Below are 71,221 nucleotides of genomic sequence, written 5' to 3'. Positions count from 1 at the left end.
AATGTATGAACTCATATTTTATAGCATTAAAATAGAAATAGTTTATACCTAAAATACTGATATAGATTTAATTTTAATTTTAATTTTAATTTTTTCAAACCAACAAAAGACACTGAGATCAAAACATATCTTCACCATTTTGAATACAAACAGCTAAAAAAAATGTTTAATTTTAATTTGATAGTGATGTGGCAACCATTTCCTTTACTGTAAGTTTTGGGGATTGCAATGTCAATATTCTGAGGTGGAATATGAGTAGAAACAAATATTCAACACAGTCATGACTTCATCTTCAACCTCTCTCTCTCTCTCTCTTCACACCAATCAACCAAAATAGGCAACATGAATTGGTAGTTTGATTCAGAATGGAGTTCTTGTTAGCTTCAGGTTTAGTCTCTATCTCATGGACTCTGCTCCACACTCAGGGCATGATTAGTGTACCAAACTCTCATCCATATAAGACTTTAAATATAAATATATAATTATGATGACTCAAACTCGGATCTCTTATTAACAATATTACATGAGAGAATAATGCATCAATCAAAAGTCTACTAGCAGTTGGGTGGTGAACCTCAGTGGAATGGTAGCAGGTTGCTATCAGAACATTTCTGCACACATTACTTTGGAACATTGAAATGGCATGCATCTTTGTTCTGAAACATTAGGTGGTAGCATCAATTTGTAGATCTGAAGTAAACATGGGTTTCATGCTCATGTTTGTATCATATCAACAACCATAACAACATTTTTTAGCCCAACTGCATTGCTGTTGTTGACCTTTATTACAGATTATTATTTACACTGAAAGTGATAATAAATAAAATTAGCTTTTATATTTAAACTCAATTTCGATTAGGTTTTGACGATTCGATTTCGATTCTTAAAATTTGGATCGAAATAGAATCAATGGTTCTGATTTTTTATTTTAAATTGATTAAAATTATTAGAAATTTAAATGATCGTATACGATACTCTCGTTAGCCTAATGAAGATTGACCATAGTTAATATTAATCATAGTTCTTTGGTTAGAAATAGCATTCCATAAATGTTAAACTTGACGTTAGCAAATAATTTAGGCTTTAAGTGGTAATTTTTTTTTTTCTGTGGTCACAAATTAAACTTAAGTAAGAAGGAAAAAAAGACAACAAAAAACTACCTCGATTTTAAATTATTAAATTAAATAACATTTGCAAATAATAATTAATAAATAATTGAGAAGTCAACAAACATATTATTTTTATTGTGTCACATAGATTCAAAGTTAATTTAATATCCAACCTCCCCAAACAGTAAAATGGAAAGCCAAAAAGAAAAAGAATATTCCGATTCGCCAGCTGAGCTAACTTAAGCATCAAAAACCCATGCCAAATGGCCCTTTCTCTACCACCCCTAATTCCATTAGTTACCCTTAGAATTATGCATAACTACGAAAAAACCACCACAAACGTGTGCATTTCCTTTTCGAAAGGTGAGGGGCACCACCGTCTATAAATATCGAAGCAAGGCCTTTGGCCACTCCTCACCCCTCTCTCTCTCTCTCTCTCTCTCTCTCTCTCTCCCTCTCCCTCTCCCTCTCCCTCTCTCTCGCTGGCCCGCTCGCCGCCCTCTTCCTTCTCCTCTTGCTATAAGCGAACCCTTTCGGTGAGCGTTTGGCGTCGGGTTCGATTCGTTCGTGCTCCAAGAGTTGTGAATTAGCACGCGCGGTGATCCGTCTCGGCCTTGGGGCCCCATGAACGGAAGAGTTTGGTCTCGATTTGGAGCGTAGCGGGGCCGGATCGCTGTGTGACGGCGATGCAGGAGTCCGAGAGCAGGACGAAGAGGACGAGGGTGAGGGCGCTGCGGGGATCCTCCCGCTCTCTATCGTCGTGGCGGCCCGCGTCCTCGTCGCTTGCGTTGCGTTGAGAGATCGTCGGTGGGTAGCGCGGGACTTGGGGTTTTGTGTTCCGGAGCAGGAGCAGGTGGGGCAAATGCGGATGATTACAACGGATGTTCGTTGTTTTTGATCTCCATCTTGTGCGGAATTCTGCGGTGACAGGGTCAGAGAATAGTAAAGGAAGGAAACGAGAAAAAAAATAGAGAAGAAGGATTGTTTCGTTCTGCGAATCGAGCGACGACGACTCGCAAAAATGCAGCAAGATCAGCGAAAGAAGGTCGGTTTGTTCTTGTTCCGTGCTTTGATCGTCATCTCCTTCTCTGTATGGATCTGTTGGTGAAGTCCATTTAATCTATTTTCATTCTACTTTTGCAATTTTCTTCTGCCTTTCCTTATTGGTGAAGTCCATTTAATGGCTCTTTGAATTGGGTCAAGCGGTCAATGTGTGGCGATTTATGATCAATTTGTGAATTCGATACTGGAGATCAGTTTGCTATTATCTCTCTCTATGTATATCTATGTGTATGAAGTAGATGTACCTGTGAAGGTTGCATAATTTACCTGCAAAATACTTGTCTCGAAGTCAATTTAACTTTCCTCCAAAACACAGCCAAGCAACTGCAGTGGGTATGCTAGAGATTCCCTTTTTATTGCTTTTGCTTTGATTCTTGGCAATGCTTGCAATTGCTGAATGTACATACATGTTGGCTGGGTTGCCATCTGCAGAATCACGGACTTCCTGAGGATTTTGCACACTTTCAGTTGGCAAAGGAGGGCATTCGTTTGTATTTGATTATATTCATATAGATAACCTCTGGATTTCATTTGGTTATGCTCCCATGTTCTGAATTGGTAATGATGATCTGAGTTATTGGTGGGATGCTTATGATGTTTTGAGATGGTGGCTTGATGCTATTCTGAAATACACACAAGTTACAGAAATCATATCTGAAACTTAAGGAAATGAAATTGCTTAATGCTGTTCAAATAAATCGATTGACCAGTCAATTTGATTTTAATATATGGTCTCATGTGAATTTCCCTGTTCTATTTAAGTCATGCAGGCGGTACTTTAGCTGTATGTTTACAAATACAAAATTTCCTTGCAGCATATAGAGAATAGTACATATATGTATGACAAGTTTTGTATGTGTTAGCCAACCTTTTTTATACTATTTTGATCTCATTATTCAAGAATCCTTTTCCATTTAGAAACTCACGTTATCAATATTGATTAGAAGTCCATTTGCTGTAATTTGTGATGTGTCCAAGTCGCAATTTCTTGCAAAAAATTAGTTGCATTAGCAGTTGATTCATGCTGGTGGCCTCCATGGTGTCTATGGAATAGTATCCTGAGGACTGTGTTGTTTGTTGTAATCTTTACTGCATTTTTTAAGAATTAGAATTTGCACCATAATTTTATTGACAGTTTATTGTAGTTGACAGAAATGACAGCTTCTCATATTTGATATTTTCAACCCTGACATACTTCAGGTTATTTTCATCTTTGATAATTGTTGTCTTTTAGAGAGATTGAGGAGTTTATGATTCCATAATAAAATGCCAGTGTTTTTATACAAATTAGTGTTTGTAGTCATTTTTTTTTCATATACAAATTTGTATTTTTGCAAAGCTAAAACAAATAAAAGTATTTTGCTGCTTCTCACCTTGAACTGTTATGGCAATTCATTGTCTTCTGCAGAATTCACCAGAACTGGATTTTTTCAGTGAGTATGGGGATGCCAATAGATACAAAATTCAGGAGGTTATTGGCAAAGGTAGCTATGGAGTGGTCTGCTCAGCAATTGATACACATACTGGACAGAAGGTGGCTATCAAGAGGATACATGATATTTTTGGACACATATCCGATGCAGTTCGAATTCTTCGTGAGATCAAACTTCTCCGTCTTTTAAGACATCCTGATATAGTGGAGATCAAACACATCATTTTACCTATGTCGAGGAGGGATTTCAATGACATATATGTTGTTTTTGAGCTCATGGAGTCAGATCTTCACCAAGTCATCAAGGCAAATGATGATTTAACAAGAGAACACTATCGATTTTTTCTTTATCAGCTGCTCTGTGCACTTAAATATATCCACACGGGTAAACTCTCACATATTTAAACAACCACAAATTGATGTGGATAAATGCAACTTTTAGTTATTTCTTTGTCAGCCACATATTTTTCCTAGATATTATTTTCTACCAAAATTGTCTGAACAATAAAATCTTTCAGCCTTTTTTTATTGTTTTTGTTCTACCGATATGTCTGATTTAAGTTGTTGTTTTGGCATGTTTTGCACATTATTTGCCACTCGAACTTCACAATCCAATAGTATCAAGATTTACAAGCTAGAAGAAACAGACTTTGTCTTGTCAAATTTTGGATTGTTCTTGTTGTAATCTTCACTTTGTCATGTCAGAATACTTAGTGTAGTTGTGATGTATTATTCTTCTATATGCTCAAAATATGTGATGGTTGAAAATTTTTGGTACTAAACATACTTCGGTGATATTTCCAATGTTTTCGTTTGACCATTCAACAGTTCTAACTTATATGGTTTATCTCTTTTAAGTTGTGACTCTAATTATCTTTTCTTTCAGCCATGTTTATTCTTGTGCTGGACGCTGATTAACATTTAAGAGCTAATGTACTGACACTAAATCTTCTGTGTCTAGCCAATGTCTATCATCGCGATTTAAAGCCAAAGAATATACTCGCAAATGCAAACTGCAAACTGAAAATTTGTGATTTTGGACTAGCAAGAGTTGCATTCGGTGATACCCCCACAACAATATTTTGGACGGTTTGTTAAAAGGATGATAATTCTTTTTTTCTTTGTTTTCCATTACAACAACTTGCTATTCTGTTATGGGTCGTATATTCTTGTTTGCTTGTTTTGCCATTTGAAGGAAGCAATGACATTATATATTCTTAACTCTATATCACTAACATATGACAGGATTATGTTGCAACCAGATGGTATAGGGCTCCTGAGTTATGTGGATCATTCTTTTCCAAGGTATAGGCATTAGTCTTTTGCTATTACGTTTGGTGCTTAAAATATATTATGCAAACACATCTTACAATCATGCATGTATTTCTTGTGCTAGAACAACTGTTTAAAACCATTGTCAATCCTATATCAGACTATATGATAGGTTTATTTTCATGTTATGAAGATCTGATCCACAACCATATGGTTATGCATGTAGGCTTGAGCTTGTGTTCTTGTTTTGTAAACTTGTTCTTCACTTCTATGCGACTACTAAACTAGGAAAGAAATCCTTCCTGACATGCACCAGAAGATAATACTTAAATTTTTGATGCTATTAGATGAGCTACCATATGATATGTTCTCCGACATTGCAGAAAAATAACGGAAGCACCAATGAACTTCTAAAAGACAGTTTTACTTCGAATTTATCATCATTGCTCTTTTCATGTACATGCTCATTTTTTGTTTTTTGGCCTTTTTCTTGGGTATACGCCTATGCCTTTGTTTCGTGCGGAAGTGGATCTGGGTCACCAGCTTGCTGGCATAACAGTGATCATGATTTTTATTTTAATTATTCTCTACCAATTTTTTCATCTGATGATGATTCTTTGGTAATTGATTTACTTGGTTCTTTATTTGCTGACCGGTCAGAACATTCTAAACTTGGGATGATTGATGAGTTTGGTTATTTTAGCAGTTGTTTTGGTTTGGTGGGAGTCTCCATAAAACTTTTGAAGAATAAAATAGTTTCATAATTAAAAAAACTGCCTGTTCAGGAACAAATTTGAATTGCCCCACAAGTTGAAATACAATGGCAGGTACCAGTATTTATTTTTTCCTATGTTGGTTTATATTTTTGGACTGTAAAATTTTCATTGTTAAAGAGATATTGATTGATTGCGTTCTAAAATCGCAGTATACTGCTGCTATCGATATTTGGAGCATTGGCTGCATTTTTGCTGAGGTATTGACAGGCAAGCCTCTTTTCCCTGGAAAAAATGTGGTTCATCAGTTAGATTTGATGACTGATCTTCTGGGAACACCTTCCTTGGATACAATTTCTCGGGTATGGTAGTTGCTTCGGAACTTTATAGTGGAAGGTGCCTTTTCTAGATGCAAAAAAAAAAAAAAAAAATCAATTACATTCACAAATCCTTTTTCTTTCTTTTTTGCTGTAGGTTCGGAATGAGAAGGCAAGGAGATACCTGAGCTGCATGAGGAAAAAACAGTCTGTACCATTTGCACAGAAATTCCCAAATGCAGATCCTTTGGCATTGAAACTTTTGGAGAGGCTTTTGTCATTTGACCCTAGCAAGCGGCCAACTGCTGAAGAAGTACGCATTTCCAAATAGATTCACATTATATTTTTTGTTTGTCACCAAGTTATTTCTTGCAATCTTTTTTATAGAATTTCATGATCTTAATATGATAGTATATAGTATTTATTCATACATCATTTTTGCATAAGATATCATGTTTCCTTCTGGTTTATCAGGCATTAGCTGATCCATATTTCAAAGGTCTTGCGAAAATAGAGAGAGAACCATCTTGCCAATCAATCACGAAAATGGAATTTGAGTTTGAGTGTCGAAGATTGACCAAAGAAGACGTACAAGAGCTAATCTTCGTTGAGATATTAGAATATCATCCTCAGCTGCTTAAAGACAAAGTTAATGGAACTGAAAAGACAAATTTTCTATATCCTAGGTTCTGAATTTCAGATATTTATTCCCTTCATTTCCTAATCATACACAACACATCACTGACATTCTCGTTCTTGGTAACATTTTCTGCTTTCTTTTTATGCAGTGCTGTGGATCAGTTTAGAAAGCAATTTGCATACCTCGAGGAGAATGGTGGTAAAAGTGGATTTGGCATTCCGTTAGATAGGAAGCATGTTTCTCTCCCTAGGTAATTTCACATTCAGATCCTGAACTTGATTCCTTCTATTTTTCATGCATTTAGCTTATGTTAAAAAACTTTTCATGATTGAGGAGGATTAATTCTTTTGAAGGTATAATTTAATGAGCTAGGTAAGGTAATCAATACCGAATAATACTGCCCGGTATGGGCGGTACATACCGGTCTGACGGTATACCGGTACACGGACCGCCCGTTACTGGGCGGAACTAATAATAATAATAAAATAATATTTATTTATTTATTTATATATTTATATATTTATATATTTATTTATATATATTTTTTTTTAAGAAAAAGGCTCGGCGACTCGTCGAGGCGCTTATATATATATATATATATAATTTAAATAAATGAGGCGACGTCGCCGAGGAGATGCGACGTCGGCTTTTATATATATATATATATATATATATATATATATATATATATCGCTCGGTATACCGTTCCCCGTACCATACTGAGCGAACTTCGAAACGCCGGTATGGTACGATATTTCGAACCTTGGAGCTAGGGCCTAAGCTATTCTTGGTTGCAGAACAAAACTGCTCTGGTGCATTTAGATTCTCCTTAAGCGCGATGTTGGTTAACTTTCCAAAAAATTTCTTAACAGCTATTGTTTTCATGTATACTGTCAAAAACAGGAGAGGAAGGCTGCATCTCTAGTATTTTCTTCAACATAAACTATCATTAATTTCCATTTGAGCAGGAGAAATGCATCATAGGTGGAAAACGTGACCAAATAGGCCTTAAACAGTGTTGTGGTGTCATCTTAGCAAAGCTTCATCCTCTTTTAGCATACAGATGAATTTAGTATTAGAAGAAATCTGAAGCATGAAACAGGAATCTACCATGCAACAGGTTCCTTTTTGTTTTTCTTATATTTTGACTTTTTCTCTGCCCTTTTCAAAATTTGTAGGAGCGACTGGGTAGCTTTCAAATATGTTTATTGTTTTCTACTGCAGTTTTGGATCTTTATGCATAGATTCATTTCCCCCCTTTCAGGTCTACAGTGGTCCACTCTACTACCATCCCTCCATTGGAACAACCAAATATGGGCTCTTCAAGGGATGGGCCAGCACACAAGAACTCTCGAGATATTGGAAGGTCATCTGGAAGAATAGCAAGGGCTTCACAGGCACCTCAAAGGATCCCAACTGGTAATTGCTTAAATGCAAGATTGGCCACAAGTAATTGTGATGCTGTTGCACACCGATAATCTAGTATTTTGCTTTATATTTCCAGCTAGGCCAGGAAAAGTTGTTGGTCCAATAATGCCAAAGGAAAGTGGGAGTATGAAGGATGCCTATGACCCTAGGCGTTTCGCTAGGAACCCTGTTCTTCCAGTGGAACCAGCCATTCCTCCATATTGTTTTCATAGTACCACTGGCAGGTCAGAGAACTCAAACAGAGACCCAATAGATGCTGAACGTGAACGGGGACCCATACAGCATAGACCGTCCCAACCAGGCATGACTAGTAAGTTGACTCCAGATATAGCTCTTGACACAAGAGCTGCCCCCTTTTATCTTGCAGGACCCAAGGCTGATTCAGCTGAGAGAAATACCATGGAGGCAAACGTGTTACAGGCAAAATCCCCATTTAATGGGATTGTCACAGCAGCTGGTGGTGGTGGTGGTCATAGAAAAGTTGGTACTCTTCAGTTTGGCATGGCTAGGATGTATTAAGCACCGCGAGCTGATCAATAAGCCATCTTGATGAGCAATACTTGCACTCAAACATTCAATTCAAGGCTTTCCAATAGGAAGGCTGGAGAGCACACAAGGGAAAGAAGAAAATTACAGAGAGGGAAAGAATGTGATATAAGCGACAGCTTCCTACTTGCAATGCGCATTGCTACAGTAAGTGGGAACAGTTTAAAAGTTCATCTTTGCTTACTGCTGCAAATTTGGTTTCTAGTAGATTAATCACGACCAGGTTTCTTATGGCACACTTGTACTTAATTCTTTGGAGGTGCAGGAAATGTCTATGGATGGAACTGTACATGATGGAGGGGCCCAGTAATGTAAAGTGGCTTACATTGGCAGGACTAAGGCAAGTTCTTTGAGTTCACCTCTGTATGAATAGCTGGAATAAGCAATCCACCAGGAACTTCATATCGGATGGCTTTTTTGTGCTTCTCTTTATGTTCGTTATTTTTCTCTGTGGACGAGGGTTTGCACATATGTTGTTTATGTTTTGACGTGTGTTTCTTTTAGGGAACATAGCTCATGAGAAGTTTCCTGAATACCATTTTCGTGCATTTTGTGGAAAAAAACTCTTTTAGATATGATATTTCTACAATGAGGCTAACACTGCGATGTTTCTGATGCTGACAAATAATTTGAGATTGGTTTGTGAAGGAAATCTAGCAATTTTCAAATTAAATATGAAAATAGAGCTGGATGGAAAGAATTGTTCGATGCAATTAATCTTCTTGATATTCTATGATTTGATTGGTTATCGATACGACCTTGTCAGTAAGAATAAAAAATGAAAAAAAGGGGTGAGATTTTGCTTGGTTATTGATGCAATTAATCTTTTGGATTTAGTTTCAGGGTAGAATTATGGTATGGCTGAATTTTAACCTTTCCTATTGATGAAAGTTTCATCTCAATCCATAGATTAGTTGAGGATTTCTATTATTGCATGGACAGTGATTTGGTGAGGAAAAAGAAGGGGATAAGGACATAGATAATCTGTTTTGCTTGATGACATGTAAATATTTTACTATTTTTGTAAGAAAACCTTCTAGTTGGTCTCTTTTGTTTTCATTAAAAAGAATAACTTTTAATTTGGGATAATTATAAATGAGGATTATATTTCAAGACTAAAGTCAAAAACTTATATTTGTATCAAAAGACCCTTTTTAGAATTTTAAATTACACTCTGAGTTCCATTGATTTTTATTTTTTTTAAATCAACATGCATTCTCAAATAGGGAAATCAGAAATTTTTTAAGTTTGCCGGTCCTATCTTGCTTACATGCAACATATAATAATTAGTTTAAATGATAAATATGTTTGAGCATCTATCATCTCATAGACGTTGAATCTCATATTTTGATGATAAAACCAATTGATAGTATTTATGATTTGATCTGCGTTTTGAGTGATGCATGATGCTTCGATCAGGATGAGACAATTAAAGCAGGAAGAATCATGTTAGGCCAGAAGAAAACATGTCAGAAGATTGGACGTTGGGTTGGAGGATCCGTCGACATATCGACAGAAGGCTTCGGGTCATGGATTCGGGCATCGAGCCAAGAAAAGCAGATATTGCATCAAGGATATCGGAGTTGCGGAGTTAAATGGCCAATTGGGCAATAGGTCGCAAGAGAGGACGATACGTCGAAGAATCAAACGAAGCGTCGAAGAACCAATGACATGTCGGATAACATGATTAATGCTTAGTATTAATTGTCTAGATCGAAGTGTGTTTTGTTGGGAAATCATGGGGGCGACATCACATGCGCAGCGGAAGAACAAGAAAAACAAAATCCCCGATTCCCAAAGAGATGTTCGTCGTCGTGCGAAGATTGGTACGCAAAAATCCGTGAAACATGAAACTGCGTAAGAATAGATTGTGTTACCTAGGGAGATTGTATATCCCTGTTTCCTTGCAGATCCTTAGGAGAGGGTGAAAGAGGTCAAACATCCTCCTCTCTAGCGGTGATCCACACAGCAGGGTTGCGACGACGCTCCTCAAAACTCCAGGCCTGCTCTGAGGTGGAGAGGGAGAGGAGAATAGGAAAGGCAAGCAAAAGCTCTCTTGCCTATGGGGCTCTGAATCCCTCCTATTTATAGAGGTCCCTTGTCAAACCCTAATGGGTTCTCCCCCAGTGGGTATTGGATCTGCATCCAATAAGACAAGGGCTCCGTCGGATATCTCATATGTGTGTGACCCTCTAGGCCCAATATCGAGCTGGCCGTGAGTCATACCTGTCAGAACTCCTTCTAACTCAGTGAATTATTATTTCTGTAATAATTCACTCGACTCATCGACTACGGACGTACTAGGCCATTACGCCGTAGTCCCCAAACGATATAGGGGAATCCAATCCATTGGACCTGTCTGTCCTCAGTTACCGTGTACCTATAATCCCTCATCCATCTAATATCCCAGAGACCGTATATCGAGCATGGTGTTGTCAGACCCATACGGTTTCTACTCGAGTCTCGCTCTAATCGGATTCTCCCGGAGAACTCTTTCTCTCTCAACCCGAATGACCCTAACCAAGGATTTGTCTAAGCAAGAACACATGAGATATTCCTCTCATGACGCCGAGAGTGGATGATCCTCTATCGACACTCAATAGCCCTCGTAAGGTCGACTATCACTCCCAATGACCACTTGTACTAGATCTGAGACAGCCAAACCTATAAGTTTTGTATCAAAGAGTGGAGCACTCATACAGGACATCCTTGGTGTCTCAAGTCTAAGGATCAGATACACCACTAGGACTACGGAATCGCTATCTGACAATAAGACATCATCAACCATCCAACATTCCATAAGCGGATCAATCAGTGAACTCATTCTCCAATGAGCACCTGTACTGTATCCCTAGTGTCCCTACACGAGCAGCTATGAGACCAGCTGCATCCATCATATGGACGGGTATATAGCACACCAGTCTATCCGGTTATCACGATGTCCCTCTCGAGTAACCTATGACCGGGATTATTTAGGATATGTGTTTAAAGGTGAATCGATCTCATTATCGTGATCTCATCACGATCCGATTCCCGTTGCACAGATCCAAGGACATCACAATATATGTATGCATTTATGCAATAGTTATAAAGTGATATATGCCAAAATATAATAAGCAAAAAAGATTCTGTATAAAGTCACACGTGCCATCACTCACGTGATTGGCTTGCTGGGCACCTATGACTAGCAATCTCCCACTTGACCTAAAGTCAATCACCTATGTGTTTGATCCTCATCAGACCTCTGTGACACTCAAAGACAATCTGAGACAACGTCTTTGTCAGTGGATCTGCAATGTTATCTTCGGATGAAACTCTTTCCACTACTACATCTCCTCGGGTTACGATCTCTTTGATAAGCTGGAACCTCCTCAGAACACTTCTGATGAGACCCGGTTTCCCTTATTTGAGTAATCGCCCCATAGTTGTCGCAATATAAGGAAGTCGGCTCCTCACTACTCGGCACGACTCCTGTGATGAACTTCTTCACCCAGACTCCCTCCTTTGCTGCATCTGATGCAGCAATGTACTCCGCCTCTGTGGTCGAGTCAGCAGTGGTATCTTGCTTGGAACTCTTCCAGCACACTGCTCCTCCATTCAAGGTGTACACATATGCTGAATTCGACTTGCTATCATCGACATTAGACTGAAAACTTGAGTCAGTGTTGCCTTCAACCTTAAGGCTATTACCTCCATATACTAGTAAAAGATCCTTAGTCCTTCTCAAGTACTTAAGGATACACTTTACCGCTTTCCAATGCTCCAAGCCTGGATCCGCCTGATACCTACTCGTGACACTCAAAGCATGCGCTATATCAGGCCTAGTACATAGCATGACATACATGATAGATCCTATTGCTGAGGCATAAGGTATCATATTCATGTTCGCCCTTTCTTCTGGAATCTTTGGGGACATACTCGTAGAAAGCGATATCCCATGTCTCATCGGTATGAGACCTCTCTTGGAATTTTCCATGTCAAACCTTTTGACAATGGTTTCTATGTACTTGGACTGGGACAAGCCGAACATCCTCTTGGATCTATCTCTATAGATTCTAATCCCCAAGATATAGGATGCTTCCCCTAAGTCCTTCATGGAGAAGTGTCTAGATAATCAAGCATTTATTGTGGATAGCATTCCTACGTCATTCTCAATGATGAGGATGTCATCCACATATAACACCAAAAAGGTGATAGCGCTCCCACTTACCTTTCTGTATACACAAGGCTCATCTTCGTTCTTAACGAAGTCATAAGATCTGATTGCCTCATCAAATCTTATGTTCCAACTTCGGGAAGCTTGCTTTAGTCCATAAATGGATCTAAGCAACCTACACACCTTATCTGAGCAGTTCTTGGACACAAATCCCTCAGGTTGCATCATATACACCTCCTCCTCGAGGTTCCCATTGAGGAATGCAGTTTTCACATCCATTTGCCAGATCTCATAATCATAGTGTGCTGCAATAGCCAATAGAATTCTGATGGATTTTAGCATTGCTACGGGTGAGAAAGTTTCGTCGTAGTCAACACCTTGCCTTTGACGATACCCCTTAGCCACTAGCCTTGCTTTATAGGTCTCTATCTTTTCATCTACTCCGATCTTTTTCTTAAAGATCCACTTGCAACCGATGGGTACAATACTTTCGGGTGCATCAACTAGGTTTCAAACCTTATTGGAGTACATAGAATCCATCTCAGAATTCATGGCTTCTTGCCACTTCCCGGAGTCTATACTCATAATAGCCTCCTCGTAGGTCTGAGGATCAATATCCTCTACATCCTCTCCTCTAATATGTCCCACATATCTCTCAGGAGGATGAGATACTCTATCAGACCTGCGTAAAGTTGAAACTTGTGTATTAGGTACTTGAACAGACTCGGGCTATAGAGTAGTGCTTGAGCTTGGTTTTCCAACCTCGCTCAACTCTATCATTCTCCCATTGTCTCCGCCAAGAATGTGTTCCTTATCAAGGAACACTGCTCTCTTAGCTACAAAGACCTTTTGGTCCTCGAGATGATAGAAATAATACCCACAAGTTTCCTTGGGGTATCCCACAAATTTGCATCGCTCTATCCTTGATTCTAACTTATCAGGGTTGTGTCTTTTAACGTGGGTAGGGCAGCCCCAAATCTTAACAACATAAAGATCAGGCTTCTTCCCTTTCCATATCTCATATGGTGTAGTCACTACCGACTTAGTTGGAACTCTGTTCAGAAGGTAAGCTGCGGTTTCTAGGGCATATCCCCAGAATGAGATGGGTAGGTCAGCGAAACTCATCATGGACCGTACCATATCTAATAGCGTACGATTTCTCCTTTCAGAGACACCATTGAGCTGAGGTGTATAAGGAGGTGTCCATTGGGATAATATCCCATGGTCCTTGAGGAACTGAGTAAACTCTGTACTTAAGTACTCACCTCCTCGATTTGATCGAAGAGTTTTGATACTCTTTCCATTCTGATTCTCCACCTCATTCTTATACTCTTTGAATTTCTCAAAGGTCTCGGACTTGTACTTCATTAAGTACACATATCCATACCTTGAGAAATCATCAGTAAATGTAATGAAGTAGGAGTAACCTCCAATGACATGAGTTGACATGGGTCCACATACATCACTATGTATAAGTTTCAACAACTCAGTGGCTCTCTCTCCAGTTCCACTAAATGGAGAGTTGGTCAGTTTTCCACGAATGCAAGGCTCACAAGTTGCATATGACACATAGTCGAATGGATCTATATATCCATCATTTAGTAACTTTTGAAACCTTCTTTCATGGATGTGACCTAGCCTACAATGCCACATGTATGCATTGTTCAACTCATCTCGTTTCCTTTTGGACATATTTACATTCATGATATGTGGAGTGGTGTCTAACATAAATAAACCATTATGCAATGTTCCTTTCGTGATGATCTTATCATCTAATAATATCGAACAACCATTGTTTTCAAAAACAAATTTATATCCACTAACTGTTAAACATGAAATGGAGATAATGTTTTTGATAATAGAAGGAACAAAATAACATGCATCTAATGCAATAAAAGCTCCACTAGGCATATGTAAGGAGACCTCGCCAACAGCTAATACAGTAACTTTTGCTCCATTACCCATCTTGAGGTCCATCTCGCCTCTCTCTAGTCTCCTAGGCCTTGCCAGAACCTGCAACGAATTGCATATATGATAAGCACTACCGGTATCCAATACCCATTTGTTATCATAAGAGTCTGACAAATGGAGACTGATCATGAATGTACCTAAAGCTTCATCAAACTTTTGTTTCGCCCTTTCTGCAAGATACTCTTTGCAGTTTCTCTTCCAGTACCCATCTTTACCACAGTGGAAGCACTGGCCTTTGTCCTTTGCTGGGTATTTCTTAGCAACCTTTGCTTTACCTGGTTTGCCTTTGCCCTTTCCCTTCTTAAAGGACCTTTCTGCTTTCCTTTTCTTTTTGGTCTCACCAGTGTAGAGAACTGGCTTCTCTTTCTTAATAGTACTCTCTGCCTCCCTCAACATATTGAGGAGCTCTGGGAGAGTCACCTCAAGCGTTCATATTAAAATTCATTATGAACTGTGAAAAGGAATCTGGTAGGGACTGAAGTACAATGTCCACACACAAGTTATCCTCTAGGACCATTCCTAAACATGTGAGTTTCTCTATCCACTCAATCATCTTTAGGACATGGTTATGAACCGGTGTCCCCTCAGTCATCCTAGTGCGGAAGAGGCTCTTAGATATCTCATATCGTTGAGTCCTTCCCTGTTCCTCAAACAATTTGCGGACATGTAGGAGAATGGATCTGACATCCATCTTTTCATGTTGTCTTTGTAACTCAGGAGTCATAGAGCCCAACATATAGCACTGAGCAAGAGTGGAGTCATCAATGTACTTCACATAGCGAGCAATCTCATCCTCGTTTGCCCCTTCTTCGGGCGCAGGCATCACTGTATCAGGACGTACACGATTTTCTCCGCTGTGAGAACAATTCTCAAGTTACGGAGTCAATCCGTATAATTTGGACCAGTGAGGCGGTTGACATCAAGTATGCCATGTAAGGGATTTGAAAGCGAAATTTTTCTGAAAATAAAGATGTAGCAGAAATGAATAACATGCAGATTTTACAAAAATAAACTATCAAGATATGGACTTCTATCTTAATATGCTCAAACTATTTTACTAACCAGTCACGCGACACTCTCAACACGTGAAACGGAAGTCTCCGGCAGACTTCTAGTGGGGATCAGGATCCAATCAGCGTCTTAGTATAACCTCGAGGGACTCGACCAATCACACTAAGCCTAAAAGGTAGGCAACTCTTGCCGATCACAACTCCTTGTGATTCCCGTCCTGTTCGGCCTCCGAATCACCATGGCCTCGAGGGACTCGACCAACCATGATGCTCGGTTAAGTCAACACCTTCGTTACAAGATGAGTCTGATTTGATGATATACCCTCGAGGGACTCGACCAAGTATACCATGCCCTCAGGTCACCGGTGACATCTCTATGTCGTAAGCAAGATAGCGAATCGCGATATAGGTGAGTCTCGAGGGACTCGACCAACTCAACCTACACCGGGAATCGGTTCCTACTTATAACGATGGAAGGCCACGTGGGTCAATCTAATTGCCTCACGTTTACCGACTTAATATTATCGAGAGATGTTTCTATGATTTGGTCTTCTAATATGACATGTCACACATATACATATTTAATATATATCTACATCGCATGCAAATATATATATTTATCTAGTATGTGTATAATCAATTACACCAGATGATCATGGACCACAACCTAATGTGATTAGGCCCGAGCCAATAGGCCTAATCACTCACATCAAGATCTATGTGTGCAACGGTGCATCTCCATGCCCTGTGATCGTCCATCTCGTCCTCGTCGGTTCCGTCGACATCTTGATGTATCGCGATCGTCCGTCTCGTGAGTCCCGCTATCGCATCCACGCTCCCGATGCGCCTCCTCATATGATTACAACTTAATCATAGGCACGCAGGCCCGACAATAAACGAGAAATATAATGGAGGCTCGCAGATCTCAATAATAATAATCACAAGTACACACATCACACGGTCCATGATCATCCGTCCACACATCATACATCACATGTATAAATAATCATCATCATGTAGGACTACTAGATAATAATAAAAATAATAATCAAATAAATCTTTTAATTAATTAATATTTTCTGAAATCACGGACATGTAGAGAATTTTTGAATTTATAGGGGTATATTCGTAATTTGGACAAAATACAGAAATAGGAATTTCTTAAATTTCGAGGGGCAAAACTATCTTTTGCCCAGAAAACCCTAATTGCCCTACTACTCTTTGCTGCTGGTGGCAGCCTGTGCGGCGAGGGGCGGGGCACTGCCCTCGCCTGCGGGCGGCACGTCCGCTGGCGGCGCTGCCGCTGCAGGTGGGCGCCCTCGCGGGCGTTGCCGCCTCCGTGTGCAGTTCTGTCGGCCGGGCACCGCCCGCAGGCGGTGCTGCCCCTGCAGGTTGGCGCCCCTGCGGGCACCGTCGCCTCCGCGGGCGGTGTTGTCCCGCCGGGCGACCGCCCCTGTGGGGGGGGGTTTCGCCCGTGGGAGCAGCGGCGGCAGGCGTCGCTGCACTACGGCGCCTCTGCCCGTGGGCTGCCAGCCCCGTCGGATGCAAGCCTGCTGCAAGCAGGCCGCCGGCCGACAGCTGCAGACGCAGCCCCTGTACTGCCCGCCTTCGGCTGCGCTGCACGCACGCAGATCGAGGGCAGCAACTGTTGCTGCCCTTCCTTGTTTTTGCGTCAACGATTTTGACGTCAAAATTCTTCCTAAACACAACACACGCAGTTCAAAACCAATCATTCGCACGAACAACCTAGCTCTGATACCACTGTTGGGAAATCATGGGGGCGACATCACATGCGCAACGGAAGAACAAGAAAAATAAAATCCCCGATTCCCAAAGAGATGTTCGTCGTCGTGCGAAGATTGGTACGCAAAAATCCGCGAAACATGTAACTGCGTATAGAATAGATTGTGTTACCTAGGGAGATCGTATATCCCTGTTTCCTTGCAGATACTTAGGAGAGGGTGAAAGAGGTCAAACGTCCTCCTCTCTAGCGGTGATCCACGCAGCAGGGTTGCGACGACGCTCCTCAAAACTCCAGGCCTGCTCTGAGGTGGAGAGGGAGAGGAGAATAGGAAAGACAAGCAAAAGCTCTCTTGCCTATGGGGCTCTGAATCCCTCCTATTTATAGAGGTCCCCTGTCAAACCCTAATGGGTTCTCCCCTAGTGGGTATTGGATCTACATCCAATAAGACAAGGGCTCCGTCGGATATCTCATATGTGTGTGACCCTCTAGGCCCAATATCGAGTTGGCCGTGAGTCATACCTGTCAGAACTCCTTCTAACTCAGTGAATTATTATTTCTGTAATAATTCACTCGACTCATCGACTACGGACGTACTAGGCCACTACGCCGTAGTCCCCAGACGATATAGGGGAATCCAATCCATTGGACCTGTCTGTCCTCAGTTACCGTGTACCTATAATCCCTCATCCATCTAATATCCCAGAGACCGTATATCGAGCATGGTGTTGTCAGACCCATACGGTTTATACTCGAGTCTCGCTCTAATCGGATTCTCTTGAAGAACTCTTTCTCTCTCAACCCGAATGACCCTGGTAAGGGATTTGTCTGAGTAAGAACACATGAGATATTCCTCTCATGACGTCGAGAGTGGATGATCCTCTATCGACACTCAATAGCCCTCGTAAGGTCGACTATCACTCCCAATGACCACCTGTACTAGATCTGTGACAGCCAAACCTATAAGTCTGGTATCAAAGAGTGGAGCACTCATACAGGACATCCTTGGTGTCTCAAGTCTAAGGACCAGATACACCACTAGGACTACGGAATCGCTGTCTGACAATAAGGCATCATCAACCATCCAGCATTCCATAAGCGGATCAATCAGTGAACTCATTCTCCAATGAGCACCTGTACTGTATCCCTAGTGTCCCTACACGAGCAGCTATGAGACCAGCTGCATCCATCATATGGACGGGTATACAGCACACCAGTCTATCCGGTTATCACGATGTCCCTCTCGAGTAACCTATGACCGAGATTATTTAGGATATATGTTTAAAGGTGAATCGATCTCATTATCGTGATCTCATCACGATCCGATTCTCATTGCACAAATCCAAGGACATCACAATATATGTATGCATTTATGCAATAGTTATAAAGTGATATACGCCAAAATATAATAAGCAAAAAAGATTCTGTATCAAGTCACACGTGCTATCACTCACGTGATTGACTTGCTGGGCACCTATGACTAGCATGTTTTACATGTGCAGGATTAATTACAATAGTAAGGCATGAAGTAAAATGAAATCCCGAAGTCAAGGATGCGATTTCGTTGGGAGTTCGAGAGTTCGTTGGAAGTTTTGTCGGAACCAGCCGAGAAGTCTCGGAGCTTACCATAGAAGATCGTCGTGAAATCCCAGAGCTTGCCGGGAGTCCGCTGGAACATTACCGAGAGATCGTCGGAAGTTCGTTGGAAGCTCGTCGGAAGAAACTAGACTTACGAACTTGTTTAGCTTAGAATATGTCTTAGGAATTGTAGTTAGCATGTAATTGGGTTTCGATTTGGGCTAACCCAATTAAGGGTCAGTTGGGCCCATGTAAGAACTGTGTTGGGCCCAATGAAAAGGCTCAAATAGTACCCCAAGAGGTGACACCGTTGTGGCACAGTCTCCAAGACTGTGTCAAGCGGTGGTACCGTCTAAACACAGCCTTCGAGAGGCTGCAGGAAGTGGTATCGTCCAGTGTCAGGCGGTGGTACCGCCCAGTGTAGTGTCAGTGTCAGATTGACACTAGCGGTGGTACCGCCCGGACCCAGGAAACCTGAGATGAGATGTTTTTAGGCTCCAAGTTTAAATCAACTTGAGGCCTATAAATACCTCTCTCATCCCCGGTTAAAAATACACAAGACTTGAATGTAAAAATAGAAAGAAATGTTGCTGCAATCTTATGTGAACTCCTCTCAAAAGTTATAAGTGTTAGAATAGTTTGAGAGAGGAGTAAGTGGGGGTGCAAGGGTTATCTCCTAAACTCGGTAAAAGGAGAATCGAGTTGTAAAATATGATTGGTCTTCGCCTATTGAAGGAAGACCGATAGTGGATGCCGGTGGCCTCGACGGAAGGGGAATCGACGGAGTGGATATATGTCATGACGACCGAACCACTATAAAAATCTGGTTTGCTTTACTTTGAGCAATTTACTTTAAACTATAAACTGCCGTCTCACTACTTGCTACGCTCCTCTTATTGCTTTCAAAGTTAAGCATTTCCGAAATTGGTTTTATCATACGAAACGAAGAAATTTCTGTAACCGACGTGATTTGACCGTTCCACTAATTCACCCCCCCTCCCCCCCCCCCCCCCCCCCCTCCTCCTCCTCTTAGTGCCCACCCCTTTCCTAATAATTGGTATCAGAGCCTCGTGATTTCTCATTTGGTTTAACACCTAACGAGAAATGGCTCTTTTCAGCTTTCAAGAGGGTCACTCTCTCATTCGTCCTCCCTTTTTCAATGGGATGGACTACACTTATTGGAAAACTCGAATGAGAGTTTTCTTACTTTCATTGAATCTCGATTTATGACATATAGTCGAATTTGGTTTTCAAAGGTTTTCTCTTCCAATGAACCATTGGAATGATTTGGAGAAGAAGATTTTTTCTCTAAATGCTAGAGCTATGAATGCTCTATTTTGCGCTTTGGATAAAACTGAGTTTAATCGAATTTTTATGTGCGAAACGACTTTTGACATATGACACACTCTCGAAATCACACACGAAGGCACTAATAGAGTAAAAGATTCGAAGATTAATTTTTTAATGCATGATTTCGAACTGTTTCAAATGAAATCAAGTGAGACTATTGGAGACATGTACACCCGTTTTACGGATGTTGTCAATAGTTTAAAAGCTATTGGTAAAAGCTTTTTGAATTTTGAACTCGTTAACAAAATTTTATGATCGCTTTTTAAGAATTAGGATTCGAAAATAACGGCTATACAAGAATAAAAAAATTTGAATACCTTTTTGATCAAAGAACTTATCGGGTCTCTAATGACCTATGAAATGACGTGCAATGCATGTAAAGAACTTTGAGAATCATTTTCCAAAGAACAGAAAGGATTTCAGACTAAGAACAATCGAAGACCACTCGAGCATAAGCTCAAGTGATGGTGAACATGAACTCCTCACTATGAAATTTAAAAGGTTTATGAAACAAGAGTTAAAGAACAAAAATAAACTTAAAAAGAATGCAACTACTTGCTATGAACGCAAAAAGAAGGAAGCTCTCTGGGACGAATTAAGCTCATCCGAAGACAAGGAGAAAATCAACAAAGGCGACGTGACAAACTACGCCTTAACGGCTTTCGACGATAAGGTAATCAAAATGACTTTAATTTATTTCGAAATTACATGATGCTTTTCCTGAGTTATTTTTAATTTAGTTTAGAATAATTATTTTTCTTAAAAATTATATGTTTAATAATATAATAAAAATATAAAAAATTAGGAATCATGCTTATGATGCTAGTAATTTTGAAAATGATAATGACAAATGCATGTTTCATGATAAATAAACAAAATGATTTTGAATGCCTTATGAAATTATGTTTGATTTGATGTAATAATATAAGTATCATGCTTGATGAATTTATATTTAATTAAGCATGATGATTTGAAGAAATAGTGTAAGTGTTGACGATTATATATTTAATGATGCATAATGATGTAATGAAAATATTAAATGTTATAATACCATGATTGACGAATTTATGCAAGAGATTTTAAAGTTATACATGATGATTTTTGTGAATTATTGATCTTGATTATTTTTATGATGATAAATCTTGCACTTTCATTTTAAACGATGATGTATATATTTTGATTTGGCATAAAAAAAACAAAGGCATGATTGTATGAAACAAACTAAAAAGATGAAACCTTTTTCCTTGAAAAATTTCTCTATTTTATCGATTTTTCTAAAAAAAAGATTAATGAATCTATTTGTATCACTTTTGTGAATCTCTTGAAAATGATTTTGATTTGATGATTTGAATTTGAATGAGTTTTATTCAAATCATAATCTTGAATTCTTCAAATTACTTGAGATTTTTTTCTTAATCAAGATCTCTTCTTTTTACCCCTATAATTTTTCTTGATATTTTATTTAAGAGGAGATCTACTATATGAATCATGTTTTTTGATATTTACATGATCTTATCTTTCATGATATGATTTATTTTTGTATAACCCCTTGTATTCATCACCTAATTAATTCTTCTTGATGAGATGAAATGAATGTGATGAAATGAAATTATGCATGAAATACTCATGATATTATTTTGATGCTCTAAAATGATATAAAATTTGCTAGCTTATGAGTATCATGATATGATCATAATGATGATTGATTTATTTTTTTTATATCATGCATGAAAAATGAAATGTAAGGTTTGAAATTATGCATGTTTTAATTTTAAACTATAATGATGCAAACATATTGAAAAAAAAAAGGGATTGATACTTCAACTTTGTTATGATTTAAAAATTGTTGTAAAGGAAAAAGAATTACAACATTGTATTCTTCCTTTCTTTTTGACAATGACAAAGGGGGAGAAAAATTGCTAGCTCAAGATGCAAAATTTGAAAACTTGCTCATTGCAAAAGAAATAAACTTGCTAGCTTGCTCATATCAAAAGAGAAGCAAGAAGTGCTATCTTGCAAATCTCAAGACGCACAAATGCAAATTTGCAAATATTATAATTTTGTACATCTTTAAAATTTATGATAATTTGGTGATTATGTATGTTCTAAAATATTGTAAGATTCACTAGCTTGCATGATGTAGAACTTATTATCTTGAATATCACCAAGAAGTGCTATCTTGTATATCTCAAGAAGCAAAAAATGTTAACTTACACATCTAACAAGATTTATAAACTTGTATATTTCAAGAAGCAAGAGTTACTTTCTTGAATATCTCAAAATTACTAGCTTGCATGTTTTAAAATGTTGTAAAATTATTGTTAGCTTGCATGATGATAAAATTAGAGATTTATGATGCAATATTTTGAACTTATATCACAAACACTTGATAGTTGGTACTTCTCCTTTTTATTGATGATAAAAGGGGAGACGTATGATCATGTTATATATGATGACGTATTGCAAATATTCATGATGAAATTTGTAATGACTTGAATTCAGCTTGAATTCAAGGTTCTATCAATATGACATATTGATACGGGAGTTAAGGTTAACTCTTTCATCAATTGGTTGTCATCATAAAAAAGGGAGAGATTATTGAATCTCGTATTTTGATGATGAAATCAATTGATAGTATTTATGATTTGATATGTGTTTTGAGTGACGTCGGATGCTTCAATCAGGATGAGACAATTAAAGCAAGAATAATCATGTTGGGCCGGAGGAAAACATGTCCGAAGATTGGATGTCGAGCCGTAGGATCGGTCGACATATCAATAGAAGGTTTCGGGCCATGGATTCGAGCATCTAGCCAAGAAGAGCGGATATTACGCCTAGGATATCGGAGTTGCGGAGTCAATTGGCCGATTGGGCAATAGGCCGCAAGAGAGGACGATGAGCCGAAGAATCGGACGAAGCGTCGAGGGACCAATGACATGCCGGACAACATGATTAATGCTTAGTATTAATTGTCTAGATCGAAGTGTGTTTTAAATGTGCAAGATTAACTACGATAGCAAGGCATGAAGTAAAATGAAGTCCCGGAGTCAAGGACGCGATTTCGTTGGGAGTTCGAGAGTTCGTCGGAAGTTCTGTCGGAACTAGACGAGAAGTCTCGGAGCTTGCCAGAGAAGCTCGTCGGAACTCGCTAAGAAGATCGTCGTGAAATCCGGGAGCTTGCCGGGAGTCCGCTGGAACATTACCGAGAGATCGTCGGAAGTTCGCCGGAAGCTCGCCAGAAGAAACTAGACTTACGAACTTGTTTAGTTTAGAATATGTCTTAGGAATCTTAGTTAGCACATAATTGGGTTTGGATTTGGGCCAACCCAATTAGGGGCCAGTTGGGCCCATGTAAGAACTATGTTGGGCCCAATGAAAAGGTTTAAACAGTGCCCCAAGAGGTGACACCGTTGTGGCATAGTCTCTGAGACTGTGTCAAGCGGTGGTACCGTCTAGACACAGCCTCCGAGAGGCTACAGGAGGTGGTATTGCCCAGTGTCAGGCAGTGGTACCGCCTAGTGTAGTGTCAGTATCAGATTGACACTAGACTTACAGACTTGTTTAGCTTAGAATATGTCTTAGGAATCGTAGTTAGCACATAATTGGGTTTGGATTTGGGCCAACCCAATTAGGGGCTAGTTGGGCCCATGTAAGAACTGTGTTGGGCCCAATGAAAAGGCTCAAATAGTGCCCCAAGAGGTGACACCGTTGTGGCACAGTCTCCGAGACTGTGTCAAGCGGTGGTACCGTCTAGACACAGCCTCCGAGAGGTTGCAGGAAGTGGTATCGTCCAGTGTCAAGCGGTGGTACCGCCTAGTATAGTGTCAGTGTCAGATTGACACTAGCGGTGGTACCGCCCAGACCCAGGAAACCTGAGATGAGATGTTTTTAGGCTCCAAGTTTAAATCAACTTGAGGCCTATAAATACCTCTCTCATCCCCGGTTAAAAATACACAAGACTTGAAAGTAGAAATAGAAAGAAACGTTGCTGCAATCTCGTGTGAACTCCTCTCAAAAGTTCTAAGTGTTAGAATAGTTTGAGAGAGGAGTAAGTGGGGGTGCAAGGGTTATCTCCTAAACTCGGTAAAAGGAGAATCGAGTTGTAAAATATGATTGGTCTTCGCCTATTGAAGGAAGACCGATAGTGGATGCCGGTGGCCTCGACGGAAGGGGAATCGACGGAGTGGATATATGTCATGACGATCGAACCACTATAAAAATCTGATTTGCTTTACTTTGAACAATTTACTTTAAACTATTAACTGCCTTATTTACGCTCCTCTTATTGCTATCAAAGTTATGCATTTCCGAAATCGTTTTTATCATACGAAACAAAAAATATTTCGTAACCGACGTGATTTGATCACTACACTAATTCACCCCCCCTATTAGTGCTGACCCCTTTCCTAACAATGGAAATCCTATATTTGTTAACTCTTTATTAAAAGATTTATTACACATCAGTACACTGTGTGTTGTATTCCGGTGAGGGTTAACGAGAAAATGTGGTGGGTTGAAAATAATAGGAAGCTTATATTGTTGTACATATGAAAAAAAAATTAAGGTCAAATTTTCTTTAAAAAATCCTGATTTTATCTTTTTCCCTTTGAGTCGATAGTTTTCAAAATGACAAAGGTATCCTCAATCAATTTTTTTTGTCTGTCTTTTCCTCCTTTCTTTTTCCTTTTCTCAAACTTATTATATCGAACCAATCTGATGTATTAAACCAATCTAAAATTTAAATTGGTCCAAGATAAATAATAAATTAAATAATCGTAATATATATATTAATAAAAATAAAAATTAAAAAAATAATCTTAAACTTATAAATGTAAATATTATAAAATTAAAAAAAAAATATATATATATATAACAAAAATAATGACACAATTATAATTTTATAATTTCAACTTAAGTTGAACAAAAATAAAAAAAGTTAAAAATTTTAAAAATTTTACGAGTCGAATTAACTGGAAAGACATCTCTTAATTGCTAAAAAAATAAAAATATATATATTTTATATATATGTAACCTCATTCAAAAACAATATAACTCAAGTATTCTATAATAATAATAAAATGATTTTTTTATTCTAAAGTTATAGTAAATTAAACATAAATTGAGTAAAAAATTAAAAAAATAATCATAATTCACACTTTTAAATGGTTGAAATAATTTAAAATATCTATTTTAATAGCTTAAATATAGAAAAATTGTCATTTAGGCATCTATAAGTTATTTGAAAGGTTATCTAAAAATATTAACAATTTTTAGAAAAGATGAGATGTTTTTTAATTCGATTATATTATTTTTGTATATGACCTAAGAACAATATAACTATATTAAAAAACAGTGTGACCCAATTTCTTCTATCCTTAAAATCTCATAAAACCTTTCTATAATAATAATAAAGTGGTTTTTTCTCAAAGTTATAATAAATTCATTAAATCGAGTGAAATAAAAATATTATAACTTCATGTAATGACTTTAAAAAAAACATATTTGTAAGTTATTTGAAATGTTTCTTGAAAATTTAAAATTCAAAAAGAAAATAAAAATAGGAACCAGAAAAGATAAAATTAGGAGCTTTTTTAAGGAATTTGTTCAAAAAGCATTCCATGTTATAATATTATTTTGCTAAAAAGATTACAACGATAAGATTGTTCATTTGCCACATACGAATTCGAGTCATAAAAATAATTTTTTTTAATATTTAAAAATAAGATGATATGCACTGATCCAATTTTTATGTACACAAAAATGGGAGATCAGAGCTTCGCTTTTTTAAGAAAAACTAATTACTAGCAGATAAGCCCCATTCCGTACGTTCGAAATATGCCATTAGGTATATTGTAATAGACTTCCATCGCCACTTCGCTCAACCAAGTTGTACAACGGCGAAGACGACCTCCCATGAACTCGTTAACTCGAGGCCACCTCCTTTCTTCTTCCCCGCGGCAGCAGCGCCGCAGCCAGTGGTGGAACGCCGAGCACCCTCACCCCACCACCGAACGTCCCATCCCAGCCCGCCTCTCCTTTGCCGCCTTCTCCTCCTCTTCCCCCGCCGGCGCCGCCGCCATCTCCGTCTCGGCGGCGAAGCCGGTGGTGGTCGTGGGCTCCGCCAACGCCGACATCTACGTCGAGATCGACCGCCTCCCCCTTGAGGGCGAGACAATCGCCGCCCGCGCCGGGCAGACGCTCGCGGGCGGCAAGGGCGCCAACCAGGCCTGCTGCGGCGGCCGCCTTGACTATCCCACTTACTTCGTCGGCCAGATCGGGGACGACGCCCATGGGCGCCTTATCGAGGATGCCCTCCGTGGCGGCGGCGTCCGCCTCGACCGCCTCGCGCGGGTGTCCAGCGCGCCCACCGGCCATGCCGTGGTGATGCTGCAGTCCGACGGGCAGAACGCCATCATCATCGTCGGCGGGGCCAACATGAGCTGCTGGCCCGAGGATCCTCGCGACGAGGACTTGGAGGTCGTCCGTAGTGCTGGAGTGCTGCTGCTGCAGCGCGAGATCCCCGATCGGGTCAATATCCAGGTCGCTCAGGTAATCGAAGATTTGCGGTTTTAGGATTACTTACCACTCATCATTGGAGCTGCGTACCTTTTTGGAGATCTGGAATTGCTTGCATCTTGCATCATGGCTGAATGCTTTTTTTGCCCCCTTCTGATCTGGATTTGCTTCGTTCTCCGGAATCCAAAATGTCATCTTTCCCCATTGTTACCATTTATGCGTCTTTATTTCCTTATACAGAAATTGGCTCTTTCTTCGTTTTCTCTCGGTGCAAGTCTGTTCTTTCTTCTTCTTATTCTATTGCTGTGCTAAATTTGAAAATCTCCCATTAAGCGGAAAAAGATTCCAGACCTGTGCGCACAAGGTTGTCCAAGGTACCTCCGAGATAGAAACATCAAGCTTTCGAGGTGTCACCTGCACGAAGACCAGGTCGAGAGAGGTTTTCTAATCCAATTCCTCCGACACCCAAGTTAGTGATCCAAGGTATATGCTTCTAATCCAATTCCTCCGACACCTAAGTTAGTGATCCAAGGTAGATGCGTGTGGACGCGACGCAAGTGGTGAAAAATAACCCCTTGCGATTGTGGTAAAATGAGATTTTATATTTGGTCGTAAATAGGTAAAATATTCTTTGGAATATTCTACCTATTTACTAGGTGTCACCAGCACGAAGACCAAGGTCGAGAGAGATTTTCTGACCCAATTCCTCTGACACTCAAATTAGTGATCCAAAGTAGATGCATGTGGATGTGAGTGGTAAAAACTAACCCCTTACGATTGTGGTAAAATGAGCTTTTATACTTGGTCGTAAATAGGTAGAATATTCTTTGGAATATCTTGTGGGGAGGCAATCCTCAACCACCTCTGATAACCTCACATTGGCCTTTTCTCCACGTGAGCGACAAGGGGGGAGACAGCCAACAATTGCTTATCTTGGATCTTTGTCCACGCGTGAAGACCGGTGAGGGGGCATCCTTTGTCTCTTTTTTCTAGTCTGGATGCCATGTGGAGGCCACGTGTCGGATGATGATTGGTCGATGATATTCTCTCTATCATTTGTCCTCTTCCTCGAAGGTGCGCTTTAGGAATTTTTCCCAAGAGGTCCCGAAGTGCAACTGTCAGCTTATCCGACATGTGCACCATATAGAGTTGGGGGTGGGGGGGGGGGAGCCATCGAGATGCCTATTTCGGGTCACCAATCTCACTTGGGATTTGGCAATCGAAGGAATTTGCAATCAGAACCAATTCATCTAATCCTTGGTGTTTTCCAAGAGCAAGCGTCCACCCGATGAAGAGATCCACAGAGAGATTCGAGCTTTGCAACTTGTCGAGCCACCTAACTGTGAATTGACTGCTCCACTGAGCTTATTGTAAGAGATATCCAATGTCTCTAAATCCAACATCTCTCTCTTCTCTGTTCCCTTCCGCTCAGCCATGGCAATCGTGATTGTTCAAAGGATGGGGAGAAGCTGGAAGGCGTTGAAGAACTTGTTGCCGAGTAACATCAACATCTCCATCGGCGAATCCTTGTCTCCGCTTGGGGGAAGTGTGCAAGGAGAGCCGAGACGGGCTCTCCATGCTCCTCTTGTCGACAAGTCTTCCACGGTGGCTGGCAAGTCCTTCATAGACGAGTTGCAAGAGCTATAGAGGTGATTGCATCTGCTCTAGCTGGAGGACAAGAAAATGGAGGAGCGAGGGGGATCGGGGCCCTCGACCTCCATGCCTCGGTATCGAGGAGGGGTCAGAGCACCCGACCTCCACACATCTGTGGCGAGGGGGTCAGGGTGCTCGACCTTCATGCCTTATCAATGAAGGGGGTGGGGCACCCAACTTCCACAACTTGCACGAAGACTAACGAGGTCAAGAGAGGTTTCTCGACTCGATTCCTTCGACGTCAAAGTTAGTAACCCAAGGTAGGTGCGTGTTGATGCGAGTGGTGAAAAATGACCCCTTGCAACTATGCTAAAATGAGCCTTTATACTTAGTTGTAAATGGGTGAATATTTTGTGGAATATTCTACAGGGAGGCAATCCTCAATCGCCACTAACAACCTCCCATTGCCTTTTCTCCATGTGGGCGACAAGAGGGGAGACAACTTGCAATTGCCTGTCTTGGACCCTTGTCCACGTGGGCAGATCAGTGGGGCCAACTTATCTCCTTCTTCCAGCCTGGATGTCACACGGAGGCCACGTGTCGGATGACGATTCGTCGACGATAATCTCTCTATCACTGATAATACTAATCTATCTCTCACTTTTGGATGAAGATAGAATACTTCTACTATTTCTCTAGGATCTTATAAATGCTGTTGGATGTGAAAAAAATTGATTTTTATCTTTGTTTGTGTTGTTAATAGAAATAAAACTTGGAAATTTATGCCCTAGAGTAACTTTAGTTTATCATATTATTATCTCTAAGTTCAGAAACAGGATTCTCTTCTTTAATACTTTTTTTCTTGATTGATGTTGAGCATTGATGTTAAGATGGATGAAAACTGTGTAGTTCTGTTTTACTTTGATCCTGCACCATTGAATTTCAAATTACCAAGTCTTTTTTCTTGACTTCAAGCGGTCTGATCTAGTTTGTTCTTGAGCTCACATGCTTGAAAGTGTTTCTTAGGGCTTGATATCTAATACTATGTTGATGTACGTTTTTGCTTCGTGTGTGCTGATTGCTTGCGTAGATAATTATCAGCTACAACACATGTTTTGTGTTGTTTCCTGCCTTCCTTTATAATGCCTGTCCATGTTTTGGCATTAAGTTGAATCTTTGTCATCTTCAGGCTGCAAAAGGTGCAGGAGTTCCTGTTATTCTAGATGCTGGAGGGAAGGAAGGTCCTGTTCCTGATGAACTCATAAAGCTTGTGGATATTTTCAGCCCAAATGAAACAGAGTTAGCACGTTTGACAGGAATGCCAACAGAGACTTTTGAACAGATCAGCCATGCTGCAAAAAGAATCCATGAGAAGGTGAGATCAATGTCTTAGAAATAACTTTATTCACCCCTTTTTTGCTTTTTGTTGCTTCTCGTAGAAACACTTAAAAGTGTCCTGAAACTTGGAATTGTCCCTTTATCAATGAATCGAGAGTATATTACTTTGCTTTGTTTTTTAATTTTTTAATGATAGCATATTTTAAAATGCATTATATCCTATCTTTTCTTTTTCCTTTTCGTCATAGGAAGTTATATGAGATGGACAAATGTTGAATACTATGTATAGGTATTAGATCATGGGACTTATATTTTTCAAAATATGGGTCCAAGATGAACTATTAAACCAACGAGTCTGACTTCTTTTTAGGATGATGATTACCATGATGTTTTCAGAAAAATATTATTTTAAAAGTTGATGCTTTTATAAAACACAATTGATGTAACAAACACAAGACCTTTCTGAAAGGTCCTGTGATGGTTGCTCTTTTAATTCCTGCATTTGTTGTTTTTTGAGGTTCACTGATAATGTGAATACTCAGGACTGTACCTTCTGATATTTGATACAGATCAATGCAGGTCCTAAAATCAAATTCAAGGACTGTTAGTTTAGTATAGATCTAATCTTGTCGATAATTGTTCGTGCAATCTTTAGTATTCCAAAACATGCAATCTCCACATATCAAGTTGATTTGGCATCTAGCTGCCATCAAGAGCATATCAGCATTACTATGTTACTTAACAAACAGCATATAGGCAATTGAAGAATGATTTTATTTGAGAGATGCCCAGACATTAAATCTCATGAAGCATTAGATGGTAATGCTGCCACTTTTTTGTATCAGGCCGTCAAGAAAGTCCTAGTGAAACTTGGGGCAAAAGGTTCAGCTCTATTTATTGAAGGGGAAGATCCAATCGTACAACCCATCATACCTGCTTCAGAAGTTCTTGATACCACGGGAGCCGGTGATACCTTCACTGCTGCATTTGCTGTGGCTCTTGTTGAGTGCAAGCCTATGAAAGAATGCTTGAAATTTGCCGGTACAGAGAAACAAAACTCCTATTGCATGGTTCTCATGTCATCCTAGGTAACTAATAAAACTCCTTGATCGTTATGCTGCAGCTGCCGCAGCTTCACTCTGTGTTCAAGTTAAGGGGGCCATCCCAAGCATGCCTGACAGAGCTGCAGTTGTCGAGCTTCTACAGTCTCTCCAAGCTGATGCTGCTACAAAGTGAACAACTAAGCCAACATAATTCTCAAACTTTCGGAATAAACGTTGGCATGCCTTTTCTTCTTTTTGTTCCACCAAGTGTAATTACTTATCAGTGTTTAAAGTACAGGTATTGAATCAGTAATCTCTTTGGTAGGCATTTCCAGTGTGCCAACTTTTCATGGATGTTTTCTTCTTACTTTGAGCTACAACACCATATACCCTTTTGCAATTCTGCGCAAGGGGGAAATAAAACATTATCTCTCACCATGTCACTTTTCCTTTATAAGGGCAGCAGGACATCCAAGTGAGTATCATATGTCCAAGTTTTCAGTCTACTGTAATAATGCCTATTGCTTAACCTTTGGGTAGCAATTGATTATTTTCCCAAAGTGATTGTTTAATTTATGATGTGTTAATACACACTGAGAAATTTATTGAGCTAATCACAGATGATGAATTTATATGCCAAAAACCTTTTATTTCGGCAGGAGATGAACTTGATTGAGTTGTTCATATTAATAATATCAATATCTGGTAAATTAGTGGCACAAGCAACTTCTTAAATCATCTAGGAATCTATTATTGTGAAATTTAACTTGTGTTTTTCGACTCCATGAATTATGAGATGATGTTGTGTCCCAAGTATTGTATTCCTTTATGCTACAAATAATTAAAGTGAATTTTTTGTAGAGATGATGAATCATGGGAGTGTGTGACTTGAGCTATTGATTAGGTCATATCAATTATTATTTTAGCTACACATCCAACCATCATGTAAACCCCCTATTTAGTAGGGGATATAGATCAGTTCATTTGAGAAGGATAAGGATATGGTCATACCTGAATTATGTTATGCATGAGCAGTCTCCATATCCCATAAAATACTGGTTTGATATGACTTGGCTTTTTCTTATATATATATATATATAATAATAATAATAATAATAATAATTATTATTATTATTATAATAAAACTTGTTCATGTATCCTTGGTAATGTTCATGCATCATTTTAGCTAATTCTATCAGTGTATGTTACAGTGATATGCTTCTTTTAAGTTCATTGTGTTACTTCTTGTATGCATAGATTTAACTGTCAGTCTAGTTTATATTTATTTGGTAGACTGATGGACACTTAACAACAAATGGAGTATATAGCAACCTCAAAGATGTTAATTGGTGAAACTTGCATCACATTACACATGCACATATGCATCTTCCTATTGACTTTGAAGGAATTGGCAGCCATCCCTACTCTTGTGCTTCACTTATAGCCAGCCTTCAGAGAATCCTTGCAAACAAACTCCCTTCACATGCCACCAAATCCATCAAGAACAAAAGAAATGCCCCTGACCAACGTCTCCCATGCTATGATATAATATTATTTGACGATATGAAGTCTACGTTATATGATACATTCTCTATCACCTAATATGAAGTCTCCAATGATAAAAACGATCAAAATTCGATCGTTATCAACTTATATCGATCGGTAACGATCATATTTCAACTAATATTGATCAAGGGTAAAAAATAATTTGATTCAAACGATCCATTAGACCGTTTGAACTAGTAAAAGGGGTTTTTAAGCCCTTTCTATTCTCTCCTTCTCTCCTTTTACACTCTCTCTAACTTTTCTACTCTCATTCACTTTCCCCACTCATATATTTCTCTCATTTGTACTCTTTTGAACTTTACAAAATTATGATTTATGGATTGGATTAAGCTTAAAAGATTAATTAAGGAGGATTAACACTCAAAGTCAAATGAACAACTCTATAATTAAAGATATACATTTTTTTCTCAAATTTTAATCATTTTTTAGATGAATAATCATATTTTTGATTCTAAGATATGTGATACTATTCTTTTCTAATTTAAATTAACTTTACTAAATTTATATTTATTTTTAATTTATTTTTTTTATCTATTTTTAAAAATATTTGAAGTTAATTTGTACTATTGACACATTCTATCGTGCCGACACACGATACATCGATATAAGATCATATATATTATATCATCGATTAATCGGTACATTGTTTCTTACCAGTAAAACAAACTTTACTCCTGATTCAAGTCAATCGCCTAAACCTATATAAAAGTCAGCATAAGCCCTTCCTTCCTCGTAAATTCTACCTCATTTCAAGAAGGATGATTAGTTCTGATACATGTGATGCATTTTACTTGCACATTTAGTCCATTTGTATCATTTTTGATCTATAACTTTTATGATAAGATAATGTTCATGTCCTTGGAGAGTAACAAAATGAGTCAAGAGAGAGAGAGAGAGAGAGAGAGAGAGAGAGAGAGAGAGACCGTCTTCTCACCTTTAAGATTCGATAAGCAAAGTGTAATAATGTGTACGAGTTCTGGCTGTTGTCATCTGCAATCATGAAGAAGAAATGGAGCCAATAGCATTCATGACTCCAAATTCCCCTTCGTAAACAACTGACGCTTTCACCATAAACTCCAGCTACCAAACAAGAACAAGACCAACCATGGCCAAGCATTTAATGTAGCCGTACCAAAAGCTTGGATTCCTCACGCAGAAAAGCCGTGTCACTCACTCTGATCTCCCAGCCTGCTTCTCTGAATCATTAGTGTCCTTACACGGAGGCTAAACATAGAGTGAGCCCAGAATCGATTAGAGTTTCCCTGTTTCTACATCGTCGATTCATACCCATCTTATGAACACACACAAGCAGCATGAGGGAGTAAAGCAGTATGTTACTGTCGCTGCTTGCTGTGGATGAGAGTAGGGACGATGTCTTGCAAGAGACCATGGCCTTCGGCTTGCTGGTTAATGTTACTGTTCATGGGGGACGGCTGATGCGACAGCAGGTCGCCGCGAAAGCTCGTCGTCGGTGGAGGTGGCGCTAAGCGAAGATTGACTGGGCTGTGATGAGTGTGCTGCCCTTCGTAGGTGGTGACCACGACCGACGAATCCTGATACGATCTCTCCACTCTCTTCTTCACGTTGCACTTGGGCGCCGTGCACCGGTAGTAGCTTCTGCGGCTGATGTGTTAGCAAAGGAGATGGTGTAATGGGAAGCTGGAAGCTGGAAGCTGGCGCAGTATACGTACTGACCTGGGATATGGGCTGTTCTTGACTGCCTTCTGCCCGTACTTCCTCCATCGATATCCGTCTTCGAGATGATCAACCTCGCTCTTGGTCATGAATGCAATCCGTGGCTCCCTCTGCCTTCTCTCGCCTTTCTTCCTTGGCTTGTTCCTGTTCCACATCAAAAGATCACATCACAGTTCACACTACCACCTCTTTCAGCTCTGGTTCCTGAGACCCGTGCATCTCTCATCCTAAATTGCACCATGGCAGATCATAAGCAGATCAAAGGGAATAGGGAAACCCTACAAACCGTGATTTGTTCTGCTAGTGGAGGAGAGAAACCCTAGACGCTAGACAAGTGTTCTTATCCCAGTAGAACAACAAGTCCAAAAGGCAAAAGCAATTAGCATATAAACTACTCATTTCTAAGCCGCCTATCATAATTGACTGCCACCAATCAAGAACAGAGAAAGGAGAGCTAGCAAAACATGCACAGAACCGATCAAAACCTACACTTTCTTGAACTTGTCACGCCCTTCTTCACCCCCTGCTGCCTGCCTCTCCTCTCCCTCCTCCTGCTTCGGCCGATCCGTCTTGCGGGCACCCAAGTCTTCTTCCCCTGCCGCTTCCGTCGACGACGAAGTCATCGAGGAGTTGGGAGTCACCGGAGCCGTGCCGTCGCCGCCCGCCAACAATTCACACGGCTCATGTGCACCGCCGAGCAGGTGTGACCTAGGGCTCGGGTCATCGAAGGCCGGAACCAGATTGTGGAAGTCCACCGGCGTGTCGTGGAGGTAGTCGGTGAAGCTCAGGAACGGCGATAGCGTTTTGAGGTCGGAAACCTGCAGACTGTTGGCTGCACCGCTGCTGCTGCTGCCCGGCTTCTGCGGCGACACCGACGACGGTTCACCGTGGAAAGGGAAGTGATCATGGCGGCGGCCATAGTGGTCGGCCTCGTCTCCGGACATAGGGAGAGAAGGCAGTCAGTGGGAGGAAGAGTGTGGCTTTTGCCTTCCTTCTTTTGTTTTGGTGCACATAGATAAGTGGACGTCTTCAGGACGCAAGAATCGTTGACGATGAGCCCCGAACCGTTCGATCTCGATCCGACGTCGAAGAGTGCGGCCACACCGCGGACGCGTTCCTCTACGGTGTGCGCCCGACCGCAGTGCCTTTAGGTTCCTAGACCACTTCCCCTACCCTTTCGCGGTGCGCCCACTCTCCCACCGCTCTCGTGATTGGAGGAACCGATGGCTCCACAGGTCAGCTCAGAGTAGCCCACTTCGATACCGGCTCCGAAAAGCCGTAAAAAGTGGAGCCATGTGGGGCGTGGGGTCCATTCCCAATGGCGACACATGATCTAGTTTAGTCCGTCCGGATCGCGACAGCACACCAACCCGGTCGATGACCGAGATGTGGCTGCTCTCTCCCCACCTCATGCAATGAGTTCCTCCGCCATGGTTTCCCTTCGCGTCGTGCTCTCTTCATGTCTACAGGTCTTCGAGATGTGGCTGCAATAAGTTGTCAGCATCGTCTTAAGTGTGGTGAAATCAATCACTCGGTCGTGCTCTTTTCTGCTGCATGCTGCTCATTTAGCTCGCACAGAAAGAGAGGGGTAGGAACGGAGTCGTTGTATCCGGTAGAGCTTCTGATACGCTTTTGAGTGCAGCTGCGAGAAAGAGAAAGATCTGTGGAGCTTCTTCTGCGAGGATGGATGAGTCAAATCCAAGTCCTCTCGTAGACCGCACAATGATCTGTTTGCATGTGCACCAGTAACTATTTACATTAGAACATCCTTAATTCCCTGCCAACACTCTTCCAGCTCCGCCTGGGTTTGACTTTGCTGAAGAGTTGCACTGGTCTCTGTAGCTTCGGTTCTCTTCACAAAAGCTGGTTTGGTTTCATTCACTGAAATCATGGAAAGGATGCAGTGCTTTTGTTATCATCCTTGGGTACCTAATGACATCAAACTGCGATCGCGGATTGGGAATATGTGTATAAGCTTATGAGACGTACGGCATGGGGTTGGAGGCGTCACGGCGTCGGATCCGAGAAAGGAGTGCGATGGTGTCTACACTTCACAGTAGAAAACATGAGTCGGTCGCTCGAGCTCGATGACGACGACTACTGTTTCTCCCTCTTCGCTGCAGAGAGAGAGAGAGAGAGAGAGAGAGAGAGAGAGAGAGAGAGAGAGAGAGAGATTGGGGACCAAGTGGTGGTCGTCGGATTGGGTGATCGGTGGGGGAGACGTCGCCATCGACGGAGAAGGGGGGAAGGGAGCTTTTGTTGGGGCTTTGGGCAACCATGCATGAGCTGCGGTCTGGCTTGCGGCCATCTCGTTGACAAATGACAGCCGACATCTCCGGTGAACTGCTGCTGTCACCCCCCCCCCCCCCGCCCCCCCGAATCCAAGACCCTACGTTTTGTTCCTCCATCGACGAACAGTACCAGCTCCAAAGAAGAACATCCACAAACAAGCTCGATTCATTCAATCTTCTTCTGCTAGCTGCTGCCGTTAACTATTCTAGTATCAAGATTTGATGAACAGTGCTCCCTCCAGCTAAAACTCTTATGAACTTTGAGCTTAGAGATATTTGTACATGCCGACATTATTTGACACATCAGTGTTGATCACCCAAGCACACGTCTTCTTCTTCTTTACCGACGAGAGAGAATGAGATGATATCCTCTCCTTCAATTGTCCCGACACCTAACCTTGTCTTTACAAAAAGATTAAGGCATCTTTGAAACAATCATTTGGACTTATGCTTGTCATATAGCTGGAGAGTTGACGATGGCATTTGCATGATTCCAAGACTTCTTCCTTCCGTTCAAGTAAAATGTTGGTGAGTAGCTACCAACAAGTTAAATGTTCTCCAGAGCATGCCAATGATAATGACAAGAGTATAAGTAGCATCTTGCATCATGAATGCCTATTAATAAATAGTAACCCACTATATACCTTATAATTTGTTTTCAATTGCAAGAATCTAATTGTTCCTCCCTCATCGCTGTGCCACTCTGTCTTTCTCATTTCAATTCATGCACTCATCCCCTTAATCTTAGTAATTACAATTTACATTTTTCTTGCCCAAAAAATCAGTTAACTAATATTGCAATCACACATATCATCGCTCGTTAATTGGATGAATGAGTACATCAAACAGTTTCCTTGATTCATGATTGATGTGCAAATGGAGAAAGAAAGAATGGAGGCGAATCACCGAAGACAGGTCGATGGATCGCCACGGAACGGGCCACTTAATTTACCTGCCCGGCCCAAACCGTGTCATTTCATTTCATTTCGTTGTGTTTCGTTCCGTTTGGTTTGTGCTGGGTTTAAGAACACCGCCCCCGTCTCATCTCATAAAGCGAGGAACCTTCTTTTCTATTCGACTGCGGTCTGGGCCCGCCTTGGGACCCTTCTTGTGACTCCAGTCGAGTCGGGTGAGTCACGAGGAGGGCGTCGTTTGGAGAGGGCTGTGAGAGGAACCCAAAGAACACCGCGAAGGAAGCAGAACTGCGCCGCGTCACGTGAGACAGGAGCGGTTTTCTCGTCCGACAGCTGTCGTTGTGGTGGGTCAAGGGGCCAAAGCCTTCGCCAAGAAACACGCCCAACGACTTACCCGCGTTTCTTCGAGCAACTCTTGACGCCTCATCGTGGCCACAGACTCGGACCCACTTAAACTTCCAACTACGTTAGAGGTACGAGATCGAAGAACTAGTAAAACATAAATTGCTTCGATGGCATTGCCGTTGAGCGCATCCGACGACGACAATAGCTCTCCTCCTCCATCAGCCACCTTCTTCCCCCACCTTGTGTTTTGACGCCGGCAAATCTCTCTCTCTCTCTCTCTCTGTGCAAACCCTAGTCGGCGATAGTTCTTGAATCTGGGTAATAAGGTTGAGGGAGCAAAAATCTTCCCTACCGATCCGTTTCCGGAGCGGGCGAGGGGGATGCGGACCGAGGGTGGGGCGGGGCACAGGTGCCTGCCGACCGAAGTCGTGGCGGCAGATGCCGCCCTGGCGGTCGTCGACGGGGCCCTGGCGGTCGTCGCTTTCTTGCAGGTTGATCCCCCTTGGTCCTGGAGTTCGTTTCCCTCATTTCTGCGCTCGCTGTTTGCTTAAAGAACTCGCTCTATTTCCAAATGACCAGCTATTTCCTTTATGGAATCCTTGATGTGACTCGCTGGTGTTCTTTATCTTGCATCGATTGGGAATCTTGGGTATATGCAGTGCCAATTACAATTATCTTTTCTTACGCATTGCGGGCTGTGTTTGCAGTCATAAATTTGTTATGGTTCAATAGACCAAATGGGCATCATTCTAAGACATCAAGACATTTGTGGACATCGCCATTCTCGGTAGACTTGATTCTTGAAGGGCCCATAATAGGTCGAGAACCATACGTTGTAGCTTATATTATCTGTTGGTAGCTAAAGATATTCCGTCTTATTAAAATTATAATTTTCGGCGCTTTGCAATTCTTAAAATTATTTAGTTTTAGAACTATGTGAACTTGATGTATTATTCAAGTTTTTCAATTTGATCTTCAAAATAAATTTTACTTTATAAATTCAAATGCTTCATATAATATTGCTCAATCATCTTTTTGATATATAAAAATATTAACATAATATAGTATCTTTTTTATCATTATGATAATAATATAACTTATATCATATTAATTTATATAGTAATTTTTTTAACAAGAATAATGAAACTAAACACATTTTGGGTTTCTTTTTCTTCCTTTGTGGTTTCATTTGTTATGCTTCATGATTTGTAAACTGACTCAATGATTAGTTCTGAAAATTCTTCGAAAAATTAGTTGAGCCTAACAACATGCACCCCTATCGCTCACCGATAGCATAGGCTCATCGTTTCAGTGCATGCACCCTGACCACATAGTCCAGTTGTATTGCATACTACTGTAGGGGAAGAAATGGGGGAGAGGAAGACAGAGAGGAGGAGAAATTTGGAGAGGTATTCCACTCTTCTTCATGCTAGGTGTGTTTTCAATGGGTTGTTATGCACCTGGTTTTCCATGAAAGGGAGGGGAGGAAAGGGCAGATATGATTTATTGTGGTGGATGGTGCTTATGACGGTGGAAATGGTAATTAGAGCTAAAGGGTGTCAGGTGGTGCAAGGAGAAGTGAACTGGAGTGAGAGGACTGAGATTGTAGAGTGCAGTTGATGTGTCATCTAGGTAGTAAGATGTGATGAAGGTGATGATTAGGCTGTGTGGGAGGTGGTATGATGAGATGGGAAGCAAGGGCAATAAGACAAAGTGACCAGAAAGTGGAGTTGCAGACCATTAAAGGGACAAAGGCTTTCGTATTAAGTTCTAGAGCCATTTTTATTCCATGTTAGGTCACTGATACTTAAATGCTTCTTTATATTATTAATCTTTTCCTTGAGATATTAATTCACTTTTCTCCTGCACTTGCTTCCCAGTTTTTTGGCTCATTTTATCTTGCACCTATTTAGCTCTTATTTATAATGTGGTCCTTTCATATTTCAAATCTTTAGATATTATGTTTTGCTGAATGCCTAATGATTAACTAACTAGGAGTTAAGTAGTAGTATCTAATGGTCTTGTAACAGTTTTAGTTTGCTTAATTTATTTTATCTTCTCTAGGTTCCATAACAAGTTTTGGAATTTTCTTTTCCTTTTGTTTGATTTACCCTTTTTTTCCATATATTGTTAGAGCACATTATAAAAATGGTGGTAGGATACATGGTGACCATTTGAGAAACGTGTGTGTCTAGGACCTATAGTTATTGTATTGAAAAAAATTGAATGCTAGCAGTCATAAAGGATGGGGTTCTTCCATTTTAATTATGGATCTATGGAACTGGAGATAGTTAAGATAATGCTTGTTTTTGTCATTACTTGTATGGTTAACTTGGAGTGGTGCATTATCTGAGATTGCAGCTAAACTCCAGCCTATTTCAGTATTTTTTTCTCTCTGTTTTTCCTCTTAGTGAGCTTTGAGGTGATTGTAACTAATAATATGTTCCTATGTGATTTTGGGGTATGGGTCTTCATATGTTTTTTCATTTTAGTCTTCTTACACCAACTTTTATCGAGTTATGTTGTACATTGATTAGCTTTCTCTTAATGGCAGTTGTTGAGAATTCACTTACGCAACCAACAACTTGGCTGGACTCGCCAAAAGGTATGCGGAAAACAGCCTCGAGTTGTTCAGTGTAAATACATTATCTTCTTTATTTGTTTAAGTATGAAATCCATCAGCAAGTAGCATCTTAATATTATGTTATTTGTTCTGCTTTAATTATTTCTTATACTTATTTTGATTATCAGTTTTAAAATACAAACGATGAATATATAACCTATGTATTTGTCATATTTCCTTGAGATGCTTAAATTATTTACTGTGCAGTCAGTCAGTCTAGCTGCTGCTTAATTTTAGTTTGGTTCTTACTTCATGCAGTGATGCAGGTGGTTGCACACACCTTTCTGATATTTCATTATTCACCAGTTGTGAAATAAGGCTTTAAATAAACCATGATTTCAGGAGAACTTTTCTTAGCATGAAGCTTATTTAGCCACTTGATTTTATAAGATCCATTTTACTGTCCACCTTAGGTAAATTGGAAGTAGAGCACAGCCAAATAGAGATTAGCAAACTCAAGCAATATGTTTCAGTATGTACTTACTGGATCATATACAGTCACCTCTTTGAGGTTCTCAGGCAAAACCTGTCATCTTTGTCGTGCTTCTGAGGTTCTCAGGCAAAACCTATCATCTTTGTCATGCATAGACAAGCTTTCTGTTAGTCGAATCCATATCTTGGCCCAGCTTTACATAATGTTATATCTTGTATGGAATTAGCTATCAACATTCTGTCTTGGTTAATGATATATATTAGGCTTTTAGCCATTACTTCTGGTAAGTAGTCACTAGTGTATTGTAGTTATCAAGCAAGAAAGGAAAGCATAATCTCCTTGCTTGACTGCTTGTCTCAAAGTGGACAGAAATATCAATTCTTTTGTAGCAAGATGATATACGACTCGGTTTGTCTCTGATAAATTTACTATCCTCTTTGATTACCTTGGTCCTTTTTATCATCTTGCTACTTTTACCTTCTAAGTTATATCTGTATGACTCATCATCTACAAATAACAAGTTTTCCAGAAAAAAAAAGTTATCACCCTTGACTATTCCATTTAAGCTTTGAATGTCAAGTAGATCTTTTTCTCTAAAAGCAAAACTCTATATGCTAAATAAGTTACACCTGCCACATATCATGATCTGGGAGTTATTTATAACCTTCTAGGACTATTTTAGTTATCCTGAATTTTGCATCATGCAGTATACGGAGGCCTTCAACTACTCCAAGTGTGCTTAAGGAGGTTATTTTCTTAAATCAGTGTCTATCCTGTTGGATTTTTTTTCCCTGGACAATGATTCTTCACTTTATTAATTACATGATTACATCTATTCCAGATGTGCAAGAACTTCAACATGAAATGTTGCTGCCTATAATGTAAATCTTGTGATTGTTCTATCACCTATTTGCTCTTATTTCTGTACCTAGAATAAGAATGCATGTCACATAAAAAATCTCTACTTAGTAGGACTTTTGGCACAAGGTGCAAGCTCTTCTTGGGGGCTAGGCTTAGCTTTTTCTCCTCCTGAAGAGTAATTTACTTCTCCTGCATTTCCTATGCCAATTGATATAGATCTAGTCTCCTGTTCTCCCAATATTAATTACTCGAGAATATGAAGGGCTAAGTTCTTACTTTTAAGTTTTAAGAATGTGTACCATCATATTTAAACAATATCATACAGTATTGTACACCAACACTAGAATAATTTGATTCTGGTTTTTTTAACAGATCTTTTTTAATGTCTAGATCATAGGTCTGCTGACCTTGATTTGTTTGAACAAAATCCATTTCATATTGCTATGCTATTTGTTTCAGCCTGTTTAATTGTGCCATTGATTAGTTCTGTGAATGTCTAATTTCTTGCAGATATTCCATCTCATGATTGGTTCATCCAACATCGGTGAGACACCTAAAATATGAACAGTATCTACTTATGGCGCTAAGTAATCTTGAATTTGACTGTTGTTCAACTTTAATCTCATGATCTCATTGTTCAAACACCACAAATTCTAGGTTCAATGTTAAGATTCTGCAACCTATTAACAGTATGCATAACATCAGTTACTTAGTAACACTTACAAAACCATGTCATAATCTGATTCTTTGATGTTGGCACTTTTTATAGTGGTCTTGGATGAACTTTTGAGATTTAGCATAAAATAAGTTATGACCAATTAATGCTTGTCTAATTGACTTTTTTCCCTTTTGTACATTGTTTACAACTACAAAATTGACATTCAGTGATAAATCTAGTGTTGGAAATATATCTGTCTGTGTTTTTCTTCAAATATGATTTCTCATGGGGTAAACTAGATGGTACCACAATTTGCTGATGCATGGATTTTGCTTGTTATATAAAGTGACACAGCATAAGCTGACGTCTATTAAAGCCATAATCTAGGGTATCTTGTTTGGTCCATTAAAAGCTAGCATCAATGATGATTGCACCTGCCAGACATGACAGTTTTCTTGAGCAGACATCATGTTATGAAGAAGTTTTACTACTTTACACATGGTAGCAGCATAGCTTAAAGCCCAATATAGTGTTAGGCGGCAACTAACACCAATTATTACAAGCAATGGTCAAGTGAAACTGAATTAAAATCAAAAGACCATTTGAGGTTGTTCAGGAAAAAATTGGCGAAGTGAAGCATTTAATTTTCTTTGGTAAGAAGAATTTATATCAACAATAGTATGAACTCTAGCACAATCTTTTGTTATGTTAAGAAGAATGAACTCTAGCACAATCTTTTGTCATGTTAAGAAGAATTTATATCAACAATAACACTTTAAGATATGTGGATCAAGATTTTAAAACCTGATTTTACTGATCTGATAGTTGAGTAGTATGCAGACCAAACAATTTGACTCAGTCTGATCCATAAACAAGCTTATTGTGCAGTCAGCTTACTGGAATGAGCTCATCAAATGGTGAGTTGATATGTATTGAGTTGTATTTGGTGGTAAGTCTATCATCTGGTATTGGTACCTGCTGTATCCTACATTTTTCCTCTCTTCCTTTTCATTGTCTTCTGTTAATACTGCTCCACTCCTCCCAGGCTCCATTTGTTGAGCCTTCTCTTATACCTCCTCCTCCTCTTCTCTCTCTCTCTCTCTCTCTCTCTCTCTCTCTCTCTCCCCCTCTAGTTGTAGTGGTCTAGCCAGTGTGATAGTTTGGCCACCGACCAGTATTGGTACCAAACTGAGATTCCTTTTGTTCAAATGGAAGATAATTGTGCCATCATAACTAAATGGTGGCCACATAAGCTGGTCCACTTAATATGCACCTTTATTACCTAGCAGCTTTTTTTTTGTCCACAGGTCTTAATCCAAATGATTCCTTGTCATTTTCTTTCAACTTGTAAAAGACCTCAGCATGCATTTTTTGTTGAAGTGTGAAGTCAAACCATTGTCTCGAGCGTGAAGGTTATTTCCATGAAAAGTGTTTTTCCTGCTATTTGAAGTTCTCCTGCTTATTCTGCTACATGTTATAGAGCTTCTGATAATTTTCATATGATAGTTCCAGTATATTATTATTTTATTTGTTCTAATATATTTTGTCAGCTATTCATTAAAATGATTCATTTTGCCACACTTAAATGATATATGTTAATCATATGGCAGGCTACTTGGTGTACTTTATTTTTACTATTGTTGCTACTTGTGAAGGATGGCAGTGTTGGTCACATGGCTGTGGGTTTATCCTCATGGGTAAGCACAATTTTAATCAAAGTTACTTCAGTTTGCTTCTTCAAATTCTACTGTACATTCAACTCTGATGCTAGTATTTAAATTGGTTAAAAGTTAAAAACTATTTTGCAGCTTGTCCTCAGATTCTGTTTCTAGCTGCTTTCCTTCTGCTTGTGTCTTTCTGGTGAGTAACTTATCTTCTTTGTTTCTGAGATATAACTAAGGCATTTCACAAGTTCCTGAAATATTTGATTTAAAATAGTGCTTAAAGATTCTACTTGTGGCATACTTTGTATGTGTTAATTGGTAGAACCTTTTTTGATGTTTAAAGATGCATTTTTTACCAATATATTGATTTGATGAAGTTATTTTTGTTGAGCATCAGACGATAGTCATCAAAAACATATTGATGAATTTGTCTTAGTTTTTAATAAGTTAAATCACCTTATTTTAGAACATTATGTTATTAGAAATGCACACAAACTGCTTGTTGTTGTTCTTCATGTTTTATTATCGTGTATTCTTTGACTTATAGGAATTGTCTATGCTGGTCAGAAACACATTATATTTATTTAAAGCAAGGTTCGCAATACCGTACCGTACTGGTATTTCTACCTGGGTTCGGTATCGGTACGGTACAGTATACTGATACAGTGCACTGCTACAGTACTACAGTGCACTCGGACCAGTAACAGGCTGTCCACGTACCGACAACCTGTCGGACCGGTATGTACCGCCCGTACCGGGCGGTACGGTTCGGTACGGCAGACCTTGATTTAAAGTACATTTCACATTGTCATATCCATGTCTTAACATTTTCTTTCTTTTTCTCAAATTTCACCATATTAGATATCTATAATTCCATATCATATTATTGTGTATTCCTTGACTTCTAGGAATTGTCTATGATGGTCAGAAACACAATCTATTTATTTAAAGTACATTTCATTGTCATATCTGTGCCTTAACAATTTCTTTCCTTTTTTCAAATTTCACCATATTAGATATCTATAATTTCATGTCCTATTGTATCAGTATCATGTCAGAGTCCATGTTTCATAGCCATCATATCCTGGTTGACACAAAATGCTGATTTCTCTAGAATCTCAATGTCTCAGCTGTCACATGTATACTGCTCATCTTAATTTGTTTGTAGCAAACTGTAATTTACACCCTTTTGAAAGGTGATGCCAATCACATAAGTTCTCTAACCAAAAGAATTAGCTAACAAAACTTCTGATTTCTTATGGAAGTTTGCATTTTTTTGATATAGAATTTCTTATCCCAACTGATCTTTTTTATTGATTTATGCATTTGTTGTATGGCAAATGGTATTGATTTAGGCTGTATACAAAGTAAAAAATATTTTTTTTCGTTAATTTATTTTACCCACATAAGATATACCTTGTTAAGTACATTAATATATGGCCCTTGGATCTGTCTAATGTTTCCTAAATTTTTACAGTCTTCCTGTGAAATGCTAGTTGTATCTGTCTACTAATGAATTTAATTAAAAATTGTTTTAAGGATATAATCCACAAAAATCTATTTAAGTAGTGTCAGCTATACATTTTTAGACCTTGGCTACCCATGTTTTAGCTGCCTTCTAAAAATTATACCATGGAGCAACTTACATAAAGTCCAACTGTAAGCTTCGTCTAGGTTTGGAGGAACTCATAGGAAGTCCATTTGTAAACTATGTTTGCATTCTTGTAAAAAGTAAAAAAGGAGAATCTGTAAGCTTATAGTTTGGTAAGTGTTTTTGAAAAATTGCTTTTACAGGATTGACCTATGCCATCAGGCAAACGATGATGAAGAAGATGATGATGAACATGGATATAATGAAGCTTTATTGGAAAAGTCAAAGAGCAAACAAGGTTCACCACATGTTGATGGCCATATGAAATGTTGCTTTCCTCGAACCATTCATATTGGAAGTCGACAAAAGTTTGTAATCTTGGTAATTGAATGTTGGGCATGCCAACTAATCATATCTTCACATGTTTATTGGAGTAAATTTTATAGATTCCTTGGAAATATTCTGGTTTTTCTTCTGAAACATTCTGAAGTTTGATAACATAATATCACACTAACGAAATAAATGGATGTCACACCTTATTTTTGCAGGTGATTGTCCTGACATTTGTTTCGGTGATTTCTTTTTCCATCCTGATATGGATTGGTAGAGGAAAAACTCCTATCGATTCTTCTCTTGTGGCTAGGGTATGTAATTGGCTTTACCGACTTTTCGGACATTCTTTGTCGCTTAATTTTTGGACCAAATCCAACTATCTCGAGTTATCTCCAATTGTTATTATCTTTTCTTATCACCTTGTCTTCATATCTCATGATTAATATGCCACCAAAATAAGGATAATTTGGGACTTTCAGCTGTCATTAGTTAAATTCAATTATTTTGTCGAACAACAGTTAATGCTAGGCATAACGTCAACTACATCTGGGATCCTACTCTCAAAATACCCGGAATAAATTAAAAACCTAGTTGCCAAAAACATACTGTTTATTGTACCAACTTTTCCTGACCTTATGCACTAGAGCGTGGAGCGTGTGGAAACTGGCTTATCAAAGAGAATTAGCTTCTCTCTGAAAACTGTGTTTGTAACAAGCTTTGAGTTGATCTCTTCTTTGCCTCATTTGAAATATATCTGCTATGGGCAGACCTAATAAAATTTGAAGTTTTTTTCTGTGAGGAAATTTGGGTGCATTGAAGATAGGACAAATTCTGCAATATGTCAATATCTGGGGTCTGAGCTCACCAAGGATTAAGAGCATTCATTGCTCCTCTCATGTGATTTGCATAGTTGACTGATATCTTAAGGACCCTCAACCATCTTTGCTTGATCTATTTTCTGAGATACTTCTATCTACTAATAGGAGATGTGCTTTATGAGATACTTTTTGGAGCATTAACTACTAATGGGAGATGTGCTTTATGCTTTGCTGGAGAACTTTCTTTGTTTTGTTGTACTTGATCATTCTTTGTATCCTCTTGGAGGGTAGATTTTACTTCTTACCATACCACAAGTACTCAATTAAGTGGAAATTGGATCACCAAGTTTAGGTTAGCTGGGAGATATGTTCTGCCTCAAGTAAGAGTATCTAGTGTAGTTCCCCAGTTTGCACAATAGTACGTGCAGTATGACACTTGCACTTTCTATGTTGAATGTAGATCCGGCTCCGTGGGCTATGTGAATGCCCCTCGATTAGCTAGATGTGGTCTTGGTAGGCATGGATGTATCTTTTACCAGACTTATGATCTAGCGTAACCTTTGGATAGGTCATGTGTCCTTGTTGCATGGCCTGTGTCCCTGCTTCATATATATGTGTATATCATAGTAAACACAGTTTTTGTATGTTCATGTCTATGAATATACATATAACTATATAAGTCTTTGGGTTTGTGTCTAAATTTAAAATATCTTAGCACTGATAATGTATCCTGAAAGGTCCACAAGAAATTTCAACAAGTTATGCTCAATCTTGAGTAGATGGATTGGATATCTCATTCGACATTGTGTCTGATAACTTGGTACATGAATGGAAAAGAAGTGCCAACACAACCTACTATTTTCATTTCTCTTATTCATATTATAGTTCTCACTAGTTTGTTAAGTTTAATGCTGTTCACCAGCATGATCTGATGAATTTCCAGTCCCTCTTGAGTTTGCTTTACATGGAAATATATAAAATAATTTTTTTTTTCTGTTTTTCATTTGCAGGTTTCTTTGGATATCTTTTCTGTAGCTATACTCCTACTAGGTGGTGCTTTAGCATGCTATGGTAAGCATCGTTTGATATGTTAACTATTGACTAGTTTAACCAATTAGGTTAGACCAGGCTCTTTTAATATCTCGAAAGTTACGAAACACATCTCATGTATATGTATGAGCTGCATCCATTATCTATGCCATCACCAATAACAACAAAGCCGTAAAGCATTATCAACATTACTAATAAGAAAACAGTTAGAGGGAATGGTGCCTATAGTTGCATTCTTCATCATCCAGAACATAAATGAGATCCAAACTCAAGGTACATGCTTGTCACCTGTATAGTAAATTAGCTTGCTAAAACTTTCTTTTAAAGATTACTAAATTGTGAAGATAAATATAGTTTTTTTATGCAATTCAACTCAAAGGGTTTGAGTGACTCAAGCCTATGTTGAGTAGTGGCAAGTTGAACAGATCCAAGTCATTTTTCTAAGCTTTTGGTATTTTGTTCTGATTTTTTATTTCATCGTTAGAGAAGTTGTAGTTAGAAAAAGTTGTAAAGTGACAATTTTTTTTGGAGTTCTACTAGGAAAAAGGTTTAGAGTCCAAGGATGTGTCTAGATTCATCATGTTTAATGTCTTAGTGAGAAAGTTCACCATAGCAGAAAATGATAGACCTAAGTTGTACTCATCTTTTCCTATCGATTTCTAGCAAACAAAACATCTCCAATGCTGGATTTCTTTCACTGGACAGAACTGAAAATTGCATTCATTATATTAATCTTTACAATATTGGCCTGTAAATTGGGACCTATGAACTGAAGTAAAATTGAATGTTTTCCTGGCCCTAATAGTAATGCCTTAGTTTCTGACAAATTTCTAAGCTGGAATCAGTCATGAGTGGTCAGATTATTTGGGTGCAGTTATCCTGTAAGATACAAGGTGGGCTTGTTATTTTGAAATTTATCCTGGTCAAGAAAGTGGAAAATCTGTGTAGTCTCTCTGGCCAAACACCGAGTGATGCCAGCTGTTTCTGTTGACAGCCACATCTTCTGGATGTCACCACCTCGTAATTAGGCAATTTTAATTATAATTTATCTTGTTAAAGAAAGTGATAAATCTGTCTAGTGACAGATTGTTTCAGATGGCACAAAGTGCAGGGGTATGTGCACTTGACTTGAGCAAATTCTTCATATATTATTACAATGTCACACATTGTACGTGTGACAAGTTTTTAAAGGAGAGCATGATAGTACCCTAGTAGGGTTGGGTCCTACTCAACCAAGAAGCAGCTAATAAAAAACCTGTGAGATTGTAATAAACCCCACTTAGCTACCTCTATCCTATAAAGAAGAGTGGATAGGGTTTATTTTGGGCCTTTGGGCTTCCTAGTTACCGCCCTCTTTTTACTGGGCCGGTCGACTAGGATTGAGGGTAAAAGGGGTAACTCACTTAGGAAGCAGCTCCTAGATCTAGGGTTTGGAGCCCTATATAAGCATGTAGCCTCCAACTCTTTGGGAACAAGATCTATCTATAATTGCAGCCATTTGGCTGACTTCTAGGAGGGTGGAACCCCTATAGCGTTTCAAGGGTTGATCCCCCTCAAAGATCAATCTACATATAATTCCTCTGGGGTTCTATTATCTGGTATCAGAGCAGCGAACTTGCTGCTTTTGCTGCCAACCCTGCCGCCCACCACCAGCCAAGCAATTCCCACAATTGCTCTCGATGTCGCCATCTCCATCGTCATCTTCTGCTGTAGATCAAATCAATCTACTGTCGTCACCTCCAATTGCATCAGAGATGTGTTATTCTCCTATTACCAATACCTTTTGTTGCTGTAATTTTTCATTCAAAATACCAAGAAGTCTTTTTATCTATCCCGTGCTGCGAATTCCTTTCGTCGTAAAAGTTATCATCTTTGCGAACGAAGGATTGCTGTAGGAAATTTTAGCCGCATATTGTTGCCTTTAACCGATCTATTTACTATCCTTTTTGAACGAAATTTCTTATATACTTCATAGATCGTCTTGGCTTCCATCTAAGAGTAATCTATTGAGGAATTCATCTCTAAAACGTTCTTGTATTGTTGCAAATTTTCGTTGCAAATCGTTGGAATTTTTCGACAAGAATTTTGCTATCGCAACTTCGTTGCAAACGTTCTTGTATTGCTGCAAATTTTCGTTGCAAACCGTTGCAAATCCTTGCTGTTATACTGCCAAAATCTTCTTGATCAAATTTGTCATCATTGTTGTTATCTAAATTGAAATTTTGCTGTTAAATTCCCTCCTCAAATCTCTCAATTTTAGCTGGAAATTTCGTCGTGAAACCATTGTTTCTTTGATGATAATTCTACTCTTACATACACCAATCCACCAACCCTTTCGGCCACCACTTCTCTCAACTGATACATGCCTCTAACCCGACAACAAAAGAGAGATCATAACGTTACAAATTTGGAGGCGTATAATATGACATATGAGGAGGCAATCAATGCTAAATTCGAAGCCTTCGAGACGTGAATGAAGGATAAGATTCAGACTCTCTTTACCGAACTCAGTTTGGGCCAACCACCGAGCCTGAAGAAATCACATCAAGGAGCGAGCTCTGACCGAAGATATGACTTCCAGGAGAGGGGAGGCTCTGTGATCGATCCTTACTATCCACGCATAAGGGTGGACTTCCCTAGATGGGAAGAAGGAGACCCAATTGGTTGGATCTCGTGCGCGGAACGATATTTTCAGTATCACAAAACCATGGACACATCTATGGTGGAAATTGCGGCTATACATCTTGAAGGGGATGCCATATAATGGTTTGACTGGTTTGAACACACTCATTGAGTCCTTTTATGGCGACAATTCAAAGAAGGACTGCTGATCCGCTTCGGACCAACCGATTACGAGAACATTGACGGACAACTAGTAAAGATCCGACAAACCTTCACCATTCAGGAGTACCAAACCAAGTTTGAAAGGTTATCTAATCAAACTCGTGATTGGTCTGAAAAACAACTATTGGGGACCTTTATTTAGGGCTTAAAGCCGGAGATCCAGGGAGAAGTTAAAGCGCGACAACCGTACACGCTTATGGCAGCCATCTCTTTTGCACGATTTCAAGATGAGTGATTGAACCATATAACCCGGAGGACTAGGGTCACTCCCCGACCAGCAATACCGAAGCCCTCAGCCCCCCCTATTGCCAGCCGAGCCCCTGCACCAAAAAAGTTGACAAGAGAAGAGCTTCGGGAGCGATCTGCGAAGGGGTTATGTTGGCATTGCGACGAGCCGTGGAGCTGTGAGCATCGCTGTAAAAAAGGGAGACTACTTGTGATTGAACCAGTAGAAGAAGAGGTCATTGAACATCCAGAAGAGAGCCTTGAACATAAAGAAGAAGATGCGTAAGAAGAGCCACAACCGATCGACTTTATGGTACACACGCTAGTTGGCTACTCAAACTCGCAAACGATGAAAGTTGGAGGCCTTCTCAAACAATAACCGATCACTGTTCTCATCGACACGGGCAGCACTAATAACTTCCTAAACAGTAAGGTTGCGGCTCAGATGACGCTCCACATCGAAGGTTGCAACAAGTTCGACGTAAAGGTCGTCGACGGCAGAATCTTAAAGTGCGACCAAATTTGCCCGCTGGTGAAACTATTACTATAAGACCAAGAAATTGTCGTTGACTTCTTCCTCCTACCAATTGATGATTATGAGGTCGTGCTTGGCATAGAATGATTGACAACGATAGGTGACGTCTCTTGGAACTTTTCCAAATTAATTATGAAATTATACTGCAAAGGCAAACAGATCATCCTATGCGGGAAGCGCGGAAGGAACGTAACCACCGTTTCGACCCAACGAATGGAGAAAGTTTTACACAAGGTAAATGGTGACATTTTGATGCATCTCCAGTAACAACTAGAGGGGAAGAAAATATAAATTGAAGATCAAAATCTCGGTCAATTGCTTGCTGAATTTGTTGACATTTTTGTTGAATCTCACGGTCTTCCTCCTACTCGGCAACATGACCATCAGATTCCAATTCTTCCGGGCAAACCACCAGCAAACACTCGGTCGTACTATTATCCTCACCTCAAGAAGGATGAAATTGAAAATATTATAAAGGAGATGCTCGAAACAGGGGTGATTCGCCCAAGTTGCAGCCCCTATGCCTCACCGGTGCTACTTGTACGTAAGAAGGACGTAACTTGGTGGATGTGCATCGACTACCAAGCTTTAAATGACATCACCATCAAGGACAAGTACCTAATACTGTGGATGAGCTTCTTGATGAGTTAAAAGGAGCTCGAGTCTTCACGAAGTTGGATCTCCGATCCGGTTACCATCAAATTCGGGTATATGAAGACGACATTCCAAAATTGCATTCCGCATACATAACAACCATTATGAATTCTTGGTAATGTCTTTTGGAGTCACTAATGCTCCTTCAACTTCCCAAAGTCTCATGAATGATATTTTTCGAAGCTTTCATCGCAAATTCGTGTTGGTATTTTTCGATGATATTCTCATTTACAACCCTTCTCTTGAGACTCACTTTCAGCATTTACGGGTTGTTTTGACGATCCTTCGGGAGAATACTCTTTTTGTTAAGCAATCAAAGTGCAGCTTTCTCCAGCAAAAATTAGAGTACCTTGGGCCAAGGTTTGCCGTACCGGACTGTACCGCCCGGTACGGGCGGTACGTACCGGTCCGACAGGCTAGCGGTACGTGGACCGCCCTGTACCGGTCCGCCCGTACCGAGCACTGTAGCAGTGCACTGTAGCACTGTAGCACTGCTACAGTGCTCGGTACACCTGGGTGTACCGAGCGGTATACCGTACCGTACCGGTACCGAGCCCGGGTCGAAACGCCGGTACGGTACGGTACGGCGAACCTTGCCTTGGGCACATAACATCAGAAGTAGCGGTAGACCCAACAAAAATTGAAGCAATGCAGGGCTGTCCGAAACCTACAAACGTGAAATTACTATGCAGGTTCTTTGGAATAACGGGTTACTATCGAAAATTATGAACGACTATGAGAAGATTAGTGCACCCTTCACTTCTCCACTGAAAAATGACGACTTCCAATGGTTGGACAAAGCCTCCGCTGCCTTCGACAAACTTAAGGCAGCCATGACGACGATGCCGGTGCTAGCGCTATCAGATTTCAGCCGGTCGTTCATCATTGAGGCCGATGTATCTGGAGTCGGAATTGGAGCCGTTCTCATGCAAGATGGTCGACCACTTGCATACACCAACAAGGTGTTGTCTCTCTCCCATAAAAAATGTCAATATATGATAAGGAGATGCTCGCCTTTGTGGACGCAGTAACGAGGTGGAGACCCTACCTGATCTGTCGGTAATTTCAAATTAAAACCGACCATAGAAGCTTCAAGTACCTTTTGGAGCAGAAGATATCATCTCCTGAGCAGCAAAAATGGGTAACCAAACTTCTAGGATTTAATTTGAAATCATATTATGCAGATGCACTCAGCAAAAATGGGTAACCAAACCTCAAGTACCTATTATGAAATTATTTACAAAAAAGGGAAAGAAAACGTTATTGCAGATGCACTCTCACGGCTACCTAAGCAAGCTGAATTTTTAGCTATCTTCCTTCCTACCACTGGCTTCTTCGAGGACATTAGGGAGGAATGGAAGAAGGATCGCCCACTGCACTTGAGATTCGAGGGATCTACGCTACAAAGGTTGCATTGTGCTTGTACCCGACTCCCCTTGCATCAAAATCATCCTGTATGAAATACACTCCACATCTTCAGTAGGGCACTTCGGATTTCTAAGAACCTACAAAAGAGTGAAGCAAAATTTTTATTGGAAAGGGATGAAAAAAATTATTTTTGATTATGTGGCACAATATGATGTATGTCAACAGCAAAAGGGTGAAACAGTGGCGAGTCCAGGGAAGCTATTACCACTATCCATACTGGACTCGATGTGGACTGACATATCCATGGACTTTATCGAAGGGCTGCCATCTTCCAAAGGTAAAAACATAATCCTCGTGGTGGTTGATCGACTTATGAAAATATGCTCATTTTTGTGCTGTGCGATATCCCTACACTGCTGCTAGTATTGCTTAAATTTTCATAGAAAATATTGTTAAACTGCATGGGATGCCAAGGTCCATTATAAGTCATCGTGACAGGATCTTCACCAGTAAATTTTGGACCGAGTTATTTCAGTTACAATGCACCAAACTCAAGATGAGCACAACATATCATCCACAAACTGACGGCCAAACAGAGGTGGTGAACAGGTGTTTAGAGACGTACCTTCGGTGTTTCACTATTGACCGACCAAAGGAGTGGGCGAAATGGCTTCCCTGGGCCGAATTGACACGGACTTAGCTGGTTTTGCCTAAGTCGTGCGGTACCCTCGCGCGTCCGTCCGCAAAGGTCAGCCTCCCCGAAGCCTCCTATTGTCCCTTAGGACCAACAAAAGAGAGAACGGGTTAAAGAGAACGCCTCAATCGGGATCCACAAGCAAACATGTCCGAAAAACACTTCATAGACAATGCAAATTACAAACAGACTTTACAAGCTCTGAACAGTGGCACAACAAAGGGTAAAATGGTCCATTACAGACCAAAAAGCTCTCGCACGTGTCCACATGACACAACCTTTATTTACAAGCCTAAAGAGGCCACCAACCCAACTAAAATGGGACTATTAAGCCTTCGGCCGCCCCTTTACATGCTGTACAAGGCATGAACATGCCAATAGACACGGACAGATATAAGCATTACATCAAACACCTTGTTTAGAAGTTTGTCCGTGACATTCTCCCCCACTTATCCCTTCGACGTCCTCGTCGAAGCCTTTGTGAACACTGCAACTCTTCGCCTTTACCGAGTCTTCAATCTTCTGCTCTAGCTACAATGCGCCTCCTGGCTCCCAGCTGCTCTCCGCTGCTGTTTTTGAGTAGTCGAACCTTTGATCCGCCATGCTGCTTCAACTCGCCAATGACTCTGACTCAGGTGTGGGGTTGGCTGAGTTGTGTTGATCCTCGTTGATTCCTGCGGATCCACCAAATGAAGGAAAAGACCATCCTTACTGCGCCAGTCTCTTAAAAATTCCACATGCTGCTTGAACTGGGTGGATGCTTGTTGGAGCTTTAACGAGCATCGCCTCGCAAACTTCTGAAGTTTTGGGTCCTTCCTCCACAACATCTCCTCATTGACTCTTCTTTCAGTTAGTTGTCACATCCAAGTAGGTTCGCATCACTTCCGCTTTCGGTTGGCATTTCGTTGGGAAATGAGGCGGACAATCTACTCTCAGTAGCACTGATCACCGTTGGTGAGGATTTGACAACTATTGTCTTCCATTATCTTCGAAGGGTCTTTGAACTTGTGCAGAGCTCCTCTGCTGGTGAGAATTGGGGTACTCGGTTTCGCCCATCCTCTTAAGAGTTGAGAAGGCAAATGTTACTTGACTTCGCCCGCCTCCTCGAGGTTGTACTTTATGCATCGAGCTGGTTACTGGCCTTCGCCTGCTCTTTGCTCACACTTCTGAAGTACTTGAAGTGTTTGCACTCCTTGCGTTGAGTTAGCTACTGTGATTCACCTTCTCAATGCCATTGAATTTCTGGAATGCAGGAAGTTTTCACCCCAACTTGGAGTAATTCTCTGATAGATGAGGTCGCCTCTGGGATTGTACCGTCTTCTCCATCAACCCTGCCGCCTACTCCACTGAGTAGCAAAGGTACAGCACCGCGTACTGCCTGCTTCGTTCCTTGGTCGTGCACTCTTGCATGACCCGAAGTCCTCCACTTACGGCTATCTTGATGAGAAACTTGTTGACACCGGTCTTACGAAGTTTCTTGGCCTCTGCCCTTCAGCCTTGTCTCGGTACTTGGAGATTGCCTCTGCATGCTCCACCTCCTCGGCCCCTTTCACGACCAAGCGCTCTCCCTCCGTGAGAGCAAGGGATCGATGACTTTCACGAAAGTCCCGCCTCTGCGGTACCATGGCGCTGCCATGCCCATGGCCCTACTATCCGTCTCCTCGCATCTGCATCCCTTTTCTTCATGATCAGTAGATATGTCTCCGTGGCACTCCTCTGAGTCCACCTCTATTCTGACTGATGCTTGATTTTGGGTAGCTAAGTCCCTCTGGACTCATCGTCGCTTCCTCGCCCCTTTCGACCCCCTGCTTCAACACCTCTGTGTTCTCCAAGCAGTCCGTTTGGTCGATGGAAAGACAGACTGCCACTCCCATGCATGGCCTCTGCCATCACGTTGTAGGGTTTGCACCGATTCTGTTCTCCTTAGCTTCCTTGGTAGCAACGTTCGCTTACTCGGCCTTGTCCTCTGACTTGCCGGGCTCCCTTAAGCGAATATGAGCTCTGGAGCAGTCCAACTCTCCAGCTGCTTCGATCATACCTCTGCATGATCAAGTTCCTCCCATGGAACTCACTGGTACTTGCATTCGAACTTTTCCCTTGGTGGAACCCAGCCCCCATATGCTGATGGCCAAGGTTTTCATCCGATGCAAAATTCGATGCACGCACGGAAGACCCGCCTTTGCGGTACCATGGCCTTCACTCCTTGAATCCATAGCCCTTCTTGCCGTCGTGTTGTTCACCGAAGTGGAGCTCCTAGTAGCTCCCGATCATACCTCCATATGATCCAGTCCCTCCCGGGACTCAGTCGTGTGTATCGCATTGCCACGAACTGTTCCACCACGATCCGCTGCACCATGTCGCCTCCTGGTGACATCTCCATTGCATTCTGATCCTTGTGGAATAAACTCGAATTATGAACCCTCCATATGTGGCCTCTGCCAATATATCGCAGGGTCTCCTCCACCTTCGATTTTGTTCGCTCCTTTGGCAATCGACCTTCATCCACCCACTCTTGGGTCACACCTAGATGAAGCACCGCTCTAGAACAGTCCGTCGCCTAGTAGCTCCCGAAGTCCACCGACTTCACTATAATCCGTGCACCATTGTCTGGATCCTGGGCCTCTGCCCCTACCAGCACAATCTCCGCTGCGCACTGCTTCCTTCATAGCAACTCGAATGGCAACACTGTGGCATATTCTTCAAGAGTACCCGCCTCTGCGTCCTCTTGCCCCGTGCTAAGGCCTTCTGTACCCAACTTCGCCTCCGCAAATTGAGTCGCCTTAGTTCCTCCTTCAAATGCTTTTCCGAGATAAGGTGCATGTGCCCAGAAGCTCCCTTCATCTTTGGCACCATGCAAGATGAGTCCACTCCGTCAGAATGAAGGACTCATGGAACAACATGATCCTGCTCTTGCCTCTACAAGAGTTCATGTCCTTGACCTCTGTCTAAGGAAAGCACTGTGCCTCTGCTCCATGTTCCAACTTCTTTGCTGGCTCCCTTCATGTGGCTTGGGTACTTCGCCAAGTTACACCCAAGTTGCTCCGCTCCTCGTTTTTGCATTGAGTCGATAGTGGCCCTCGCGCCCACCATTCCACCGGTCAGCCCTCCCTTGAGTCCGATCTCTACATCGACTCCAAGTGTGCCTTCATTTAAGTTGCTTTAGGTCGCTCCCCCACTTGATCTCGCAATGCATCCACCAATGCATTCTCTCGAGCGAGATCATGCGACAACTCCTCGCTACTTGCTTGGTCCATTGAGCTTCGTGGAGTTGTTGTTTGTGAGGTACTTCCTCCTCAACATGTGAAGTCCGTCTCACATGATTCTCCCTCTGGAGAGCCGAGACTTATCCCTCCTGGATTACTGTCCCATTGGAGCAACATCTCTCTTCGTTTCGGAGATCACCATCCCCTTGGACTACTCCGATCTGTTGAACAAACTGTGCATTATTCTGCCTCTTGCAAATGCACTTGCTAGATTGCGCCTCCACGTCAATACAGCCACCGCTGCACCCCTCAAGGCCTAGCAACATGCTGAACTCGTTGCACACTTCAGCCTCCTCCGGACGTAGCCTTCGCATGCCGAAGAGAAAGTTTCAATGCTCCATGGCGCCGAGTCTCGACCGCCTTGGGATGGCCACGAACATTCCATCGTCCGCATACAAGCCCATGCATGAGTACCGAATTCTTCGAGTTAGCAATTTCCCTCACCTCTGTGAGCTTTGCATAACTCTTTTGGTCGTTGAACAACTCATTCCACCTTGCATGGTCTCATTCTTGCCAAGCGCCTCGCTTGCCTAGAGCACCATCAAGTATAGTTGTCAACGTTGAGCCGTAGCTCAAACTCAGCCATCCCAACCTTTGTGCGCTCCAAATTCTTCCAAGCTTGCCTGTTCTCATGGTGCCTCTTGCGCGAAGGGTTGGCCATTCCTCTGAATGCCAATCTCAGATGCCCGCTCCTTTGAGCGACTCTTTTCCCTACATCTCCATGCCCGTTTTCCCTCAAACGGTCGCGCGTGTGCTGACTGCCCTCAACGCAGCCCCGCTAGGTCCCCCACGTTTGCATGTCAAGTGTTTTTATGAGTGCTTGTCCCGCTCTGATACCATATGACACGGACTTAGCTGGTTTTGCCTAAGTCGTGCGGCACCCTCGTGCGTCCGTCCGCAAAGGTCAGCCTCCCCGAAGCCTCCCATTGTCCCTTAGGACCAACAAAAGAGAGAACGGGTTAAAGAGAACGCCTCAATCGGGATCCACAAGCAAACATGTCCGAAAAACACTTCATAGACAATGCAAATTACAAACAGACTTTACAAGCTCTGAACAGTGGCACAACAAAGGGTAAAATGGTCCATTACAGACCGAAAAGCTCTCGCACGTGTCCACATGACACAACCTTTATTTACAAGCCTAAAGAGGCCACCAACCCAACTAAAATGGGACTATTAAGCCTTCGACCGCCCCTTTACATGCTGTACAAGGCATGAACATGCCAATAGACACGGACAGATATAAGCATTACATCAAACACCTTGTTTAGAAGTTTGTCCGTGACAGAATGGTGGTATAATACTACATATTATTCATCTACAAAATGTGCCCCATATGAAGCACTGTATGGTCGGCCGACCCCTGTGATTCCAAAGTATGTAATTGGCTCAGCCAAGGTAGATCAGGTCGACCAAGATTTAATTCACAGGGACAAACTCCTACAGCTGCTAAAGGATAATCTCTCTACCGCTCAAGCTAGAATAAAGCAGCAAGCCGATACACGACGAAACGAAAGAGAGTTTTCAGTAGGAGATTGGGTCTATCTTCGCCTACAGCCATACAAGTAGCTCTCCATCAACACACGTGCCTCTACGAAGCTATCCCCACGTTTTTATGAGCCCTATCAAATCATAGAGCATATTGGAGCCGTGGCGTACAAACTTAAATTGCCTGAGGATGCCAAAATTCACCTTGTCTTCCACGTGTCATGCTTGAAGCCCAAGTTGGGAGAACACGAGTCACCCCAGATCCAACTGCCCAACACCACTGATGATGGAGATATTCAAGCCCAACCACAAGCCATCCTCGATCGTAGAATCATGATGCGTCGTCGACGTCCCTCTACTGAAGTACTAGTGCATTGGAATAATTTACTACTCGAAGATGCCACATGCGAATCATATAAGGAGCTGAAGACCCGGTTCCCTGAGTTCATGGAACCTCAGCCTTGAGGACAAGACTGATTTTGAGAGGACGGGCTTGATAGGACCCTAGTAGGGTTGGGTCCTACTCAACCAAGAAGCAGCTAATAAAAACCCTGTGAGATTGTAATAAACCCCACCTAGTCGTCTCTATCCTATAAAGGAGAGTGGCTAGGGTTTATATTTGCGCCTTTGGGCTTCCTAGCCACCGCCCCCTCTTTATTGGGCCGGTCGACTAGGGTTGAGGGCAAAAGGGATAACTCACTTAGGAAATAGCCCCTAGGGCTAGGGTTTGGAGCCCTATATAAGCATGTAGGCTCCATCTCTTTGGGAACAAGATTTATCGATAATTGCAGCCATTTGACCGACTTCTAGGAGGGTGGAACCCTTATAGCATTCCAAGGGTTGATCCTCCTCAAAGATCAATCTACATAGAATTCCTCTGGGATTCTATCAGAGCATCTGCTAGACATTAATCAAATAAGATCAGTTATACATGTCAACCATTTGTGGACAGTGGATATGACTTGCCAGAAGAGTACCTTCATGAACCCTGTTATTACTTGCAATCGCACAGTTTGGTAGTTCAGCTTAGCCATTTGTGTTTACAGTCACTAAAATTTTATTTATGAACAAACTTATTCTCTACACTCTGGTTTTGGTTTATACTTCTTGTTTATAATGAGTGTAGTGCAAGCCATCTTGTATAATGATGTCAATGGCAAATAATATGTCAAAATCTTTTTCATTGAAAGGTATATTGTCCTGTTATAGATTTAGGTTTTCTCTTCATTACTACAATGCTTTACATTCTGTTAATTGTAGCCCTTAAAGTCTGAATTACCTTTTTTGTTTCTTAATCATGTTGAGGGGTGCTGTTGTTCTCAAAAATGAGGAAAGTACGATCTGAAATGGCTTCAAATGAAATGTGGAAGGTATATATGTTATAAAAAATAAATATTGAGTACATTTGCTTGGTTTATGTTTATCGAGTTCTTTGACTCCTTTATGGCTAATGGTAATTTGTTTTTTATATCTTTGAATAATGAATTTAGATGACAGAATTGCTTCATCCTTTAGCATCAAATGTCATAGACACATTCTGGGAATCAAATTTCTCTAGCAAAAGTACTTAGATTTTAATTGGTTGGCCTTGCAAAGATATTGAATGACAACATGATATATGTAGTTTCTTTGCTTAGCTTGTATTACATCTCAAGAGATTGCTTGATGGTGGTTTCTCATTTGTTTCCTATGTCTTCGGTATGCATGTCGGTGAGCCCACTTGTCTCTAGATTTGTCTTGGTATTAAGTTAATTTTCATCTTTTCTAGATTCCAAAAAGGAAAATATAAAATGATAATTCCAACAAAAATTGATTTGTCAAAACATATTTCACTGAGCTTCAATACTTTCATAACATTGCCGTTTTGCAGTAAGTTTTTGTTTTGTGCTTAGATTGTACTAGTTGTTGCATTCTTTGTGAGTTGCTGAGAATTTCCCTGATTTGGTGTCATGTGCAGGTTGCAAGTTTGGCTGCTGTCTCTGTTACATGTTTCACATCATCTGCTGTGCTAGCTCTTGTTACTAATATTCCTGTATGTTGCTGCTTCTTGCTGACTTACAGTTTTTGTGCAACATCGAGTGAACTCAAGTTACATCTTAAGATTTCCATGTTTCTTTGCAGCTGGAGGTGCTTTTTTATTGGCATTCAGCACAATCAGACCACATAAGCAGTTCAGTTCTTATATTTCTGTATTATTTTATAGGTATGCCTGAATGTTTATGATTTACATACAAAATTAAATTAGTAGTTAAACAAGCACATGTATTACACGTGTCCTTTTTGTGACATACGATTCATATCTTTCAAGCAGACTAGTGTGCATGCATGATTTTGTCAAAAGGTTTGTGGAAGCTAGGCTGATTACCTTGTTGAACTCTAGCATCTTGCAAGTTCCATCTGCTTATCTGCTTTTGTCTAGTCATACTAATCCTGAAAAGCTCACCTTACACAAGTATTCTCAGGTTCATCAGTACCATCCGGATTTGTCTTGTGGGTTATGAGAGAAATGCCTCCTCGGCTTGTGGCTGATAGTCATAGACCAGCACGGCCTACGGTCGTAAATTTTATCAGTGAAAGAACTACTCAAAATCCACAATGGAGGGCTACGGTAACAACCTCACAGAATAAGGTGCATTCAAAATCGTATGGGCCTTTTCTATTTATTCTTTTTGTTTTTGCTTTTACTTTTGATCTGAATTTTTCACTAATTTGAGTTAGCTGTGACTATCTTTTGTTGTTTGCCATGGGGATCCCCTACATTTTTCACCTCAATAAAGATGACGAAATCTAACTATGATGAAAACTCCTAAAATTGGGTAGCCTCACATGGTTAGATGTACAATTACTTGCCATGCATCTAAGTTATGACACACAAACTAGACTTGGTTGCAACTTTTAGCATGGCATCTAATGTTGATGGCAGTCAAAATAATTCATTTTCTTTTCATATTTGTGGTCAGCCACTCTTTTCCTTTTTCTTTTTTTTTTTTCTCCTTAACACCCTATTTTGAGTTAATCTAGTGTATTCTGAAATCTGAAATACCAAAAGTAAGGTTTCTTTCTTCTATTGAGCAAAGTGTCAATTGCTCATATTTAACTTTGGAATACCTCAAAATCTTTGCACTTGCCATTGCAGGGTCTGAAAGCAAGCCCAATATAAGAAGTATGCTGGTGCACTCTCGCAGCATAAACAGCAACAATTCCATTCACCCTGCTGTCAGTTAGCGAGCAAAGGATAACAATTCAAGCTTACACTGGTTGTTCTTGGGCCTAAGCCATCTATCACTGAGTTGGGAAGGCCGAATGAAATGTTTCCAAGGTATGGCAAAACTGCCTATCCAATGATAGGGGGACGATGAACAGTAGATTCTCCAGAGTCAACTGTACATAATCAGAGAGGTCCACGGCAATAAATGCGCTTGTGGTGCTCAATTGTATCCTTCTTTTTGACCTGATGTTGTTATATGATACTCTGATGCCTTTGTCCTACTATCGTCTTTGCAGCTGTAATTCCACTACTAATTCACCTTCCTGCTTTTGGTATCTCTCACTTCTGCTTGTAAAAGAAGCATGGCATCCATAATTGATTCTGCAGGAAGAGTAAAAAGTCAGAGGAAACCTCAAATAATTGTTATTGTTTTTTGTTCTCCTCTCCTTAACTTTCAAAGAACAAGAAAAAGATTGTTTGAAGATGAGAACGGTTTGCAGAGTTTGGCTTGGAGATCTGCCAACTTGGTTATGATCTATGAGGTGCACATCATTCTCACTATATATATATATATATATATATATATATATATATATATATATATATATATATAGAGGACTTGGTTTACAATCTAGAGTAGATTTCAATTAAAAGGATCTAAAGGCATCCTAAATTTTAGAGAAGGAAGCAAAATCTACGACACCATTTCTGACTCCTTGTGGCTGCCACCGAGAGGAGATGGTGTGACCTGCTCATCTCCCACCCTTGCTTGCTTCATCAGATACTCCCATTTGTCTTGCAAGAGATAGACGACGGCAACGATCGACACCGCCGCCGTGAGTAGAGACGCCCACAGGCTCACACTTCTCGAGCTTCTCTCTCGGTACGTGTGCAGACCGATGTAGACGTTGGCGACGCCCAGCACGCAGACTCCAGTCCCGAGCAACCAGTGCAGCAGGTACCACACCCCCCTAAGCTTCGTTCCCCTGAGACGAATACAGCAGGATGGATTTGGGTCGGAGTCTCCCAAGCTTGCACGTGGAGCAAGAACAGTCCTCAATTGCATGCCATACCTGTGAGGCCTGAGAAAGGCAACCACTGGTTGAATCCAAATGAGTGCGTACAGTGCTGCTCCTAACCTCTGATGGGTGTTGCTGAAGGAGTTCTCGAAGTTGATTACCGATAGAACCGCGGCAGCAGTTGCAAGCAGAATCGCCACGGTCTGTCGGTTCGTATTATCGACGTTTTAATACTTACGGCTGCTGGTAGCTGTGTCGGGAATTCAGCATGTAGAAGAAAGAATTTGCTGACCTGAACGATGACATGGGCGTAGAACAGAGCCTTGAGCTTTGTGATGCAGTGGACTCGGTGGGACACTCTGATGATGATAATGCCAACCGGCATCAGGAAGCCAACCGAAACCCAGAGCAGGAATGCATGAACAGTGATCTGGGTTGAGAGTTCGGGTGTCAGCTGCACAATCATGTGAGTCTCAGGATGGGATGATCTCGAGTGGTTTTATGAGTCCAGTAAGGAGATGAACCATCAACGGCTAAGAGAAGGTTAGCTTTCTTTGTATCTCTTGCGTTGCTGAAACAAAAGTAGATTACTACCATGGCATACCTGTAGAGGATTCGGCGGCTGGCCGTTCCTGCGGCTTTGGACCAATCTAGGCGTGTCTCGAAGTGAGCCCACACAATGAAGAAGAAGAGGAAGAAGAAGAAGAAGGGAAGCAGCCACAAAATTCCCAAGTATCATCACAATTGCAAGCTCCTTCACAGGCTAACAACACTCCTGAAAACGGTGAGTCTCTCTCTCTCTCTCTCTCTCTAGATAAAGTAATGTGGGGGACATGCACTATGCTCTTAGGAAAGAAGGACAGATCAGTCGAATGGGAATGTACTGCAAAGAGAGCTACGACCCTCTTTACCTTCTTCCTTAAACTAACAAACACTGGCAATTTCAGACCTCTCATAGCTCTCCCAGAGAAGAAGAAATGCCTCCCTTCAGATACATTCTCAAGCCTCTATGTTCGTAACATCCGAAACATACAAAGAGTAGTTTCACTTGTTCTCTGCAAGCAACTGCAATCGACATGCCGAGCCAGCTTGAAGAAGAACAAAACAAGGCATCTCTCAAAAATGGGAAACCTAGAGGGATGGGATGGGGTTGGGTGGTCAGAGTATGAACAGCTTGTGCGCATATATTAAGAAAGTCTGTGCGTGGGGACTGGAATGAGAGAGGCTTTAGCCCCAGCCGTGTCAGCTTTTGGTACAGTGGTGAGGTTTGTGGAGTTGCAGCTGGGAGCACCAAAGCAAAAGAGAAGTTTGTCGTTGTTCCCTGAGATCCATTATGGGTTGCACAGAATCGACAGGGATTGAGTCGCATGGATCCTAATGGTGTGTTGTCCTCTCCTCTTCTTGCATTCCACAGTAGCTTGTAGTGCTCAGGGAGCATGATAGCTAACCGGTTGCATCATAAGAGTCTGACACTGTGGTGACGCCAATATGTGGTGGGTGCTCCATTCTTGTGGCTGGGCAGGTCATGGATGCTGTGCCCTGGGAGCTATAGACACAACTCTTTTTAGAGCACCCCATGTTCCGAAGTCCCCCACAGCTAGAGTTTTCCTCATGGAAGGTTATATAGTGGGGAGACTTAAAATGAATCCTTCGGATGAACTGTAGGTAAGTAAAACACTTGTGCTTCTGAGTTATGCTCTGTTTCAAAGATCAGATCCAATGTATCAGGAGACAGAATCCCACCTTCTAATCGGCTGATTTTGGTGCAAGAATGGCCGGAGAACGCTGCAATTTGATAGTAAGGAAGAACAATTTTTTTGACTGCTTCAAAGGCCAAATTGAGACACAATTCTTTTTCTTCTTCTTCTTCTAGAAAAGCTGATGGTGATGATGATGATGATGATGATGATCATGTGATTAACAAGAGAAGGCACCAAATGGAAGAGCATGGAGACCGACATGGCCACCTGAAACACTAGATTAGCCTGTGGACCACAAGAGAGCAGCTTCCACAAATCTTTTATCGTATTGATCCTTCTCAGACTGAACAAAGTCAGCCTTACCACTCCAAAACAAAGCAGACCGCTACAAGTCGACAACCCACCGTGCCTCAGATTCCACCTTGGAAACCACACTGCTTCTTCTCCGACCTGAGATCATCAGTCACAGGGAGAAAACCTGTCTGCCGCCGTTGAGAAGTTCTCCGACCGAACTAGTAGAACAAGGGTGTTCTTGAGCTTATCATAAATTGATAGGCCACCGCAGAGGGCAGAGTTAATCTAAAGCATAATGATGACTTGGGTTCCTTTCTTAACAACCATGAATTAGCACGGCTTTTTCTGGATGTAGTTCGTTTTGAGGATCCAATTGTTCTCTTCGGAAAACCATGGGAGTAGTCTGCTGTTTTGCTCCAAAAAGGAGGAGAGGAAGGTGAAGTGGATCTGCGAATCATTATATGCTTCATGTTCGCCTTTTCTCTTCGTATTAATTAAGAATCCATCACCAGAGAGGCTTTGTCTGGCCGAAGCTGAAAGTTCAAAACATGCACACAGATCAAAATCCTCTTCAAATATGGAGCTGAAAGTTCAAAACATTTAAGGTTTCCATGTTCCCTGACACCTATATCACAGGGCAGATTTAGATCAGGAGTGTCCTCTTTGTTGCTTCCACCGGTGTTCAGTGTCCTCAGGAAGCAGTTCAGATGCCAAGGTGCATGCCATCAAGTGTCAGAGGGGATGTCACTGAGTTCCTTTTGATGATTGCCAAGGGTTGGAATGTGGACTGGGAAGCTTTTGCCTCTCAGGAAAAGAGATACAAAGCAGCTTTATTCTCAAACACTTGCTGTGCTAATGTTCCTCGGAATCTTATCTTGAAGGAGTTGGAGTCCACCAACACTGGTGAAGTAAATTTGCACTTCAAACTCGAACCTTTTCACATTTTAGCAGCATCTTGGAGTACTGTTCATGCTACAATTCCCGCTATAAATTTTTGGAGACATTCAGCATATCTGCACATTTTGTGGCATCTAAAAGATTACTCCTTGGTAGACAAGATGGATCATTCTGCTGAATGCTGGTGTAGAATGATCCCTCCAAGATGAGGAAAACAAACGTCTGCTTGGCTGGCTTCAATAGTCACTCCAGATAAGGAAGACAAGCTTAGCAATGGCTTCATTAGCCGAGGCAGGTTTGCAGGAAAAGCAATTTAACCAGTCATGTGTCGCAAGGATAAGTGATTGAAATGGCCTTCGGATATTCCCCTCCATAGTCAGATTTGACGCTTTTTATTCTTTTGCTGAGTTGATTTTCAACTTCAGCTTTAAAAGTTTTGAACACATCCAAAGCTTTAAAAGTTTTGAACACATCCAAAGATTGAGATTTTTCATGTATTAGATACAGGTATCCATATCTAGAGTAGTCATCTATGAATGATATGAAATATTTTTGACCATTCCATGAAGATATAGGAAATGACCCACAAATATCTGTATGTATCAATTCTAAGACGTCCGTAGCTTTATATGTATTTGATCTCTTAGGTTTGGTTTGTTTACCTTTGTTAGAGCTAGCCCCTAGAAATTTACCAAAGGGTAATTTGATAACCCAATAAATATAATAAAACATAAAAATAAAAAAGACAAGAACACCATATTTACGTGATTCGATCAATTGACCTACATCCATGAACGAAAGAGGAGCAAATCACTACTTTAAAAGAGACAATTACAAATGTCTTAAGAAAATATTCCTAGGCCATAAAACACCTGAAACTACTAAACAAGAAAAGCCTAAAGCAAACAATTAGGTTTTCTTATGGTGCATCTAGCTTCAAAACTCAGGCCCTTATTTATAGTTACAATAGGGGATAATAAGCTTGATTTTCCTGATGTGGGACTATGCGGGACTTGTCAAACTAACAAATCTCCACATTGGCATGTCCCAACATTGATAATTAATAAAACTTGCTCCACCTTCTTCACAAAAGCCCCAACGGGCAATCACCAACAGTGAACACCGACCAAGTCCAAGCACTACTTGAACTTGTAAATTGGAAGAGGCTTTGTAAGCATATCAATTGAATTATCCTTCGTATATATTTTCTTACCTGAATGCGGCTTCACAAGATCCCAAGTTCTATTTTGATGGAGAGATTCAATTTCTTCATTCATCGCAATCAACCACTTAGCAGAATTATCACAAGAAACTGCATCTAAGTAGGTAGTAGGCTTACCAACTTCACTCATTTCTTCTACAATAGATAAAGCATATGCAACCAAATTTGCATATCTTTGTGGTGGTCGAATATCTCTCTCTGATCTATCCTTGGCTATGAAATATTGCTCTTCCTATGGATCATCTTCGTCAGTAGACTCGGGACCATCTACTTGCATTCTTTGAGTAGAAGAGTTCGACTGAAAAGAATCAGAACTACCAATCTCAAGATCCACCTGCTTCTACGCATTATCATTTGTACAACTAGTAGATTCCTCTTTGGAAGATAACATAGACAATTCATCAAAAGTAACATCTCTACTGATTATAAATTTTGGGGATTTGAGATCAGAACACCATAATCTGTATCCTTTCACCCCAGAAGCATACCTAAGGAAAATGCACTTTTTAGCTCGAGGCTCTAATTTTCCTTCATTTACATTCATGTATGCTGGACACCCAAAAAATTTTAAATTAGAGTAATCAGTAGGAGTACCTGACCAAACTTCCTTCGGAGTTTTAAAATTAAGTGCTGTAGAAGGAGCGTAGTTGATAACGTAACAGACCATATTAATCGCCTTTGCCCATAAGTCCTTTGTCAACTCTGCATTTAAGATCATACACCTTGCTATCTCCAAAAGTATTCTATTCATACGTTTGGCCATACCATTTTGCTGAGACGTCATCCTAACAGTGTGATGCCGAATAATTACTTCATTTTTGCAAAATTCATCAAAGTCACCTTCACAAAATTCCATACCATTATATGTTCGAAGCTACTTAATCTGTTTACCTGTTTGCTTCTCAATCAAAACCTTTCATTGTTTAAAGATTAGAAAAACATCATTTTTATGCTTCAGAAAATAAACCCAAACTTTCTTAGAATAATCGTCAATAAAAATCAATATATACTTGGCACCACCCTTAGACTGAACATGAGCTGGACCCCAAAGGTCTGAATAAATATAATCAAGAGTACCTTTCGTTTTATGAACTATCAGAGAATTGAAGCAAACTCTTTTCTGCTTTCCAAAAATGCAGTGTTCACAAAAATCCAGTGGCCCAGTACTTTATCCATAAAGAAGACCCCTTTTGCTCAATATGCTCAAACCTTTTTCGCTCATATGACTCAAACGCATATGTCATAATTTGGTGATGTCAGAATCAGACAATGATGATGATGAGACTGCAACCGAACCTATGACAGTAGTTCCCTGCAAAATATACAAGCTACCAGACCTACAAACTTTCATAACAACAAGGGCACTTCTAGAAAATTTCGTAACTCCACCTTCAACTATGTATTTATACTCAAGAGCCTCTAGGGTGCCTAAAGAGATGAGATTCTTTTTTAAGTCAGAAACATGTCTAACATTAGTGAGCGTCCTCAAAATACCATCATGCATTTTAATTCAGATTGTGCCTCTACCAACAACATCACAGGCGGTATTATTACCCATCAAAACAATTCCACCATTACAAGATTCATATGTGAAAAATAAATCTCTATTGGGACACATATGATAAGTGTTGAATCTCGAATTTTGATGATGAAGTCAATTGTCATTTGTTATCTAATCTATATGTTGAGATAAGTGTGCAGGATTAACTACGATGAAAGTAAGATATGCAGCAGGAGTTGCGCCGGAGTCAAGACAATGATCACGTTGGGAGTTCGAGAGTTCGACGGAAGTTCGGACAGTCATCGGAGGTTCTGCGGGAATAAATCCGAGAAGTCCATGAGCTTGCCAAAGAAGCTCGTCGGAACTCGCCAAGTGGATCGTCGCAAGTCCAGGAGTTTGCCGGAAGTCAGTAGGAGCATCACCGAGGGTTCATCGAATGATCGACGGAAGTTCGCCGGAAGCTCGCCGGAAGAAGCGATTGACGCACAGGAGCAAGTTGCAGTAAATGTCTTAGGAAATATCGTAGTTAGCACAATGATTAAGTTAGAAATAGGAGGTGATCCCATTAACTTAATCTTGGGGCAATTGGGCCCCTGAAAAACCCAAATTGGGCCGAATGGATCAACCTATTCGGACCCTGATTTCTGCCAGGTGGTGGCACCGCCTGGGCTTAGTCTTCGAGCGAGACTGGGCGGTGCAACCGCCCCTGACAAGAGGTGGCACTGCCTGAGCTTGATCTTCGAGCTCTCGCAGGAGGTGCAACCGCCTCAGTCAAGCGATGGCACCGCCTGAGCTCGGTCTTCGAGCTCTGGCAGGAGGTGCAACCGCCCCTGACAGGAGGTGGCACTGCCCAAAGGCTCAGTCTTCGAGCTCTGCCAGGCGGTGCAACCGCCAGATCCCGGAATTCTGGGAATTGACAGTTTTGAGCTCGGAATTCAAACTGGGTTGGGGCCTTATAAATACCCCACCCTTTCAGCACTGAAAGGGCACTCAAATACATCGAAATCCTGATCTTATTATGTGATTTTTAGAGCTTAAAATTGTTGTAAAGGCTAAAAGTTCTTCTCTCTCTTTTCTTCCAAGTTCTGATCTTTAAAGAGAGGAGAGAAAAATTCTGTAAGGGTTGTCTCCTAAGCCCGTCAAAAGGAGTGAAACTGTAAAAGGGTGGTTGGCCTTCGCCTATTGAAGGAAGGCCTCTAGTGGACGTCAGTGACCATGTCGGTGGAGGAAGCCAAAAGTGGATGTAGGTCAAGATTGACCGAACCACTCTAAATCTCGGTTTGCATTTACTTTGAGCATATTATCTTTACTGCAAACCTCCTCAAAAGCTTACTGCTTTCTGCGCATATACGATTGGGTTTCAAGCTTTGCATTTTCCGAATCGGCGTTTAGACGTAAATCAGTTTTATCGTACGATCATCATATTTCAGTTTGCGTTTACGTTTTGATTTCTATCATAACTGCAAACTGCCTTTATATCCTTGCTTTAACTGCATCTCGCTTAATCAAGTGATTTACAAATCAGCATTTAGATGTAAATCAGTTTTTTCGTACAAATATCATATTTAAATTTGCGCCTACTATCTGATTTGAACCATAACTGTAAACTGCATTTATATCTTTGCTGCATCTCGCTTAGTCAAAAGTTAAAATGATTTACGAATCAGCATTTAGACGTAAATCAGTTTTTTTTCGTACGAATATCATATTTCAGTTTGCGCCTACTATTTGATTTGAACCATAACTGCAAACTGCATTTATATCTTTGCTACATCTTGCTTAATCAAAAGTTAAAGTGATTTACGAATCGGGTTTCTTACTGAAATCACTTTTCTCGAACGAACGTAGTTTTTTTAATCGTAGAAGGTTTTTCGCTGCACTAATTCCCCCCCCCCTCTTAGTGCTCTTGATCCTAACAATTGGTATCAGAGTGGGGTTAACTCTCAAACGGATTAAAACTCAAGAGAGATGGCATACGCCGGAAACCAAGAGGGTCATTCTATTACACGTCCACCCATGTTCAATGGGACGAACTACACCTATTGGAAGACCCGAATGAGGATCTTTCTTATTTCTATGGATTTTGAACTTTGGAATCTTGTCGAAAATGGATTTTCGAAGTCTTCTCTTCCAATGATCGATTGGAATGAATTGGAGAAGAAGGCTTTCGCTCTTAATGCAAAGGCTATGAATGCCTTATTTTGTGCACTTGATAAAAATGAGTTCAACCATGTTTCGATTTGTGAAACCACATTTGATATTTGGCACACACTCGAAGTGACTCACGAAGGCACAAGTAGAGTGAAAGAGTCAAAAATCAATCTTTTGATACATTCTTTCGAACTTTTCCGGATGAAACCGAGTAAGACTATTGGTGACATGTTTACCCGTTTCACGGATGTCGTCAACGGTCTAAAAGGACTCGGAAAAAGTTTTTCAGATTTTGAGCTCGTAAATAAGATTCTAAGATCCCTTCCTAAAAGTTGGGATCCTAAAGTCACTGCTATTCAAGAGGCGAAAGATCTAAACAACTTCCCTCTTGAAGAACTAATTGGGTCATTAATGACCTACGAGATGACTTGCAAAGCTCATGAAGAGCAAGAAGACATCCTTCCAAAGAACAGGAAGATATGACACTCAGAACTTTAGAAG

At 40.7% G+C, this 71,221-nt stretch overlaps 5 protein-coding genes across 9 annotated transcripts; 3 read left to right on the top strand and 2 right to left on the bottom strand.

Annotated features, from left to right (window-relative positions):
• The first annotated feature begins 1,537 nt into the window (after positions 1-1,537).
• LOC135583779 (mitogen-activated protein kinase 10-like) lies at positions 1,538-9,094 on the top strand. Its single transcript, XM_065129185.1, has 11 exons — positions 1,538-2,154; positions 3,580-3,988; positions 4,565-4,692; positions 4,849-4,908; positions 5,801-5,950; positions 6,063-6,218; positions 6,380-6,591; positions 6,694-6,795; positions 7,810-7,964; positions 8,050-8,666; positions 8,785-9,094. The coding sequence occupies exons 1-10, from the start codon at positions 2,131-2,133 to the stop codon at positions 8,490-8,492; spliced, it is 1,839 nt and encodes a 612-aa protein (XP_064985257.1). The 5' UTR covers positions 1,538-2,130; the 3' UTR covers positions 8,493-8,666; positions 8,785-9,094.
• A 17,087-nt stretch (positions 9,095-26,181) lies between these two features.
• Positions 26,182-31,253, top strand: LOC135624991 (ribokinase-like). Its single transcript, XM_065129176.1, has 4 exons — positions 26,182-26,874; positions 29,624-29,809; positions 30,618-30,813; positions 30,896-31,253. The coding sequence occupies exons 1-4, from the start codon at positions 26,239-26,241 to the stop codon at positions 31,006-31,008; spliced, it is 1,131 nt and encodes a 376-aa protein (XP_064985248.1). The 5' UTR covers positions 26,182-26,238; the 3' UTR covers positions 31,009-31,253.
• A 2,084-nt stretch (positions 31,254-33,337) lies between these two features.
• Positions 33,338-35,129, bottom strand: LOC135624985 (WRKY transcription factor 71-like). Its single transcript, XM_065129163.1, has 3 exons — positions 34,566-35,129; positions 34,077-34,220; positions 33,338-33,998 (listed from the first exon to the last, which is right to left on the bottom strand). The coding sequence occupies exons 1-3, from the start codon at positions 35,018-35,020 to the stop codon at positions 33,716-33,718; spliced, it is 882 nt and encodes a 293-aa protein (XP_064985235.1). The 5' UTR covers positions 35,021-35,129; the 3' UTR covers positions 33,338-33,715.
• Positions 35,130-37,790: 2,661 nt separating this feature from the next.
• LOC103974354 (tobamovirus multiplication protein 1) lies at positions 37,791-62,217 on the top strand. Its single transcript, XM_009389160.3, has 13 exons — positions 37,791-38,117; positions 40,181-40,231; positions 42,054-42,087; positions 43,812-43,898; positions 44,010-44,061; positions 45,660-45,837; positions 46,005-46,100; positions 47,618-47,678; positions 60,034-60,098; positions 60,686-60,760; positions 60,850-60,931; positions 61,191-61,357; positions 61,865-62,217. Exons 1-13 carry the CDS (start codon positions 38,007-38,009, stop codon positions 61,886-61,888), a joined length of 1,083 nt encoding a protein of 360 aa, XP_009387435.2. The 5' UTR covers positions 37,791-38,006; the 3' UTR covers positions 61,889-62,217.
• Positions 62,178-65,176, bottom strand: LOC103974355 (cytochrome b561 domain-containing protein At2g30890-like). Of its 5 annotated transcripts, none has more exons than XM_018821810.2 (5): positions 63,560-65,176; positions 63,248-63,385; positions 63,010-63,158; positions 62,650-62,922; positions 62,178-62,317 (listed from the first exon to the last, which is right to left on the bottom strand). In XM_018821810.2, exons 1-5 carry the CDS (start codon positions 63,692-63,694, stop codon positions 62,218-62,220), a joined length of 795 nt encoding a protein of 264 aa, XP_018677355.2. In that variant the 5' UTR covers positions 63,695-65,176; the 3' UTR covers positions 62,178-62,217. The 5 variants fall into 5 exon arrangements, with proteins under 5 accessions (XP_018677355.2, XP_009387436.2, XP_064985226.1 ...); XM_009389161.3 differs by having other exon boundaries at positions 63,248-63,409; positions 63,560-65,175; XM_065129154.1 differs by having other exon boundaries at positions 63,248-63,488; positions 63,560-63,699.
• Positions 65,177-71,221: the final 6,045 nt, after the last annotated feature.

The sequence above is a fragment of the Musa acuminata genome, chromosome BXJ1-3 (genome assembly GCF_036884655.1).
Source record: "Musa acuminata AAA Group cultivar baxijiao chromosome BXJ1-3, Cavendish_Baxijiao_AAA, whole genome shotgun sequence".
Classification (NCBI taxonomy): domain Eukaryota; kingdom Viridiplantae; phylum Streptophyta; class Magnoliopsida; order Zingiberales; family Musaceae; genus Musa; species Musa acuminata.
Note: the sequence above shows the minus strand (reverse complement) of the source record. Positions and strands in the feature narration are given on the sequence as shown.

Coding starts and splice junctions, on each gene's coding strand:
- LOC135583779 (XM_065129185.1), top strand. CDS start 2,131: ATGCAGCAAGATCAGCGAAAGAAG. Junction 2,155..3,579: donor AGCAAGATCAGCGAAAGAAG/GTCGGTTTGTTC, acceptor TGTCTTCTGCAG/AATTCACCAGAACTGGATTT. Junction 7,965..8,049: donor ACCTCAAAGGATCCCAACTG/GTAATTGCTTAA, acceptor TTATATTTCCAG/CTAGGCCAGGAAAAGTTGTT.
- LOC135624991 (XM_065129176.1), top strand. CDS start 26,239: ATGAACTCGTTAACTCGAGGCCACCTCCTTTCTTCTTCCCCGCGGCAG. Junction 26,875..29,623: donor TCAATATCCAGGTCGCTCAG/GTAATCGAAGAT, acceptor TGTCATCTTCAG/GCTGCAAAAGGTGCAGGAGT. Junction 29,810..30,617: donor CAAAAAGAATCCATGAGAAG/GTGAGATCAATG, acceptor TTTTTGTATCAG/GCCGTCAAGAAAGTCCTAGT.
- LOC135624985 (XM_065129163.1), bottom strand. CDS start 35,020: ATGTCCGGAGACGAGGCCGACCACTATGGCCGCCGCCATGATCACTTC. Junction 34,221..34,565: donor CGTGACAAGTTCAAGAAAGT/GTAGGTTTTGAT, acceptor GATGTGGAACAG/GAACAAGCCAAGGAAGAAAG. Junction 33,999..34,076: donor AAGAACAGCCCATATCCCAG/GTCAGTACGTAT, acceptor CATCAGCCGCAG/AAGCTACTACCGGTGCACGG.
- LOC103974354 (XM_009389160.3), top strand. CDS start 38,007: ATGCGGACCGAGGGTGGGGCGGGGCACAGGTGCCTGCCGACCGAAGTC. Junction 60,099..60,685: donor CTTCAAATGAAATGTGGAAG/GTATATATGTTA, acceptor TGTCATGTGCAG/GTTGCAAGTTTGGCTGCTGT. Junction 60,932..61,190: donor ATTTCTGTATTATTTTATAG/GTATGCCTGAAT, acceptor AAGTATTCTCAG/GTTCATCAGTACCATCCGGA.
- LOC103974355 (XM_009389161.3), bottom strand. CDS start 63,694: ATGATACTTGGGAATTTTGTGGCTGCTTCCCTTCTTCTTCTTCTTCCT. Junction 63,159..63,247: donor ACGCCCATGTCATCGTTCAG/GTCAGCAAATTC, acceptor ACGAACCGACAG/ACCGTGGCGATTCTGCTTGC. Junction 62,923..63,009: donor GCCTTTCTCAGGCCTCACAG/GTATGGCATGCA, acceptor TATTCGTCTCAG/GGGAACGAAGCTTAGGGGGG.